The sequence below is a fragment of the Pinus tabuliformis genome, chromosome 1_1, assembly GCF_031772625.1.
Source record: "Pinus tabuliformis cultivar Carrire ecotype Pingquan chromosome 1_1, CPIR1, whole genome shotgun sequence".
Classification (NCBI taxonomy): domain Eukaryota; kingdom Viridiplantae; phylum Streptophyta; class Pinopsida; order Pinales; family Pinaceae; genus Pinus; species Pinus tabuliformis.
Genome location: NC_142297.1, coordinates 789,337,214 through 789,409,302, shown reverse-complemented (window position 1 = coordinate 789,409,302; position 72,089 = coordinate 789,337,214).

Genomic DNA, 72,089 nt, shown 5'->3' with positions numbered 1-72,089 from the left:
CCCTCAGAGGTCTTCGTTGTCTTTGTCTTCTTCCGTGCGGTTGGCTTCTCCTGGATGCATGACCTCTTGAGTTAGGTTGATTTTGTTGTGCGTTCCTCTGTCTCAGCTTCCCCCTATATGTCCTACTCCATGGACATTTCCTGACCTTCTTCAGTCTCTTCAGTAGGCGCGATTTTGGTTTCTATAGTCTGTGTTGTCGCTATTGCCTCAACCACTTTCTGCTGTGTGGCCACTTCCTGTTCTTGGCACTTTCTCTCCACCAGCTTCGCGATGTGCAGCTTGGTTTCCTTCTTCCGCTACTATGCTACAACCTTTTCCAGCTCTACCAAGTCTGAAGCGTGCCACTTCGGAGACCATGTCGCCATTACATCGAAGATTGCATCGTCTGTTGCAATGAAAGGAAGCTTCACCCACGTTCGGGCTGGATCCTTTCACGCCCGATATACAGATTATGCATATCCACCTTGAATTCTGTCGCACTTTGCAAATTGTTGTATACCATCAGGGACAAGTGTGGTCTGTGGTTGATCTAATTCTAGATGCTTGCCTCCATGAATACCCAAAACACCTTGACATCGCGAACCCTCGTCGCGTCTTTCGTTGCCCAGAGCAAAGTGTACCTCATGACTTCGGGTAGGTTCCTCTCAATGGTGGGAAACTAGCTATCCTATAGTAGCTCCCCTGCAACCAATAGGATGGATAAGAGAAACCATGTGTAGTGGAAGGTCTTACCCTACTCCTGGGCCTCCAAACAATTCGTCAAAAACTCATCGCAGAGAAACAACGCCTAGTTGAACTAGATCCCCTCTGCACACTAGTTTGCCAATGCAATTATAGATGTTGGCACCTCGTCTGCGCGGCATTTCCTCATAATCTTGCCGAGCAGCAGATGGGTGGCTACGCGCACTCATTTTTCCTTGATGCTTGCTATTACATACCCTCACTTCCTCTTCTCTAGCTTATATTTGGCCTTCATAACTTCTGCGAGGGCCAAGTCACTGCTCTTTCTGCTATGGCTGTGAGATTGTTTCCTTTGATGGGTGGCTGAGAAATCTGGTGAATCAAATCAGTCATGATGGGAATCGGCTCCTCCAAGTAGAGATACCCATCATGTACTAGACACAGGAGCTACCAAATGACAAAAGTAGTGATGGGCGCGTGGTGGTAGTGGGGTATCCACCGCAGATGTAGTAACGTAGCCTTCTCCACACCGCGTAACCATTTCTTCTGCAATAATTTCTCCACGACCAACTATGGGAACTTATCTCTATCCACAAGGTCCCAGTCTTCGAACTTTATATTAGGTACATATCCCAGTGGTGGACCTTCAAACCTTATTTCATCTGGAAGAAGCGGGGTCTGGAGTGCACTCTTTGTGGCCTTCAGGTCCTTCGGTATCTTGGCTATCCCTTTCCATGGGGGGATGTAGGGGGGTAACTTTATCACTGAAGGTACTTGGGAAACATTCTCCACCTCATCGTCCTGTGCTTCAATTTGGGCGATCAGGCCTTGCAAATCTTCCTCCTCATCCTCTATTTCAACGTTGATAGCTTTGCCCTTCTCTACAGTGGACAATTTACTAAATCATGGATTCTGTGGTGATACCTGGACTGGCCCCATTGCCTACTTGTCTTTCCATGGTCGTGGCATGCGGGGGATTTTGGTACTTCTAGTGCAGTTGCGGCCTCTCCAGGCTCGTCCTGGGTCACACGTGGCTCTGGGGCAACTTCCACGAATCGCACTTTGGTTCTCGCATCCGTCATCATTTCTGCACTGGATTCTTTCAGTTGTGTACTCACGGGTGGCAAGGTAGCTTGGTGCTCAATTCTCTGTACTGGTTCAAATCTCAAACAACCAAGTGTTTCCTCGAGGCTACTCCAAGGGATTTTCTAGTAACGTTTGAATTTGAATTTGACCATTCCCTCCACTTCTGAGCCATTAATACCTTCTTGGCAGCAGATCATCCTGAATCTAGCTCTTAAGTCCTGTCTTAATGGCCCGCTGCCTGCTCCTTTCTACCTTAAATTGGACCTCCCAGCCTACCTGTGTAGCAGCACAGCCCATTGCACATGACTACAACCCTTGTGACATACTGGCCTTGCGTGGAACCTCCTTCCCATGCAGCTCTCCTGCAGACTCGTTTATAGTCTCGTGCCTTCTTTCAATTGCTTGGAGCACTGAGACTGTGCTTCCTATAGATAGTCAGGTGGTCGCACTCCCGGTGCGAGGCTTTAATTTTCTTGCTAGCCCAGGCCCTGAGCACCCTTCTAATACCCTTGCGTCTGGTAGTGCATCACATTCCTCTTTGTATGGTATGCTCCCCTGTTTAGTAAGGTGCAGTCGTAACCATGGTAGCAAGGTCACAACTCCTTCTAATGTAGTAGTAGGGCTAGCTAGACTTGGTCCCATCATGCTTAGTTTCTTGTGACCTGCTTACGCAAGTTCAATTTCCAGTTCGCTGATTTCTTTGTCCAATGTCACGCTTTTCTTCCTCAGTCGTGCCCAATCTTCGTCGAGTTCGCGGAGTTTCAAGCTCCCTCACCGAATGGCTTCCTGTAACTGCCTAATTCCTTTACCCAGGTCCTCGTGTCCTATCCCAACTACAGGAGCTGTGGTCTGGGGATTCTTCTATTCTCTCCTAGTTTCATCTCTTCTTGTCAGTGTTGGGGTCATTTTTGCACTCTGGATTTTGCTTATGGTCCTATAGGCCAATCAAACCGCTAGTATGCACAGGTCCCACTCAGTTTGTCTCGCCTGGTGAACTCTTTTCATGACTCTGCATAGCCTTTTGAATGCTCCGTTGTAGACTATTTATGGAGTGTGTCACCTTCCCTGCTGTCGCGTCAGGTTCTGATTTTCAATCCTTAGTCTGGGAGGTGCTTGCACAGCATATGTCTACACCCATCGACACAAATGGGCACATAAACTACTTCATCCTGGCTGCCTGGCTCGCATTCATCACTGGGGACTTCCAAACCATAAGCACATCCATCTTCTACATTCACACCAATTTCCAATATTCTTCTGGTGTGTATTCCACCATCGTGCGGGTGTCACGCGCAATGCCCATTCTAGCGCACCGTACCATTACTATTCCGGTACTGTACTTTCAAATTGTCTAAGAATTCATCTACTCCTATTACCCCATCATATGTTGGTAGTTCCCTTGCTTCAGTCATCACACACTGCAGTGATCTAATAATCATGTTGCAATTTAGTGTTGTCACTTCATGTAATCGGTTCTGCCAACATTCTATCTCTTCATCTGAATTCGAAGTATAGGAACTGGCACGCTCCCACGAGATTCTCCCATCTATAGTCATGTTCACCCGATCCTGGTCTTGTGCCATTATCTGGTAAATGAAATCCAGCTCATCGTCGCTATCATCATCACACACAGGTTCAGTGTAGTGTGCTCCTTCGGATGGATCTAGCGGAACTACTACATGTAGAGACTTTTTCTCGAATATCATCTTCCGTTTTTTCAGGTTGATGACTCCATTCATATCATTGGCCCAGTCTATTCCTAGCAATGTGGGGTAAGAGTCGTTGTCATCCACAATCTCTATTACCTCCAAATCCATCTGCATGCTTGCACCTTCGATATCCACTATTACCCCTTGCAACCTTCCCATTGGAAAAATCTTTTGTTGGTTCACCATCGTTAATTGAATAGGGAACCACTACAATGTGGGCCTGCCCATGCATTCCCATGTCTACTTTGGTAACAAATTCACATTCGTACCTAGGTCTAGGATTACCTAATCCATCTCATATTCACCAATCTACACTGTTAATGTCATTTCCTTCCTGGTACGTAATGTATGCTTTCGTAGTTTTCGGACTACACGCGGTTCACCTGGCTCTGCACACCTAGTTATCAGCTCTTGTAGTCCTTTCACTCACTTATTATCACACGACAATTTCATGAATGTCTCTAAAATGGTAGTAAGCATAAAAGGATCCATTCCTGGCTCTAGTTGATCCTTACTACCTGAAGTAGAGGCCTCCGCGAAGCTCTTCTTAGCTTCCATAAACTTCTCCTTTGCACGTTCCAAGTCAAACTCAGGTTCCTTTGTAGGAGCCTTGCGAACCCATGTATCTTCCTAAGGCTGCTTCCCCTTATCTTCCTCTGTGGTCACGCCACTTCTAAGCACCATATTCACATTTGGGTCTTCTTCGCGTGGTTCAAACCTCATCATTTGAATATTCTGTGTCGTAGTAGGCTGAAGTACCCCTTTCTCGTGTATCTATGTGATCAACGTAGGAAAATCTACTGCTTCATGATCGAATTGAGCACAATATGAACAATATAGTCTCATTGGGTTGGTACAATCGTGGGTGTAGTGCCTCAGTCCTCCAAAATTGTAACAGATTAATTGTCCTCAGCCCCTTCCTAGCCCCATTCCTCCTCGTCCTCGACCTCGCCCTTGAAATCCAATGCGCGGCATCCCCGTGGCTAGGTCGAGGCCTCACATTTTTGTCTGCATTCGATAGGCTGGGGTCCGATCCATCATTAACTCGGAGTTGTGACAAGTACGCTCATCGTGGCCCGCCGATCTACAAAAATTGAAAAATAGCTGCTGGGGAGTCTATGTATACGTCTGCAACAGATGACAATTGTCTGTTGTGTGCTTTCCTCCTATCTGACAAATCGCACACCAGAGCACAGGTGTTGTACTTGGCCCTACCTATGCTTATGGTCTCAATGGCATTGGCCCCACTCTTGTCAAGTAATTCACAAATACTTGACAAGTGATCCTTGTTGTGGCCCTGGCCCTTACATTTTATGCACCACACTTCTTCGTGCGCCTCTAGCCATGGTGCCCTATCCTGCTTCAAACTCTGCATCTCCAAGCATAGGTTTTGTAGCTGCATGTGGATCTATTGGACGCCCAATCCCAGTTCCTATATCAGTATTTCATGCAACCTCATCACCATTTCCAGTGCTTCGGCCTGGGTTGAAAGCTTCTACTGTGACAACGTCATCCTCAGGTGTGGTGTCAAAGATGCCAAAAACCATGTGCGGTGTTGTGCATCCGTTAGCATCATATTAGCCTCACAGATCATACTCTTCATCCTTTGATCCAGATCCCAGGGGGTCTCGCTTGGAATCATCACAATCTCTTTAAATCTGATGATTGACTGAGTCTCTGATTTCAGCCGGCTAAATTATTTGTTCAATACAATCTGGATCTTCACTATTCCTGCATTTGGGTGATCATTCGAGTGCTTGATATACCATGTCAGCACGTGATCTTGTCATCCATGACCCCTTGTGCTTCCCACACTGCTCTTACCACAAACCAAAACTGGTCTGGATCCTCATTCCCTACTCCTTTGAATATGGGTAGCTTGATTGCACTCGCCATGCTAAACCGTGGGGGTGGTGGAGGTGGGGTGGGTGAAGACGGAGGTGAAGTAGGTGAAGCAGGTGATGGCATAAGTGGAGGTGATAATTGCGAAATGCACCGCCTTATCAAACTAGCCGCACTTCTCGAAGAAACCCAAGCATTCTCTTCCTCACACTCTCATGAAGGTGAATTAAGGGACTGTTTCCTAATCCTTTGATACCTTTGTAGATCTTTTTGCTTTGTGTTTTTCCAATCATTAATGTATTCGCATAACCCGCTTTTCACATAACAACATTTTAATCTAGGTATTCATGGATTTAATGTACCTACCTCATGGTCTATCGCGAACTCAATGATAAATCCCCCTATTATCCGGTCGAGCCAATGGTCCACGACTCACGTGATCTTATCTTCTGATGCCTCTAGTCTGCGCACTAACTCTGGAGTCCACATTATCAGCTGATCGAGCTTATACTCCTTTGGCTGTCGGCTAACATTGTGATCCAATCATACAAATCTAAAGAGAAGGATGTGAAGAAGACCTTGTGGATTTCCGTATATACGTAGCGATCAGCCACCTCTTCTCAGATATCTGTGGAGTTCTATTTTCCTGTGTTACGAACTTGTGAAGCTTCTGATCCAACCAATCTTCAATTTCCTTCTTCATAGGATTCCAGTGATCCGACATCAGAAATCCCTTAGGCAGATCCCAGTCCTGGAAATGATACCATTTGTTGGCTTGTTGGGGCCTGACCCAGGTTCAGAAGTGATTTAGGCAAACAAATCCCAAAACTACCAGCCCCCTTGGCAATAGTCCATGGCGCGTGGACTGAGGTCTCACTTGAGGTAGTATGGGAGGGTGCTGGAACCAGGTTTCTGCAACCTAGTGATGTCTTGATGAAGTCTGGGAAGTTCGCGAACTGATCTTGCGTGCTCACACTACAGTTGTCTGACCTTCGTGTAGCTCTGTATAGAGCACGAAGAGGTGCGGTCTAGATCTTTTATCCTTACTGCATTATTATTATAGATCTTTACTTAATTTTGTGGGGCCAATATTCTTATCAATCATTCAACATTCATAACAGGTGTGCGCAATCATAAACTGTAAGGAGATACATAAACATACAAATCTATGAATAGATGCACAATATTTCAAAATCAACTTAGCTTCTATTAAACTTATGTTCTGTTACAATCCCAACTCCGCCCTAAGCACTCAGCTGTAGGGGTCTGTGCACATAGTTGCGGACTCTACCAGGCCTCTACACACATAGATATAGAGCCTCTTCCTCTTCCTACAATCCAAGACTTGGACTTACAAAATCAGAGCGGATATCGCATTCAAAAACCCATATGCATTCAAATCAAGACTAACCGAAAAAACTTACTTCTACACTTGGAGCCTCGCTCTATACATTCCCATGATCTGTGGACCATGGGTAAGCTGACACATTCTATATTAAATTACAATATTTTAGGGTGGACAACCCTAGACTCTTGCACTCCGCACCCACATTTCGTGGGGTCTTACATTACTTTTGACCAAAATTTGGGCTACAAGCCCCAAAAATCTGCTATGGGGGGATCCACTACCCAATAGTACAACACTTTTGTCTATTTATCCATGCAATTATATCATAGCATATGTCACACGGTAGTAATCTACAGTACCTAAAGTAAAAAGAAAAATTTGCTCAAGAAAAGAGATTTTGAAAAGAGCTTTGAAAACTATATGTTTGTCATCAAAGCTTTAACTAGTTTAACAACAAACTAGTTGGAGTTTTAAAATCAAAACCATTCATAGGAAACGAACAGGACAATGGCCAAAGTCACTTTCATACAAATAAATCTAGAGTCACTATTGTCATTGCAGATAACTGAAATTTGGGCAGTGGTCTAATATTTAGAGCTTATTTGCAGGGAAGACTCATCCATACCATCATTTTTTTTTCCATGGTCTGTTGTGTCTCTAGATCTAGATCAGATAGCTTGTTATTATCAAGTTATACCTTTCAAGTGTTTATTTCTAGCTCACCTTTTAAAACACAATTCTACTACTCCATTTGATTTTGTTTTGTCAAGAGAATTGGTAGGACCTTCCCATCCTCTGTTTTACATCAATCAATAACCATCCAACAATGATATAAATAATAACATATACACAACAAAGGAAAAAGATGCACTTGTTGTATACCTATGTTCTAGAAATCATCTAACCTTACTGGTGCAAAGAGCTCACCCTGAAAAAAATAGCAGCCATGTGGAATTTACAAAACTTGTTTAAATCAAGCTCCAAGTAAACCAATCAAAATATGAACATCCTTTTAATCAATAAAATCTCCAACTTAAAATAAAAGTGGCCTAGAATTGAATGTTATGTCAACCATGTCAAGTAACTAACATCGGATGAGAAATACAGGCCATGCATATTGGATTAACGAAATAATTCATGTGATAAAGCTCAAAATCAAACAGATGACTTACAGCTAAGAAACATGAATAAATGACTTACAACTAAGACATGAGGTTGCCCTTTCAACACTGTTGTTAAATAAGTCTTCTTTATGTCACAGACCATTAAAATTTTCTTGATACCAAGTGGAAGTGGTATTGTAACATTAACCTCTATTACAGTCTATGTCCACGACTACTTCTCAAGATCTGCTCCATTACCAGCATTTGGGGCTAGATAAGATACATTAAAAAACCATCAACATGAAAATGAAATCTACATCCTTGTAAAAAAATGAGAGTAAAAAAATAATCCGCAAATTGAAACAGACTGTAGGATAACTCATTCCTACAACATGATTATCCTGTCATGAACAATAAAAAAATAAATCAAGAGAAATTTAATTTTTTCCACACTTCGACAATAATTTCCTTTTGCATATTCTATGAGAAATTGATGAAAAAAGTCAGCTAAAGCTTGTCAACATCAAGATTATAGTAAAACATAAAGGAACTACTCAAACACATATAATCCTAAACATAAGTATCTATACATATAAGTATTTATTGAGGACATTGTATTTTGTGAAAATATGGAAGTGAAATCTTTGAAATAACATAATTTATGGTACTACTACCTTACGAAGTCCATTCATTCGAGTATTTACGAAGTCCATTCAGGAATTTCTTCAAAGTTAAAAGTTCAAACAATTAACATGTAACCTAAAAATCTCAAATTTGAAAAGGAGATAACCCAACGATGTAGAGTATATATCTCACATTTAAATATCCTACTTTCTAGACATTGAAATGACACTTTTTAGCATACTATTTTGAATTCATCCCAAAATGCTAGAAAAAAATATTGATGGTTATTTAAAAAAAAAATGGAAACTAGGGCAAAATTCCACTTTGAACAACTCCTTTGGGGAATATAATTGTGGCATTTATTTCTTCGTTTCTATAGGATCAAAATTGATCTAAATATATGTTTGGTCAATTTAGAGTGTCCTAAATTTCTATATTAATTGTCAATCCGGGAGTCATAAACTGTTGAAGTGTGGCGCACTATATGTGCAAGATAACCTATTTCTTACTTTTTGTCGTTTTTGATTTTTTTATTTGTTTTGGGGGTTTTTATCTTCGTTTATTTCCTAATGAGAAATGAAAATTCTAAAAGACAAGTATGGATATAAATATTCAAGGAAATTATGTCCTTTATAATGATTTCCAAAACTTCAAACTCAGAAGGTCTTAGAACATGCAATGATTAAATCAATTCCTAAAAGAAAATAAAAATGTGCCACTATTCTAATCAAACAAACAGTGAACTATTAATCATGAAACCATTATCCATGCTGTTGTCTAAATACAAGAGAAATGAATTAAGCTACTGTACTCAAAGAAATCCAAAAATTGCAAGTAAAGTAAAGCTAAAATCAAATTACATCAATTCATATTCTGACCCCTCGCTAGTTAGTATCGCTATGGCTTTCAGAGGTAATCATCAACAACTTGAGCAATCTGATATCTATTTGCAGAAAAGTAAACTTAAAATCAAATCACATCAACTCATAGTCTGACCCCTCGCCAGTTAGTCTCGCTATGGCTTTCAGAGGTAATCATCAACAACTTGAACAATCTGATATCTAATTTGCAGAAAAATAAAAATAATACCAAATTACACACTCATACTTCAATCCCTCACCATTAGTCTCGCTATGGCTTTCGGAGGTAACTGACAATGATATGAGTAATTTAATATCTAAGTTAACTAATAAAGCCAATGAACAGAACTGAAATAAACAAAACAGAGCTGGAATTAAAAGCTAAGAAAAGTAAGTCAACAAAAAGACAAGACTGATTCCATGTCATTAGTCATTGTGAAAACTATATGCAAATTCTCGGGCTGCCTACTGTAATATGGAACAAATACACTGATCAGCGTTAACAACAATGTAAAGTATGTAAAATTATGGACAAAAATAAAATGTTACTACCATAAGAAATGCAATATATACAAGTGAACAACTATGGCATAATGAACGTAAAGAAACACAGCATGAAACTGTACAGCAATATGAAACAAAACCTCAGCATGTGCAGGAGCCCCCTGCACAACCTCGGGCAACAACTATCAACTATGAATTATGATCAGAAACAGAGTTTTCACATATATTCAGAACGCAGTCATAACAACGAAATAATGTCACGGCACAGTGGGCTTTCTAACAGTCAACAAATACATTCAAAAGACTAACTATTATGCGTATGGAAATGCATTATTTATAACAGAAGGCTACATAACTGATTTCCTATAAACTGCGCTGACAGAGGACATCTGAACGACAATGTCCATGGATCTAGCATCATGTTGTCGTGATGATTAAATCTATTGAGGGTGGCTGTTGGATTCGCCTTATGGAGTAGTCCACAAGTGTCGATATGTCCCCAGAGATCTAGGAACGACCACAAAAGTCTTCACATATTTGAAAACAAAGTCCTGTTGTTGTAGGACTCCTATATTTGACCAACACTTGACCACCTTTGACCACGGCCTTCTTTGATGAATTTGACTGAGCCAGTAGGACTCGGTCCATGTCCACGTCATTTTCAACTTGCCCATGTGGCTCGATTTTCTTGAAGACACCTGCAATATAGAGTTTAACAAAAAGGCTACGGAAAGTGACAAGATTCCGCAGCTTATGAGCAAAAATCTAGTTCAAACAACAAACACAAAACATAGTTAGAAAATCACTTTATGTGCTCTTTTAAACTCAATATGCAATGATGTTGATAGCTTATGAGGTCCAGGTGGATGGAGAAAGTTTAGGAAAATGTGTAGGAAAAGTGTGGTTTCGGGGCTCAACATACCCCCACTGCGAAGGTGTTGCATGTCCCCATGCAACCACAATTTTGATCATCCTCCCTTGAGTCCATGTGCTCTGAAACTTCTGCCAGTACATCTAGCCCTCTTCTCTTCTTCTTTGGTGCTACTAACATCCTTGGCTTCCTCATCAAGCATCTGAATTTGAGATTGATCAATGCCATACTCAACCTCCTGCACTTTCTCTTTAATTTCTTGTTCTTATTTTTCCATAGCCCAAGGTGTACATTGTGTTGTCATGAATGATCTTGTCCAATCTACTTTGTTCCTTTAGTGCTTCATTTTCTTGTTTAATGTGTCTGTTTAAGACCTCCAATTCAAAAGCTTCTTGTTTCAATGATTGGACTAGAGCTTCTTGTGTTGTGTGACGCTGAGTGGATGACGTGCTTGGACCTGCAGCTGTCTTCTCTAAGGATTCTATATAATCATACATCTCCTGCTGATTCGGGTATACCTCGGGTGTAGTCTTCCTTGGGCTGACCCCAAAATCCTATTGAGAGGGACTGATTTCAAAATTTTGCCGAGAGGGACTCATGTCAACATCTGGCTATGAAATGGAAGTATGGTGTGGGCTACGGTCAGGAGAGGTTGCTGGAGGCTTTTCTGCCCCCCCCCAAATCAATAAAGTGGGGCCCTTTGGTTTTTACTGTCTTTAATTTCCCTTTAGGCCTAGAGTTTCTTCTTACATGTTGTGGACTAGTATCTTCCTCCATACTCTTCTTTCCTTTTCGTTTCTTCTTGGCTACAGCCACTTGTTCTCGAAGATAAGCTAATCTTTCAGACAATGTTTGGTGGTCTTCTTTTTGAGAAGGCTCTGAAGTTTGATATACAGCTTCTATGTTTCGTTTCCCTTTCAATTTTCCTTGGTTTCTATCCTTGGTTCTTTCCAGCCTCTCTTCTTGATTAACTTCTTTGGTTTTGCTAATAGGAGGGTCTTGAATTCTTACACTTGTCTCCTTCCTCCTACTCCTTCTTGTTGTACTGCTCTCAGGTACCTCGGGTGGCTCTTGAAAGTAGTTTCTCACCAAAAATTGTTCCCAGGTGTCCCTCTTTTTCTTCAACTGGTCTTAAATTAGAATTTTCACAAGCCCATGATGATACAAATGGGGTTCTATGTCTTCTATATTCTTTTGGACTATTGTGCACATCTTTTTCAAGCTCAGCAATAAAAAGTAGGGCAGATTAAGGGTTTGGTTTTCTAAAAAGTTCATCAACAACTGGGTATGATACATATACATTGACCCGAAACGACCCTAACAAGTAATGAACTTTTGAATAATTAACAATAAATTGGCCCACTCATCTTTTAAAGCATGGACGGGAATTCCTCATTTGAATATAGTTACATCCATACCTTGATTGCGTAGTATGACTCTCCAAGCCTTCTCATCAAAGCTCTTGTTCTTGAACCAGCGTTCACCCTCCTACGGGAGTTCTGTAGCGGCTGCTATGGATGCCTCAGTGATTGTAAACTTGAGGTCTCCAACTTCCACTTCCTGGCCGTTAAAAGACTTTGCAAAAGTTTTTGTAATCTCCTTATTGTAGCCTTTGAACTTTTGAATGAACCGTAACCACCTTTCCTTCTTCAGTATGTTTTTCACTTGTGGGTATCCTTCCAAAAACTTGGGCCCTTTCGGTTCTGCCCTCAACAACAGACCCATCCTTCCTTATGTTCTTAAAATTTGTCTGCGTGAGGAGGGTTTAGCGGAAGTGAGATGGCTGGGTTATGGAAGTGAACAAAGTTTATGGAGAAAACCAGTGACTGTGAGTGGAAAACAGAGGACAAGCAGCGGAAGTGAATTCGTGAAATGAGGTAGAGGATTATGTGAGTAAGGTGGAAATGCAGCCGTGATGTCATAGAATAGTAGGGGAAGTAAAGTGCGTCTGGCAGAATTTTAAATTGGGTGGCTATAGAGTAGATGTGAACATGTTTATGAAATGACTGCGGATTTTGTGCGGCTGAGAAGAGCCATAGTCAAATCGACCACGTCCTTATGATTACAAGTGGAGTGTTAAAATGTAGCCAACAGAAATTAAATCTGAAGGCTAATCATAAGACCGTTCGGAAAATAAATGCATGGTTCATGGAGGAATTTCGTGGAATGGTTATGGAGGCTATCATGCCAATCATTGCATATAGTGTAGCTTATGGTTTAATAACTATACAAAAATGTGCTTTGATTGCTATTTGAAATAAATTTCTACTCATACCTTGGAATTTTTGCCATTTGTTTGTCCATTAACCCTTGATCAGATGCTCCTTGTTGATGCCTTTAGGTGCCCCATGTATTCATAATATGTCCTCGGTCATACCTGCATTTGATTTCATGATTATTTAACTAACATCTGACTGTCAGTTTTCAAAAATAGAGTGATAGCTGCGGAAACTACTTCTAGCTGCGGAAACTGGTTTCAGCTATGGAAACTGACACAACAATCATTTGACTGAATGGAGATGGATAGATGATAACTGACTGAATGAAAATGGTCATGAAAACTTTTTATTGGTGGAATGAAATGGAGTGGAATGAAATGAAGTGGGGTGTAATGAAGTGGAATGAAATGGAGTGGAGTGTCACAAAATTGTGAAATGAGAGAGAGAATTTTTTTTTTTTTTTTTTTGGAAAATATAGGGCATCAGGATTTTTTGATTTTCGCCCTGTATTTTTTGTATAAGACTACCAATCAGTGATTAGTTTTCAGGCTTATACTTTTTTTTTTTAATAGAAAGGAACAAAGGCTAGGCTGGTGGAGAAGAAGGATTCTTCTTCGCCGGCCTTATTGCAAAACTATCTTGAAACATTTTGACAAATTCCTCTTTTGAGAGTGGCTTATGATAGATCTTTAATCTGTGGCCATTCACAATAAGAGGAGTTTTATATTCATCAATGGTCTTGATTCTTACTACTCCATTGCTAAAGATTTTGTCAATCTCATATGGCCCAAGCCAATGAGTTTGAAATTTTCCTTTAAAATCTTTAAACTTGGAATCAAATAGCAATGCCCAATCTCCTTCTTGAAACTTTTTCTATTTGATGTATTTATCATGCCACTTAGCTCCTTGATACTGAACTAGATCAGTTCTTAGGATTGCTTCTTGTCTGATCTCATCTAGCTCATTCAAGCTCTCCATTCTATGCTTTTGGGCTTCTAATAGATCCATCCCCAACTGAGTTGCCATCTTGAAAGTTTTGACCTGAAACTCAATGGGGAGAAGGACTTATTTCCCATAAACAAGTTCATAGGGAGAATGTCCTGTTGTATTCCTCCATGTAGTTCTGTAGGCCCATAAGGCTTCAGGAAGCCTTTCTACCCAATCTCTTCTGTGTAGATGAACAGTCTTGGTAATGATGCCTTCAAGAACTTTGTTTGTAGACTCCACTTGACCATTTGCTTGCGGATGGTAAGGAGTAGATTTTCTGTGCTTGATTTTGTATTCTTCCATCAGCTTCTCCACCAGGTTGGATGTGAATTGAATTCCCTGATCTGACACAATTTCTCTTGGAACACCAAAGCGAGTAAAAATATCCTCATAAAGAAAATTAATAACTGAATTTTCAGTAGCAGAAAATAATGCTTTGGCTTCTACCCATTTAGTGACATAATCAGTACATACTAATATATACTTCTTTTGTTTAGATGGTGGATTAATAGGTCCAATGAAATCTAGAGCCCATTTTTCAAAGGGTTCGATGAGTACCTACGGTTGCAATGGCATTTCATTTTAAAGGGTCGTTTTCCCTACTCTTTGGCAGCTGTCACACCTTTTGACATATTCTTTTGCATCTTTGAAGAGGGAAGGCCAATGATATCCTAAAGAGAGGATTTTATAGGCTGTTCTTTTGTCAGCAAAGTGTCTGCCGCATGGTTCATCATGACATGCCTTGAGGATGTCAGGAATTTTATCTTCCCTAACACATCTTCTGATCACAAGATCTGGCCCTGTTTTAAACAATTCATTAGAAATCCATGAATATTTTGAACTCTCCTGAATAATCTTTCTTCTTTCACTAGGAAATAGATGTGGAGGTAGTTTCCCTGTAACCAAATAGTTAGCAATATCTGCATACCAAGGGGTCTTAGTAGTTACTGCAAATAAATATTCATCTGGAAACTTATCCTCTACCAGAGAATCTTCTTTAGTATTCTGGATCCTAGACAAGAAATCAGCTACTGTATTTTGTTTCCCTGGTCTATCCAACACAGTAATATTGAATTCTTGTAAAAGTAAGAGCCACCTTGTAACTCTTCCATTAGTAATAGGTTTTTTCATTAGATATCTAATCGCAGAATGATCAGTATCGATAAAAGTTTCATAGCCTGTTATATAATGTCTGAACTTATTGATTGCATGAACAACAGCTAAGAACTCTTTTTCAGTCACAGTATAGTTCAACTTAGTGGGAGTTAAATTTTTACTGGTATAGTAAATGGCATAAGGAACTAAATCCTTTTGACCAAACAAAGTGCCTAGAGCTGTATCTGAAGCATCTATAGAAATATGGAAAGGAAGTTTCCAATTTGGTCCTCTCAAGATAGGTGCTTCAGATATTCTTGTCTTCAAAGTTTCAAATGTTGATTGGTAATCACGATCCCATTTGAATTCATAGTCTTTTGTAAGTAATTTGAAGAGTGGAGATTCTATTTTAGTGAAGTTCTCTATAAATCTTCTATAATACCCAGTAAATCCCAGAAAACTTCTAACATCTTTTTGACAATTTGGAATAGGCAACTTGGAGATGACTTCAACTTTTGATCTATCGACTTTAATCCCATCCCCTGAAATGTGATGTACCAAAACAATACCTTTAGTAAACATCATAAAGCATTTTTCATGACTTAATGAAAGGTTTGTTTCTTTACATCTTATAAGGACTTTTTCCAAATTTTCTAATGCTTCTCCAAACGAATTACCATAAACTATAAAATCATCCATATAAACCTCTAAAAAATCATGGATTAGATCAGAAAGGATTCCTAGTACTACTCTTTGGAATGTTGCAGGTGCATTACATAATCCAAAAGGAAGCACTCGATAAGCAAAAGTTCCCCATGGACAGGTAAATGTAGTCTTATCTTGATTTTCAGGTGCTATCTGAATTTGATTATAGCCACTAAAACCATCCATAAATGAAAAGTACTTTTTGCCTGCTAATGTATCTAATACTTGATTGATCAACGGCATGGGAAAGTGATCCTTCAAATTTTCTTTGTTCAATTCCCTATAATCAATGCATACTCTCCATTTACCATTCTTTTTAGGTACTATAACCAAAGGAGAAACCCATCGGCTATCTGAATTTGGATAAATGAAGTTTAGATTGAGTAGTTTTTGGAGCTCTTCTTTCACTATCTCCCTAAGGTTTGGATTCATCCTTCTCTGAGGTTGTTTGAGTGGTCTACTATTTTCCTCAATGTAGATGTGATGAATGCAAGTCTTAGGGTCAATACCTTTCATATCAATATACTCCCATGCAAATGCAGTAGAATGTCTTTGCAGGATTTTTGTTAGCTCTCCCTGTTGTGACTTTTCCAAGTTTTTGTTGATATTCAATGTTTTACCTGGAAAAATCTCAATGGTAGAACTACCAAACTCTTCCATAGAGTAAAGAGACATTTTTCTTGATGATAGATACTCAATGTCAGAATCTAACTGAAATTGTGTGTGGTCATATTCTGAAGATGTTTCAAAATTTTCTAATGTGTTCAGAATTTGACTATCTTCACTAATTTCAGAAATGGTAAAGACAAGTTGTATAGTGTCCTCGTCATCGACCCATTCATTATCTCCTACTTCTATAATTGCTTTTGCTGGAGCATACAAATTGAATTTCTTTGTCGAACTACCATTTGAAATATACATATCCCCAAATCTACAACTAATGAAAGCATCAGCTATGGCTAGCCAAGGTCTTCCTAAGATGAGTGGGTGCCCTCCTAAATTACTCTTGGGAGTCAAAATCATGAAATCTACTGGATATTCCCAAGAATATAAGGAGACTGAAATATCTTCTAATACACCATCTGGTTTGATTATTGATCTATTTGCAAGTTACAGTAAGGTAGGTGTAAAAACAAGATTAGGAAGTTTAAGTTGTTCCATAGTCTGTCTACTCATAATGTTGATAGTAGCCCCTAAATCAATCAAAGTATTTGGAATTTCTACGCCATTTATATGTGTCTTGACGATTGGACTACCTGGATCTACATATTTCTGCATGGTAATTTTTCCCATCATGATATCTGCAATTTTTCCTACCAAGTGAATTCTTCTTGTATCTCTTGGTTTCCTTCCTGGTCTTTTGAGACTCAACTCCTTTATTTTTTTTGCTAGTATAGGAATCTCTCTAATGGCTTGTAGCAAGGGAATCTTGATACAAACATTCTTTAATTCATCTAGGAAATCATCGTTAGGCAACAAGATTTTTTTTTCCACCCCTTTGTCAATTTGTAATCTTTCAGGGAAAGGAGGTATGGATGAAGATGCAGGTTGCTCGAATATAGGAGTTGTGGGGGTTAACTCTTTTTCTTTTTATTTTTGAGTATTTTGGTTTTGAAGAGATGCTTTAGAACTTTTATTTACTTTAAGATAATCTTCCTCAGAAATACTTTACTTTTGAGCATCTATAGAAGGTTTTTCTAAAACTCTACCAGATCTGAGTTGTACATCATTACGAGGAACAATCATATAGGTAGGAAATTGTTGTCCTTCTACCATGTAAGCATTATGAGGATTTTTATTATTGGGATTTGGCAATGGCTGGGTTGGTAGTTGATTTATCTTTTGTTGAAATGGAAGCAAGAGTTGAGAATTTGGATTTTGTTGAGAAGGTTTTTGTTGTTGTGGAAATGGCAATGAAAGTTGTGGGTTTTGATTTGGAAGTTGTGGAGCTTGTTGATTTTGGAAAGATGGAGGATATCGATAAAATTGAGCAAATATCCCATAAGGATTTTGCATACCTTGTACCCATGATTGATATGGATTTTGAGTTTGGGACCAAGGTTGTTGCCAAGGATTCCAATTTGGTGGGGGTTGAAAGTTCGTAGGGTTGTTAAACCCTTGATTTTGTTGCCCCTGCCAAGGTCTCCTTGAAACAAAACAGAGAGACTCTACTGAATTTGGATCTTCTTGAAAGACATCTTTGAGCCCAAGAATTTAAGGAAAATCCTTGGTCGCATGGCTTTCCAAGCAAATCATACATGTTTCTACAACTTTTGCATCCAAGGGACATTCCCTCAGAGCATGTTTCTTCCTACATTTTGGACAAAAGATGGCCAAAGCTTCAGCTTCTACTTTCTGCTTGTTTTGTATTTTAGGGGTGTCTAGTTGTTCATTAAGGCTCCCTAGAATATCTATTTTTAACTCATCAAGCATATTTCCAATCTCTACCCTACTTACTGATCCAGTTGTAGATTTGTTTGCTCTAATAATAGAAGGATCTCTAGGTCCTTTTCTAGTTTTAGCTTTTCCCCTCGAGAGATGGACACATAGTTCTGCTATGTCATGAAGTGGAAGTTGAGAAATATCTCCCTTTCCCATCATGTTTAAAATATCTATACATTCATCTCTAATGGCTTTTAATAGAAGGGCTTTCAAGGTCTCCTCATCTAAGTTACTCATTTTTTCTCTTTTCAAATTGTATTGAAATATTTCAAGTAAATCCTCCAAGTTTTCATCTTATTTTTGCACCATTTTGAATACCTCATCCTTATGGTTGGTGGGCATGCAATAGTCTAGGTATCTATCCAAAAATGTTTGTTTCATATCATTCCAAGTCCTAATAGAGTGAGTGACTAATCCCATGAACCATTTCAAAGCAACTCCTTTCAATGTTGAAGGAAACAATTTGAGTTTTTGAGAGTCTTCCATATAGTCATAAGTTCGGCACACGACTTCAAACTCAAATAGAAATGTTTCAGGATCCTCACTTTGCAACCCATAAAAGTTTGGGAGGACAGATGGAAAGATGTTTTTCATTGTTGTATGAGTTTCCTCATTAACTATAGGAAATCCAAACGAGTTATCTTCATCCCTATTTCCCCCATTGTTGCCTCTACCTCCTCCTCTACCTCTACTTCTACCTCCTCCTCCAAATCCGTTTACTACTTCCTCTGTCATGATAGTTTCCTCAGAGTTTTCAGAGTCCTCTGGTTCTTCTATTAATGGCGAACGAGGAGGAATTTCTCCCTCTTCTTCTTCAGGTGATTCTACTTCTTTGATTACAATATGTTCCCCTGTAGAAGTGAAGAAAGGTTCTTCCTGTAGGTTAGATTTGATGGATAGTGTGTGAGAGTCTCCTAATTCAGTTGTTGCCCCTTGAATTCCAGGAATCCTAAGGTTGGGAGTGTGAGTTTGAGATGATGGAGGTGTATCTTGTCTATGCCTTGAAGTAGATGGAGTTGTAAAAATCGAACTCTTGTCCCTAGCTATAAACCTTCCCTTAGAATCTCTTGCTCTATGCATGTCATTCTTTATTTTTTATCTTCAAGCTAGGATAATAATTGTCTTTCTGATCTTCCAGATCACACTAGGTGTAAGAAGAGAGCATAATCAAGAAATTATTGAACTAATAATTCTATTTTCTGATCCTCCAGATCACACTAGGTGCAAGAGGAGAGCATACTTTGAGAAGTTATCAATTTTTACCTTCCTTGAATATTTTTTTTAATAAATTGGCTACCTAGTTACACTTCCCCGGTAACAGTGCAAAAATGTTTGGTCAATTTAGAGTGTCCTAATTTGGTATATTAATTGTCAATTCAGGAGGCATAAATTGTTGAAGTGTGGCGCACTATATGTGCAAGATAACCTATTTCTTACTTTTTGTCGTTTTTGATTTTTTTATTTGTTTTGGGGGTTTTTATCTTCGTTTATTCCTAATGAGAAATGAAAATTCTAAAAAACAATTATGGATATAAATATTCAAGGAAATTATGTCCTTTGTAATGATTTACAAAACTTCAAACTCAAAAGGTCTTAGAACATGCAATGATGAAATCAATTCCTAAAAGAAAATAGAAATGTGCCACTATTCCAATCAAAGAAACAGTGAACTATTGATCATGAAACCATTATCCATGCTGCTGTCTAAATACAAGAGAAATGAATTAAGCTACTGTACTCAAAGAAATCCAAAAATTGCAAGTAAAGTAAAGCTAAAATCAAATTACATCAATTCATATTCTGACCCCTCACCAGTTAGTCTCGCTATGGCTTTCGGAGGTAATCATAAACAACTTGAGCAATCTAATATCTATTTGTAAAAAAGTAAACTTAAAGTCAAATCACATCAACTCATAGTCTGACCCCTCGCCAGTTAGTCTCGCTATGGCTTTCGAAGGTAATCATCAACAACTTGAGCAATCTAATATCTAATTTGCAAAAAAATAAAATTAATATCAAATTACACACTCATACTTCAATCCCTCACCATTAGTCTCGCTATGGATTTCGGAGGTAACTAACAATTATATGAGTAATTTAATATCTAAGCTAACTAATAAAGCCAATGAACAGAACTGAAATAAACAAAACAGATCTGGAATTAAAAGCTAAGAAAAGTAAGTCAACAGAAAGACAAGACTGATTCCATGTCATTAGTCATTATGAAAACTATATGCAAATGCCCGGGCTGCCTACTGTAATCTGGAACAAATATACTGATGAGCGTTAACAGCAATGTAAAACATGTAAAATTATGGACAAAAATAAAATGTTAGTACCATAAGAAATGCAATATATACAAGTGAACAGCTATGGCATAATGAATGTAAAGAAACACAGCATGAAACTGTACAGCAATATGAAACAAAACCTCAGTGTGTGCAGGGGCCCTCTGCACAACCTTGGGTAACAACTATCAACCATGAATTATGCTAAGAAATAGAGTCTTCTTATATATTCAGAACGCATCCATAACAATGAAATAATTTCACAGCACAGTGGGATTTCTAACAGTCAACAATACATTCAAAAGACTAACTATTATGCGTATGGAAACGCATTATTTATAAAATAAGGCTACATAACTGATTTCCTAGAAACTGTACTGACAGAGGACACATGAACGAAAATGTTCATGGATCTAGTATCATGGCTATCGTGATGATTAAATCTATTGAGGGTAGCTATTGGATTCGCCTTATGGAGCAGTCCACAGGTGTCGATATGTCCCCAGAGATCTAGGAACGGCCATGAAAGTCTTCACGTGTTTGAAAACGAAGTCTTGTTGCTGTAGGACTCCTATATTTGACCATCGCTTGACCACCTTTGACCACGAACTTCTTTGATGAATGCAACTAAGCCAGTAGGACTCGGTCCATGTCCATGTCATTTTCAACTTGCCCATGTGGCTTTATTTGCCTGAAGACATCTGCAATATAGTGTTTAACAAAAAGGCTACGGAAAGTTGAACTGGCTGCGGAAAGTGACAAGATTCCGCAGCTTATGAGCAAAAATATAGTTCAAACAACAAATGCAAAACATAGTTAGAAAACCACTTTATGTGCTCTTTTAAACTCAATATGCAATGATGTTGATAGCTTATGAGGTCCAGGTGGATGGAGAAAGTTTAGGAAAATGTGTAGGAAAAGTGTGGTTTTGGGGCTCAACAATATCGTCAAATTTGGATAAGTAGAAGTGGAATTTTGAATTTCTGTTTCTCTCATGTAAATTATTGAGGTCAGCCTCAACTATATGTCGACTTAAGAAGATCAAAAGTTATTGATAATCTGAGGACTGGAAGGTTTGATTAGTCAACACTTGGCTCTCGATGGTCATTTTACACAATCTCTTGGCCTCCTTGAAGGTCATTGTTGTAGTAAAATTATAGTATATTCCTGTTGGTTAAAACTGCAGTAACTATGTAGACTTGGTTATTATTATTTGGAAGGCTCATATCTGAACCCTATGGCATATTGAAGTTGCTCATTGACTGAAGCATGATAACCTTTTCATTAACATAACTATGTGGCCTCCTTGAGAGAGAATTGATTCATTATACCATCCTACAACTTGCAAGTTGATTGGATATTAACTTTAGATATATGTGAGCATGAAAGTTTAAATAAGTCATCTTTATCAAGATTTTGAAAGAGGTAAATTGTAGCAACAAGACCAATATGACTCTATTTGATGGAAAATAATAACACAAATAAGACTAAATGAACACGGTCCACATAAAAATGGTTTTAAACTTTTATTGTTGAATATCTTACAATTGTGATAATTATCATCAACACATGTATCTATTGTCCTTTGATAACACTACAATTTGATAACTTAAAAGCAATACAGGTGAAACACAAACAAAAAATTTATTACATGTAGAATTTCTTGCCAAGACTCTCATCTGATTTGTATTCATGTGTTTGTGCTTTATTGTTGTGACACTCACTATTTCCAATCTAAGGAAAACATCGACAAAGATAAAAATAAGTTGGCAAAGTTGAAGGATCTATTTTCCTTATTAACATCTTCGTTTGACAAGGATATTGGTCATCTATAGGTCTGTGGGCACTCAACACTAGATGTTAATTGGATGAATGAACAAGGTCAGATTCAAGGTACTTCCTTATCTCCCTTAGCTACTCAAATGAAAGATCACTCTAGGCAGTTCCATATGATCAGAACCTCTCATGTGTTCAGAGAACTTAGTAGGACAACATATATTATCTCAAAGGAAGGACTGCAGTTGTAGGAGAACTAAGTTCTAGAGAAGAAATTCATTGGTGGTCATTTATCTTATTTAAGAGAAAATCATAATAGGTTCCACCACATGGATACCTTCCTTCAGAGCATTCAAATAAAACTACAGATGTTTAACATTTTTAATTTGCAGTAAGCAGAGAAAGGTGATTTTATTTATGTCCAACAAATGACAAAAAAAATGCCAATGAGACTACAATGTACAATCAATAATTGCCAATCTGTAGGGGTGTCATGGGCTACCATCAAAGCATAAAGAGAAACTTGTTTAGTTTTTATAGAGTGCACTTGTGCCAAACTTTTAATTCTAAATTTGGTTTCTCTTTACAGACAACTTCCACACAAGTCTCCCTGATATCCCACTTTTATCAATAAATACCCACATTTAGTGAAAAACCACTAATGGAGTTTAAAGGCCTCCTAGTCATTAGGGAAGTTGATTATTAGGATTAATCATGACATCCTATGTATTTTTCAAATGCCAATGCACCATATAAAATTCTTATGTATTTTAGAAACTCCAATACAAAATCAATATGACTGGGAGTCATCAAGGCCAACAAATATATCTTCAACCATATAGTTGGCCTTGATGACTCCTAGTAATATTCTTTCCTTCACTAAATGTATATGTAAGATGAATTCACTCACATCCAAATATATGCTTCTAAGAAATAGCTTGCAGGTTATTAAGGATCATTTAAGAGGTAATGTCCAAATCATGCAGGTTGATTGTGTGTGCAAGTGTTGTAAAATTTAAATATACCTGGCTCTTGTGCAGTGCTCTATTTACATTTTCCTAAAGGCAGATAACATCATGTACCTAATGTGGAGTGTTATGCTTACTTTGCCCTAAAGGTGGATAACATTGACTAGAAGTGGTGAGGTATACTCATACAGGCAATTGAAGAAAGCTATTTTGTTTACTGTCATGTCTTGAGGCTCCACTTCTCAAGATACCACAAACACTTGAAACAGTGGTGGTGGAAAGGCATGACACCATGGAAAAGGTTGTACCTGTTAGGTTCCTATACCAATAGGTGTCATTTTTCATGATTGACTGTAGAAGGGCCAAATATGTTCATCCTTGCATGCTGCAAAGGTTTCATATTTTGTAAACAAATGAAGAAAATTAAAAAATGAAAAAAGGGTATGCCCTAAAAGAAAAATCAAAGGGAAAAAAGAGTAAATTGGTCAGAAAAAATGATAAAAGTGAACCCCAAACCAAGAGACCAAGAAAGTGTGCTAGTTTAGATGCCACTACTGTTCCATTGTTGAAGAATTTCATTGTGTACAGGTGGTTGATTCTGCATACAGTTGATGAACAACCAGATAGTTCAATCCTGGTTAGATCATCTTTGAATTTACTTGTCTTTAGAATAGAGAATAAAGATCTGTCCAAACAGTTCAAGCTTGGCAGATGAGTAAACAGGTAGAGAAACAAAGGAGCCCAACTGCTTAATCTGGGCCCTTGGAAGAGATAAGGGTAGACTTAGATAGGAGGGCATTCAAAAGAAAAGAGGAAAATCAGGGTTTGCTAGTCCAAATGCACCCAATCAAAAGGAAGAAAAAATGCTAGGTGTTTTTAGGCTGGGTAGGCAGTTTGAGGTTGCAGAAGCAAGTTTGTGATCATTTTTGTCTTGTCAAGAAAGACTTATCTCATGTATGTCACAAATACCATGGCAAAGTGACTGCAGGACAGTGGAAGCATGACTAATTTCCCCTATCATTCCCCCAAAAATCATTTACTAACATCCCCTCAAGGACCTTGGGATCTGCCCAATAGTCCTATTTCACTTCATTTTATGAGAAATGCTAAGTTGAACTTTGAGTTTACTTAGTTAAAAGAAGCCACATTTCTTGTGTAAAAGATCTTACCATTTTTACTTGATTTCCCAAAAAACCTAAGTTATTACCTCATAAACTTAGCGTTACCTATCCATAAAATCATATTAACCTTAACCCTATTGTATAGCTCCTTTATCAATTTTCCCACCCCTATTTTACAAAAAACTATATAAGAAACCCAAAAAATACCTAAGTATCCTTACCCTTGGCAACTATAGCCATATAACAAAGTTCGGGAATTATTAGTCCATTTGGGACCTTAATAATAAACCCTTCCGCATTCAAAACACATTAGGGGTTGATTTGACATCTGGTTAAATTAATAACCGCGCTGAACCCCTCACATGAACCATATATTAAACCTGGCACACATGTAAATACTGGGTTTTGTTTAACATTTGGTTAAATAAATAACCGTGGCCGCCTGCATAAACCGCATAAAACCCATAATCCAAAGTTCTTTACCCGAAAATATTAAAAACATTAAAATATTACAGCGAGTCCCGTATCATAAACCCTCCATCATCTGCATTGCCCGTCGATCATCCGATCCCGCGCCATAGATCCAACAGCTGGCGGCGATATTGGAAGCTCCCATCTGCCGAGAGTTAGCATCCGGGGGATGGTCGGCATTGCTGCCGTACCCCTGCCACGCGTCGGCTTCCCGGCATGATCGGAGCCCCCTCCCCCAAAACCACCATTGCCCAAAGGCGGTGCAGGGAATACCACTTACTGCCCGCCGCCTACCCCCTGACGTCATCCCCACGTCACCTCATGATGTTGCATCCATGTCGCCCACCACTATTTCACGCCAGTGCCATATCATCTGCTGATGTCACCACCTTGCCATTGTGTCATCCGCCACATCATCTGACATGTCAGCTGACATGTCATCCTCCGTACCCGCTACACAACAAAATTACGTCATGATGACGTCATCACAAAAAAGTGCCAAAAAGCGCTAAAAAGCCCAAATTTTGTTAAAATTCATGAAGGTGATGGTTTATGTTCATTTTTATTTGTTCGCTCATGGAGACTGTGCATGCAACTTACGACCAATTCGTCTCCAGAACTCCAGTTCGCCACCCAGACGAGTTCACTTTGCAAACTTGGCCTCCTCAACTCAGTGTTGTACCTGCAATTCGTACCAGTCACCTGTAAAACAGGTATTTACCCGTTATTCGCCTGTAAACCATGTTTTTTCAAAATTTCTCTATTGAAATCCCTTGAGGAAATAGAATTCAAAGTAAAATGCGCTCCTGGTTATGAATCATCACCTTTTAATTCACTGTGTGAGCCATTGTTCAAAAGACAACCTGCAAACTTTTCCCTCCTCTGCAAATTGGTCATCAAACCACACTTCGAACCCATTTCCACCGGCAGAGTCTCCAAAATTGCCCAAATAGTGAGTTAATTCGTCAAAATCCATTGCAAAAAAGCACCAGTTCCTCTGTTTTATCCAGCTTCCCAATTCAACCCTGCAGACTTTGTCTTTCTCCTCTAAATTCTGCCTAGTGAGCCCATTTCTATATCAAGGCTCAATCTGCAAATTCCCTGGGAAAGGCTTCAGGGCCAATGTTCGATTTTTTGTTGTTGCACAGACCCGAATTCCAAATTACAAACACAGAAAATTTAAAGATGGCCACTCCAGCAGCCTTGAATATCACTCCTGTCAATGCACCCCACAGGGAATTAGAAGCACTACCTTTGGCTGATAGGGACTACCTAATCCAAGACTTGGTTGGTGATAGGAACCATCTGCAGACATTCTGTGAGCTGAGAAACAGTTATTTGAATAACAATGATGTCTATGGGATATGGGAATCAAATTTTCCCATATACTTCCTCCCCTTTGTCAATATCTTCCCTTAGATAATTCACCTCTGTTGTGAAAACTATGAACCAACTCAAAGGGCAGTCAAGTCTCCATCTGCGAGCATCCTATTTCATATAACTCCTGATTCCATCAATCAAATTTTAAATTTTAAACCAACTCAACTGCTGTCTCCTCTTTCTATGAAATTCTTGCTTGATGAAGGTCCCAAACTCTCCAGCTCAGAGATAGCCCGAATTGCCCAAATATTCATGAGAGCAGATCGTCAGCCTACAGGGCCACCTCCTTTTCTCTATGTATGTTTCAATGAAGTGGGTAAATTACTCATTGATATGATATCTTATGTTCTGGGTTTCAAGACAAGTGAACATATTGATGAAACTATATTGGTCTTACTGTCTGCATTTAGCCCAGGACAACCCCCTGCTGTCAAATACAATTATGCCAAATTCATTGCCAATAAGATGCATGACCAACTACTGAAGCTAGATAGGGAGGGAGTCTTCAAGTATTCATCCTACATCTATCATCTGCTCCTGTATTACCAGCCAGACAGTTTCCAATTCCCCATCAAAAGATTGGACCCTAAAGGAGAAAAAAGATCTGTGATTTTTTGGACCTCAGTCTTTCATGAAGTCCACAACTCTCCCTACTCCTACTGCGAGTTCATTGGCTTGTTTTTCTATCCAGTCTCTTCTCTCCTAAAGAGAACTCCTCCTACTAGACTGTCTTATGGTATGCAGAAAATACTGCAGCTCTCCAAGAACTACAAAATAGGTGACTAGTACTTCTACCAGCATCACACTGTCATCAGGATATATGGCTGTGAACTGTGCCCCTATAGGTTGCCAAGATATGTCCCAATGAGATTGTTTGCCTTGGAATATTACAGGAAAATTGTCAATTCAGATTTAACTCATTTCCATAGCACGAAGAAAAAGGCTCAGTTGAAATTCAAAGACCAACTAGGCCCCTTTGTCATGAACAAAAAAGAAGGATGGCAAGATGTTGATCAAATATTGGGGGAGAAACTCAAATTAAAAAGAAGCTTTTGGTGGGTACCCTATGACTCAAATTAAAAAGAAGCTTTTGTTGGGTACCCTATGACCCATATGGCTTTATCAATGCAAGGAAAACGAAATATAGGCTGTCAGCTTATGACCATTGCAAAATCCCACAAATAGAACAATTTGCCAACCAAGATGAGTGGGTGGAAGGCACACTAGTTGAAGAGTTCACTGAAGAAGAAAAAATGGATCAAACTGTGAAAATTTTGGAAAGGACTCTTGACTTGGATTCTTTTGGGCGGGTGTCATTCAAACTGCCACAGCAAGTCGAGGAAGGCACATCAACTGCTGCAGCTCCACAAGCTGCCCAAGAAAGCTCTACACCAGCAACAGGAATAGCAAAGGGTAAGGAGGTAGTGGATACAGAGCAAGAAACAATGACAGACCAGCAAACTACCTCAAAGGAATAGGATCAAGGGCAAGCCCCTCCACTGCAGATAGAGGCACCACAGATTCCAGCATTACAGACTCCTCTCAATGAGGAAAGAAGCAAGAAACGGGATAGGGAAGAAACCACACCTGCAAGTGGGTCAACACAGCAGCCAGAGGCCAAAAGGCAGAGATTAGATCCTCAAATTGAAGAGGAAATTAGTGAAGAAATCATAGAAAGTCCGAGAAGCAAGAGGGAAACCAGCCAGCAAACATCCACCAGCTCTCACAGGCAAGAAAGGGAGAGGCAACATGGTATAGAAGTGTCCTCCTCAAGGAAGCAAGGTGCACAACCATCTAGTATTAAAGGAACTTTCATGACAATCAAGGCCCAAAATGAGTTATTGAGAATACAGTTGTATGATCAATTTCTCAAGACAACACCCTCCAAACAGCAAAGATTAATGGCAACTTATGACATTAAGGAGGAGAAAATGATCCTAGGTCATTTCAAGCCTAAGATACCACAGCCACAGACAGCTACAGATTACATAAAGACAAACTTAGAGGTCCTCGCCAAGGACATACACCTAATGGACCAAATTGAGCTACACAAGCAAACAAGTGAAATGGTCTATGCTACACTAGCAGACAAGGCAATGTTGGCCCACCAATTGAAGGAATCATTGAGAAATACATCTACTCAATTAGATTTGGAGAAAATGTCTTCCTTGGCCAAAGACAACAGAATAAAGACATTGGAGGAAATTATTATGGAACTAGGGCATGATCCTAAGGATGCCAAAGGCATCAAGGCCCTCATAAGGAAAAAAGAAGAAGATATTGCTGGACTTAGAAAGCAATTGAGGCTACCTTTAACCACGCACCCTCAAACTACAGAACTTGTACAAGAGAAGGAAGGTGAAGATATGATGGATCTGCTAATGAGGATGAACCAAAGAATAATTCAAATAGAGCAAGAATTGGAGAAAGCATTGCAAGGAAAGTAGGGAGAGACAACCTCTCAGCCATCTGTAACAACTCCAATAGTCCCCACAGCCCTTCCCACAGTAGCAAAAACAATCCCTCCTATCATCCCAGCATCAGCAACAGATACATCAACCACGGATGCTTCAGCAGCAACAACAACAACAACATCAGAATCTAGCATGAGTATGGAAGAAATGACGAGAGCAGTAAAAGAGCTAGAAGTTCAAATGACAGAGCTGAAAGAGGCCAAAGAAAAGTTTTCCAAGCTGGAAGTAAGCTATGACAAGTCCAAGATAACAGTGGCTGAAAAAATAAGAGAAATAAAGGCCTTGGACAATAAAATAAAGTCCTTAGAAAAAGAGCTTACTCTAGATAAAACTCTAGCTGAAATCAAGAAAATTTTGTGGGCCAAAATTGGCCAATCTATTACTGACCAATGGCAATCAATTCAGACTATACATGAGCAAATAGAATTGATAGGGATTGCTCAATTTGAGACTCAAAAGGCCAGAGCATCATTGGGAAACATGCCTGAGCAGGCCAATAGAATGATTCAATTTTTGAACACTCATACCAAAGAGCAGTTGGCAGCTCTAGATATCAGGAACATGACAGACACCATTTTGATAGTGAAAATGGTGATGACCCTGAGAAATTTTGTACAAACTTTAGAAAGAAAGTGCCAAGAAATGCAGGCAGAAATAAATGCCTTCCTATTAAAGTTTGCAACATTGTAGAGCAAAGGGTTACCCAGCTTATTAACCAGCAGTGGAAGACTGTTAACACATGAACAACATACTAACAGGGTAAACACCTATGTTTCTAATCAAATTACAGCTTCATCAAGCATGTCAGAAGACACAGTGCCTCCCTCTGGATAGAGTTTGTATGACAATTTAGAGAATCTGTTCTACATTGAACATGAGATAAATCATCTTTTTGAGGTTCAACCCAACTTCTATAGATATACTGAAGCAGATGAAACACTTATAAAAATACAAAGACAATAGTTGCCAACAAAAGAATGGTGGCAGGGAATGCTAGAGATTTTACCGAGGTAATTTTGTTTCTGTTTCCTTTTTTGGTCAGCTATAGGTCAGAAAATTCAAATGCACAGGCCACTTGTCAAAGAGTGAAAACAGCAGAAAGAAGAAGTCAGATTGTGATTGCAACTCATTAATGAACGACCAAGCACTAATGACAAGGCTAGGACAACAACACAGCAAAATAGCGAGACAGCAAACGCAGGAAACGCAGAGTAAAGATGCAGCTACTAGCTGACTCACTCAGTCCAAAAGTCAAATATCTTTGACAAATTAAATAGCCAACACACCAACATTTACTGCAGCATTCATTTCTCTCATTTACTTTTTCTGAAGGGTGGGTGAAAGAAGTTATTACCCAAATAGCTTATCTACATGATATTTTGTATCTCGTTTTGGTATAAATACCTCCCCATAAGATGTATTCAGGGTTGGTGATTTTCTCTCTAGACTGCGTTATAATTCTGAGACTGTTTAATACAAAGGTTGTTGAAGTTCATTATTGCTGGACTGTCTGAATGTGTATTTGATGTTCTGGGACCTAATACAGAATTCTTGTGTCCTTCTATGGATCAATAAGTTGTTCTAAACTGTGTTTTGTGTTTTCTATGTTTGCAAATTTCATATATGTTTCATAATCTTAGTAACAGAGAAAAAGAATAGCCCAAAACTTGTTTAAATACACTCTGTGTTCAATCTCTGGTATTAATTATGCTTTCTTCAGAAGTAGCCATAAACAAGAATTCTTAGCTGCTCCTGTTTTCACTAGTTCTTTCACTTTGAATATTTCCTAGGAATTATTTACTGCTCCTTGATAATATTCAAGCACCTTCCCTCTGCCAGCATGATGAAGGATTCTTGATTGTCCTTCATCCACTGGCTTTCATTCCACCAATTCCCAGATTTCAAAATTGTTCCAAGGTCTACTAACTTTCTCTGTAGCATTGCCCTTTATCAAAGAAAACACTTTCAGTAGATCATCATCATTGACCCCATTTTCCCAATGGTATAAACTGTTTTGGACTTGCATCCCAGCTCTATTTGAGATCACCATCCAATAAACTTAAAACCAAACTCTGTGCATCACAACTAGCCTAAAATACTTCAAAACAAAGCTAAATTACAAAGAGAGAGCCCTCTCTGGTTGCAGATTGGCTAGAATCTGCAGCTAAAAGACTGGTTAGTGGTTACCTTGTCTGTATTCCCCCATTAGAGCTTTCCTGGGGAACAACCTGAGTGATAACAGTACCACACCTGTCAATGAACTTGTATGAAACTGAAGCTTCTAGAATTCCTAGAAACTATTTTTATTGATGTTGTTGCTTACCCTTCCCTTTCTTCTTAAAACACTAAGAAGCATAGTGGCCATCCATACTCGAAGGTTCTACAATTCTTTCAAACTATTTTACTGTTATTGTTGCTTACCCTTCCCCTACTTCTCAATATACTGAGAAGCATATTAGCCATGCTTCTTGCACTTGATATAGCTCAAATTATTCTTTGCTAGTTAGAAGAGCTTGAATCTTCCTTCTTCTTCTAACCCTTCACAAATCCTATTTTATTCTCTCCTTTCCTCACCCTCTCAATGAGGTCTAGCTTTGGTACATCCTCATCACTAGTTGAAACCATCTCCAACCTCATTTCCTCCTCGATAAATTCATCCCATAAACTTTCGATTGAAGGTAGCTTCTCACAAGCACATACAAATTGTACAAAATGGTGCCAAGATGGACCAAAGTCATTCAAAATTATCCAAATTAGTCCATTCTCTTCTACCTTTTCATCAAGTGTAGCTCGTTGACATCTCAACTCTTAATATTTATCAGATAGATAACTACTGTAGTAGTGTTGGTCATGCAAGTAATGGACAATTTCTTCATTAAGAGCATTCTCCTAGACACGTTCTCGCTCCAATACAATGTAATCAAGGTAATATGCATTTCCCTATCAATCTTTTTCTCTACAATGAAAGGGGTTAGATGATTCTTCACCAAATCCAAAACTATTCATTCCAGTTTGAACAATTTCTAATCATGCTCATCCAACTCCTTGGTAGCTGCTAAAAGTAAAATCTCCTTCTCCACTATGTACCACAATTCAACCTCTTCCAAGAGATGCTACATCTTGAACTATAATAGAGTTGGAAGTGCCTTCCAACATGTGACAATCCTAAAGACCCTAACTACTTGTGACCACAACTCTTTAAACAAACATGAAAACATATCGAGAACTAAGAATCATACCTGCAACCTCTTATAGGTGGAGGCCACCTTTCGCAAACACAAAAAATAACACTCCAATCCTTAGAACAACTAGGACATCACACCCCATGGGCCACAACCTTTAACCGGTCGAAATATGCTTCACTTGCTAAAACTCGGGCATCCCACCCTTGAAACCCTTTAACAACTCCCTCTAACAAGTTTTAATCCTATCCATGCACAACTTCCTATTAGTTTCAGTGAAAGTGCTCTGATACCATGTAATCCAGACAATAGTAAGTAAATTTTGCACTAAAAGAATATTCCTAAGATCCCAGGTAATTTAAATCCCTTGATGGGTATACTAGAATCTACAAAAACGCAATGCTGAAAAATAATAAGAGCATGTACATAGATATGAACTCTCAATCACATATATCTTCTATTGAATGTAGAGCAAAGAAAATACAATGCAATACCTCAAAACTAAAAGCATGCTAACCAACACGGAAGTGTTCAATACATCTCCTTTATAGAATATGAAGATGAGAAAAGATACAAAGTATCTGGTCACATGCATGAAGCACTCAAGGTGACTCAGTCAAATGCTAGCCCAAGTTTAATCATCTAATGTACCCTTGCTACATGGATAAGTGTGCTAGGTAAGTGCATCTCCATTGGAAGACAAACAAAAGCATGCATCCCCTTCCTTGAGAATTGTGCCCCCTACCAACACTGGAACCTTATCATGCAAAACAACTCTAATTATCTAAGGTTTTGTGCCCTCCAAATATTAGATCATGCATGTAGAACTGAACTGAATTGAATCTAAACTACAAACTAAACTAAACTGAAGAAAAAATGGAATTTCTTAATCTTAAACAACATGTAAACTGAAAATATACCCTCTACTCTCTTACATAAAAACACCTCCCTCATACTATAATGTGCACAGGAACCATGACAAACTACTACCATTATTACTGCTACATGGACCTACAAAAGGTACACCCTTACTACTGTTGTACCTGCCAATTAAGTGCACCCTGGTACTGTGGAGAGGATTGTCAGAGTTAAATAAGGTAGAAAATCTAACAAAGGATATGAACCAACTGATCAAAAAAATATTATCACAATGATAAATTGAATCCTTAAAAGAGTGACTAGCATGGGAAGGGACGGAGTTAAGTCAAACAAAGTATAAATCTTTGCCATAGATAAGACAAAATTTACTGCATGGTTTTAAGAAAATTCATCTCAATGGTATAATAAATTGTTTCAAACCCCAAGATTGAAAGGAAATTGACTTAATGTACAACAAAATGTTAGTATTTTGTTAAGTTGCATTTGCATTTACTCAAAGGTGTTGATTTGATGCTATATAATTCTTAAAGCCATGTTCAACCTACAATGAGTCTCTAGCTTTTCTGTTGTTAAAGTTGCAGGCATATTTTAGCAAAGCCATAGCCTTTGATCATGATGAAATGTAGTTAAAGGGTTTTTTCTGGATTTATATATTTTTCACAGTTTATTTTCAATTATGCATTTTTCCATACCAAGTAAGAAATAAAACAGACCATTAGCAGACAAAGAACATATCAATGAGAGCTAAACATGTAAAATAGAACGGATAAAGGATATACAAATGTAGAATGGAAAATTTTAACTCAGAAACTGAATAGATAGTGTGGTGTTAATGGTACCTATATAGCAAGATTTGATATCAGGAGTAAAGACACACCAAGTCCATCGAATGCCTCTTTCCAAGAATCCTCAGTACAAGTTTGCTAAAGTCCCTTTGATTTCACAAATGCGCTAGTTTACATTCGAGCAAACGTTGTGTCCAGTGGCTTTCCAAAACAAAATAAACCACCACATAACATAGTGTTTATGTATAAATTTGAGCAAGAAATGTATAAGTCAAAATACCAAAATTTGGCTAGAAAATCTAAATCACTAGGACAAAGCAGGAAGAAAAGGAGTTGTACCTGTGTTATCACAGCTGTGCAAGCTCTAGTTGCAGCAGAAACAACCAAATTTGCCTTTGTTCCCATATACTTGTTCCTATGTTTTAAGTAAAATCTCTTAGACTATAGCTATAATAGTATTGGATAAATTTCTAATGTATAATTACTTGATGAAAATTAAATAAGCTAAACTCATGGTAAATAATATCACAAGTAATTATTTGTAGATCAGAAAAGGTTTTTCAACATGGTATCAAAGAAGTGAGATCAGGAAATGGAGTGTGTCTTGGTGGAATGATCTTGCATCAAACAAATCTATGTATTTTACCTGAAACTAGTTTATTTGCAGATCTGATAATTCAAGCATGCATTATGTAAAGATCCATTGTCTCTAGCACCATTATTATAAACAATTGCATTTGAATTTTTGTTTTATCTTATTCTGGAATAGGTGTAAGGAGGTGAGAATGATCATTCTCCATAGTCAAGTTGAAGGGAGTCATAGCATCAACTGTGTGGAACAATAAATATTAATTCATGACAATTTGCAATCCCAAGGGCATGGTTTTATGTAGTCTCCTCTACTCCGATTTTCTTTGAGCACCACAGGTATCAAAAACTGAAGGAACGATGAGCTTGGGAAATTTAAAAGAGAACACTTCATCATTTAGCAATGACTAGAAATGTGCTGGAATATATTCATGATAAGCCATTTGATGTGTGTCGATGCGCATTGATGGGGTAACATGAGGCAGAGGCTATTTTCAAATGGATGAGGACCATAAACATACCTTCCAATACCATCTTGTATTCTATTATGATAAATGGATATTCCAAACAAGCAAAAATGGATGATGCTTTCAAATGTTTTGATGGAATGGTGGACCATTATATCAAACTCACGGTTTTCATTTATATTGCACTCATTAGTGGTCTCTCCAAAGGAGGCAAGATGATGAAAGAAAATGCCCTTATACAGGAAATGATGCCCAAATGCATGTTACCAAATATTGTTACTTACAATGTTGCTCATTCAAGTATACTACAAGGAAGGGGACATTGAAAATGCATTCAATTTCCTTTCCAAGATTGCAAGCAAAGGTTCTTCTCCTGATATTGTAACATACAACACTTTGATACATGGATTTTGTAAAGAAGGTATATTGAGTTATGCATTGAATATTTTGAACGAAATGGGTGATCTGTTTCCAAATAATGTAACATATACTACCTTGATTGATGACGATTGTAGAGAAGATAATATGATTGGGGATTTCAGATTGCGAAATGAAAGGGCTAGTGCCAGGAATGGTGACATACAGTGTCCTCCTCCATAAGCTCTATGAGGAAGGGAAATTGGAAGAAGCCAATAACCTTTTGCGTGAAATGGAGAAGAAAGGTCCAGAACCTGAGCACTTCACATGCAATATGTTGATCAATTCATAGTGCAAGAGAGGTAACATGGCTAATGCTTGGAAACTTCACAACAAGATGTTATAAAGTGGGATATTTTTTTTGTGTATACTTACAAGAATTTTATTCATGGATTTTGAAAGTTTTGGAAATAAATGAAGCAACAAAGGTCCTATTTAAAATTATAATTGCAGGTTTATGCCTAATTTTAGTGTTTACTCATGGCTAATTGATGGCTATTGTTTCCAACACAATGAAGAGTACGCTTTGAATATTTTTGATGATTTTTTCGAAAGAGGTTTATCTGAAGATGTTTTTTATATAGTAATTCTATTCGAGGTTAGGAAACCTGAGCAGGGACAAAAACACAACCAATAAAATGTTTGGAGGGGTCTTGTTGGTGATGCCCTTATTTATACTATTCTTATTTATGCATACTTGGGACAAAGTGAGAGAAATGAAGCTTCAAAGCTTGTGAAGAAATGGCCTAAAAAAGAATTTTGGTTAATCTTAAAAAAAAATAAAAATTGATGTATTGTTTAGATATAGATGGAAAACCTGAGGTTTTCTAGAATGGGATGATAGAGAGAGGCTAGGTTGTCAAATGTGCTATCAGAATGTGAGAACTATTGCACAAACTTCCATTTCCAGTATGCTATTTTGATATGTAAGTTGTAACATTAAGACTCTATGATCTCTTTGAGTAAAATATTTGTTGTCCAATAGCTTGGGATGCCTCTCTAGAATTTTTTGAATGGTGTTTCCAACACAAAAAGAAAGTACTTTAATATTGTTGAAAAGCAAACTAAATGGTTCAATGATTACAGAAGAGAATTATAATTAATGTTGCACTCAAAGGCTTCTTCAAAAATGAGATACATAAATTTGGGCTTGCAAAGAATATCAAAATAAGTCCATGCCATCCACATCTCAGTGTCTGATATGGGGAACTTAGGTCGCCCCATTTTTGGGGCCTAGTTTCATGGAGAAAACACCCTTACAAAAGTGGAACTCAAAGATTTAGGATAATTTCAACTAGTTTTAAAGTTAAAATTGTCCAAAAAAGCAAGGTACTTTTAGTGCCAGATATCCCATGCTCCATTTATCAGTTTTGTATGTAGAAATCAATGTGGTTCAAGTTTACATAGAGGCTAATATAATGTTTAATGTTCTCAAGCTTGTGAAATTGCATTTCATGCAATGTAGAAATGAAAGTTCTCAAGAAAATTAAATTGTAGCATGATCGTTGGACCAATTTTAACGTTTCTTGAGTTTAAAAGAAGCACTTTCACAAATCTAGGAGGTTGTTAATGCAAACTGCAAACATCTTTCAGTGTTATTCTGTGTATTTTTTCGTTTTTCTCTAATAGAATAAATTGTAACCTAAGGCAAGGAGTTCCACAAAAGATCCTGAAGGAAAACTTCCCTGAAGCAAATATGAAGTCAGTGGGCAAAAAACTGATGTGAAGATGCTAGTAGTCAATTGCAAAAGGGTGATTTTGTATACTCTTTCCAGAAATGAAGGTTGTATCACACTATCCAAAGTTTGTTCTCTCAACTACACTTGGTATGCTTATAAATGCTTTTGGGAAAAATTCATAGCCTATTTTGCATAATTCACTAGAAAATGTATTTATTGAACAACTATTGATTAAGCAATTCAAGGCTTGATGACCTTTTCTAGTTCGAGAGCATACAATAGAATCCCTTGCTAGCTTGTATTGAAATAGCTACTTAAGTAGCAAACTCCAAAATGCAGAAGACAAGTGTTTGCTAGTGGGTTTACTTATAAGGGTTACAGATGATGTTCAGGAGGAACACATAAGGTCTCTTAAAATTCTCTACAAGAGTGAAAATAATATGTGGCATGCCATTCAAGGCATGGAAGGAGTAGAACAATTGATTTTTCTTCTTTCCCTTTCTTCAAATAGTATCAGGAATGTGCAGTAGCATTGCTTTGTATGTTGTCAAAAGAAAATGACGAAAGAAAATGCGAAATTACTGCTATAGGTGGCATACCTCTAGTCTAGATTCCAAAGATTGGATTTTCAAAAGTGAAAAAGCACTCTAAAAATGTTATTGTGAACCTCTGTAATCATAATGAAGATATCCATTCATGTTTTGAAAGTGAATATGATGTACCTGCATTTATTGGGTTGTTGAAAAAGTGGTAGTCCAAGATGAAATAAATTATTGCAAAGATACTAAGCCATTTCACCCATAAATCAAATAGTAGCAATATCAGCCAACTCATTACTTTTCTAATTGGTGACTTACCAAAAACAAAAGTTCATGTTGTTGGCATTATGATTCAAGTGTTGTCCTTGATGGCAACTCACTCAGTGGATGGTACAGGTGCTCAGAGGTTGGTACAGGTGATGGCAACTTAATCAGAAGACAGATCTCAGTACAGCATGCCAAGGAAGCTCATACACGCTGTTTCGTTAAGCCCAAGTCGCGTGTACACGCAAGTTCGATTCAGAAAAAGCGCGTGTATGTGGAAAGGTTCCTTTGGTTCATGGTGGTTAGTCCTTGGAAGTTGTGCCTATGATTTCGGACCATTATGTCTCGACGGGCGTGTCGATCCCTAGTTTTAAAGTTGATGGTATTGTGTTACTATGGTTTTGGCTCTTGGTATTGAGAAAGGCCTAAGGCTATATAAGGAGAAGAAGATCATTAGGCAAAAATCATCTTTCGACAAGGCATGAATATCTAAGAGAGAAAGAGATCTGATATGCAGGTTCTGAGTTGGTTGATCTAAGCCAAGGAGAGATCACATCGGTTAATGGAAGACTAGATCTAAGGATAGATCGGGATCTAATGGTTTGACATGCACTATCATGATATTGTCGCAATGTTACGTTCTGAGTCTAACTAATGTCTGGTACAACTGCAAATTGAGAAAGTTTATTTTTAGATCTGTACGCAGGTTGGCTTCGGTAAAAGAGCGTGTATACGCGGGTTCTGCTCATTAAAGTAGCGTATATCTTTTGAAGCTTGATTTGGGTTTACAGTGGGGTCTGACTGTTATTGCAGAGTTCTGTAGTCTGCTCTGTGTTCTGGTAACTGGTGATTGACAGGGTTCAGTGGTTCAGTGATTCAAAGTTTGGTTGTTTTATGCTTCAATGATCTGTTGTGAAATTGAATGAATTGTGGTCTTCAGATTGTAATGTTGTGCTTCAGGAATATCCAAGTCTGAAAATGTATGAAAAGTGATACCTGGAAGAAGGAAGATTGTAGGTCAGCACCTACGTACTAGTATCTTGGCTAGTACAATAGCAAAGGGGGTTGGAGCTCCCTTCCAAGGAAGTTTGGAGAACGAGAGAAGGTTGAAGCCTTCTGCAGGTTGTAGCCTGCGTACTGGTATAAGGCTGCACCAGTACAAAAGATTGTAAACTGAAGTTTCATATTAAGAAAGATAGAGACAACTTGCAGCAGGTGGTTTTCACCCACATTGGGTTTCCACCTTATATCTTGGTGTTCATGTGTGTGGCTTTTTATCTGTTCTGTTATACTGCACATGTTTACTGTTAATATGATGAATAATGTCCTGATGCACTTAATTGAAGAATAAGCCAACTAAATTATGAGTTTTCTGCTTATACGCTGTTTTACTTCGTCACAGTAGCGTGTACACGCTGGTTCACTTAACTGAAGTAGCGTATATGTTTCTGGGCATTTAAAAAGTTTGATTAATCTGATAATACTGATTCACCCCCCCTCTCAGTATTATTTCCAACAATTGGTATCAGAGCAGGTCCTTCAGAGAAGCTTGATCGCTTGAAGGAAGATCATTCATCATGAGCAACTACGAGAAAGAAGCATCAATCAGGCCACCGGTTTTTTATGGAACAAATTTCAATTATTGGAAGGTAAGAGTTACTGCATATCTTCAATCTCTTGGTACAGAAGTTTGGGACATTGTAGAAACAGGCTATGTTTTTCCTTCAGCTACTCCTACAGATCCAGCTGAGAAAAGGACATATGAAACAAATGCAAAAGCAGTCAGTACTCTATTAGGGAGTATATCTCAAACAGAATTCATGAAGGTCATGCACTTCAAATCAGCAAAAGAAATATGGGACAAAATGATCACTAGCTATGAAGGAGATGAACAGGTAAAGCAAGCTAAACTTCAAACACTCAGGATTCAATATGAGACTCTCAGGATGTATAATGATGAAAGTGTGGCTAATTATTTTCTCCGGGTAGATGAGATTGTTAATTGTATGAAAAATTTGGGTGAAGAAATAAGAGAAACTATAGTAGTTCAAAAGATGCTAAGATCTTTATCCCCCAAGTTTGAATCTAAAGTATCTGCAATAGAAGAAAAAGAAAATCTCCGTGTTCTCACTATGTCTCAGCTACATGGAATTCTAACCGCTTATGAAATGAGAAAGGGAGGTCCATCTGACAGAAGGGAAGCTGCTTTTAAGGCATCAGGAAAAGAAGATTACTATGAAGCAAGCCATGTTCCAGAAGAAGAGGAAGAAGAATCAAATTTTGTCAGAAATCTTCAAAGGGGTTCTGGAAGGTTCAGAGGTAAGCTACCTTTCAAATGCTTTGCTTGTGGGAAAGTAGGTCATTATGCTGCAAAATGTCCTTATAAGGATAAAGGAAAAGAACCTGCTAGATGGAACAAGAAACAAAGTGCAAATAGGAAAAGCTACTACACCCATGAAGATAGTGATGGCTTATCAAACAGTGATGAAGATGAACAAGGTAATAAATATAAGCTGTTAATGGCATTTGAAGATGATGATTATGAGGATGCTATAGATGTGGATAATCTCTATAATGAAATCACTAGACTCAAGAGAGGCATAGAAGAAAAGAATGTGATTATTGATACTTTGCAATTTCAGATTGATGAAAAGGAAAAACATCTTGAAAAACTAGAAGGTGAAATTGTTGGTCTCAGAAAAGAAATTGAGAAAACAAAAGCTATTAATCTTAAATTTGTCAAAGGATCTGAAACTTTGGATGAGATTATCAGTGTGCAGCGGTCTCCTCTAAACAAGACAGGTTTGGGCTATAATGGAGAAACCTCTCAAGCATCCACCTCAAAAAGTTATCTTGATGCAGCAAGAGGAAATGAGCGGAAGAACAATGAAGATAATCAGGTAAAGCAGGGACGAGTTACAAACAGAAACTATCAGGGACAATCCTCCTTAAGGATGAACAAAAGCTACAACCAACCACAGGTAAAATCTTCTCAGTTTGGCTCAAGAATAGATGAAAATAGAAATTACAATCAGTTGGCTGGTAGATTCAATAACCGCAGAAGCTTCTTCAATGGACAATGCTTTTCTTGCCACAACTTTGGTCACAGAGCAGCTCAATGTGTTGCATATAAAACAATCATGACTAGGGAAGCTCAAAAACAAAGAAGTATGACAGGGATTACAAAAAGGACCTATAACAACTTTTCGGTGCTTGAAAATGAAGTTGAATGTTCTATTTGCAATAATTTTGGTCATAAAGACTCTGAATGCAGGAGCAGGTTTCAGGAGAAAAAGGAACAAGCCACAAGCACCAAAACATGGAGAATAAAGGAACCTCAAACAGAAAGATGTGGGATAGCATTTTATGCAGAAGGACAGGAAAATCTATGGTACATTGACAGTGGATGTTCGAAACATATGACAGGTGATAAAGAAAAACTTGAATCTTATTCTACTTTAGAAAAGGGAAAGAAAGTCTCTTTTGGAAATGATACTCCTGCAACTATAAAAGGAAAAGGTATTGCTCCTTTGAAAGAAAAGGTCAAGGCTGGAAATGTTTTGTATGTTGATGGATTGAAACATAATCTTCTAAGTGTCAGCCAGATGTGTGATCAAAAAACAGAGGTTATTTTCAGATCGAATGGATGTCTTGTTCGTGATCTTGATACAGGTAAAACAGTTCTCAAAGGCAAAAGAACTCCAAATAATCTGTACATATTTGAAGAAGGACAACAACAATGCTATCTTAGCAAGGATGAAGAGCACTGGTTATGGCATCGAAGGTTGGGACATCTAAGCTTCTCACAAATAAGGAAAGCATGCAAATATCAGGCAGTTCGCGATCTTCCAGATATCAAAATTCCAGACAACACCATATGCAAATCTTGTCAGTTTGGAAAGCAGACCAGAACTAACTTTCCAGAGAAGGAAGGATCAGCTAGCTTGCCTCTTGAGCTAGTCCATACAGATGTATGTGGTCCATTTAGGAAAAGGACACCTCGAGGAGAAGAATATCTGATATTATTCATTGATGATTTCTCAAGGTTTGTTTGGTTAGGGCTTATGAAGCACAAAGATGAAGCATTCGAAAAATTCAAATCCTTCAAAGCATTGGCCGAAAATGAATCAGGACACAAAATCAAGTGCCTCAGATCTGACAGAGGTGGGGAGTTCACATCAAATGAATTTTTTGATTTCTGCGATGAACATGGGATAAGAAGAGAATTCTCTACAGCTAGAACTCCTCAGCAAAATGGGGTTGTGGAAAGAATGAACAGAACTATCCAACAAATGGCTCGTGCTATGCTCGATGAATCAGGTACTCCTGCAACCTTCTGGGGAGAAGCCGCACATGCTGCTGTTATCATTCTTAACAAAACAAATGTCCGAGTAAACAGCACTCAAACACCTCATGAGCTTTGGAGTGGTAAAACTCCTTCCGTGAAGCATTTCAAAATCTTTGGGAGCAAATGTTATATTAAGAACACTGATGAGCAACTTGGCAAACTTGAACCTAGAGCAGATGAGGGCATTCTTCTTGGTTATTCTCCACATAGCAAAGCATACAAGTGCTACAATAAAAGACTTGGCAGAATTGTTGACAGTATTGATATAGTGGTTGATGAGAAGGGATATATTCCTAGGCAAGTTCATCATGAAGAAGATGAAGGTTACTCTCAAAGGCGAAATGATGAAGAAGAAGAACCTCAAGAAGAAGAAGAATCTCAAGAAGAACCAGAGGAGCAGACAAGAATAGAAGAGAAGACTCCATCCAGATATGTCCAAAAGAATCATCCAGAAACTCAGATTGTGGGGCAGAAAGAAGCAGGAGTACAAACAAGAAGGACACTTGCAGAAGCTTCAAGCTACTTGGCTCTACTCTCCTCCATTGAACCACAAAATGTGAAAGAAGCATGCAAAGATGAATGTTGGGTCAAAGCAATGGATGAAGAACTTGAGCAAATCGAAAGGAACAACACTTGGGAATTAGTTCCTAGACCAAAAGATAAGAATGTAATAGGAACAAAATGGGTCTTCAAGAATAAGTTAAATGAAAATGGAGAAGTAATTAGAAACAAGGCCAGACTTGTTTGTAAAGGGTATGCACAGCAAGAAGGAATAGATTTTGAAGAGACCTTTGCTCCTGTGGCAAGACTAGAGGCCATCCGAATGTTCCTTGCTCTCTCAAGCTTTCAAAACTTCAAGGTATTTCAAATGGACGTGAAATCAGCCTTCCTGAATGGAGACTTAGAAGAAGAAGTATATATTGAGCAGCCAGATGGGTTCATTCTTGGGAATGATCCAAACCTTGTATGCAGATTGAAAAAGGCTCTCTATGGGCTCAAACAAGCCCCAAGGGCTTGGTACTATCGGTTGGACAAATATCTTCACCAACAAGGCTTTTCAAAAGGATCAGCAGATAGCAATCTCTATATAAAAGTTGAAAATAACAAATTGCTAATTCTTGTTGTTTATGTAGATGATATTATTTTTGGCAGCAATGAAGAGACTATGAGTCAAAACTTTGCCTTGGTTATGCAGAAAGAATTCGAAATGTCACTTCTTGGAGAATTGACATATTTTCTTGGATTGCAAATCCAACAAAATGAAGGAGGTATCTTCTTGTCTCAAACCAAATACCTCAAGCAGATCTTGAAGAAGTATGGCATGGAAGAGTCAAAACCAGTATGTACACCCATGGTTACAGGATGCAGCCTCAGTGCAAATGATGAATCAGCAGCAGTTCACCAACCCACTTATAGATCCATGATTGGGAGTTTGCTTTATTTGGCAGGTACTCGACCAGATATTACTCATGCAGTAGGAATGGTTGGAAGATTTCAAGCCAACCCAAAGGAAACCCATCTTCAGGCAGTCAAAAGAATCTTCAAATATCTTCAAGGGACCCAAAACTATGGCTTATGGTATCCTAGAAATACAGATCTCACTCTTCATGCTTACACAGATGCAGATTGGGCTGGAAGTGTGGATGATAGGAAAAGCACAAGTGGAGGTGCTTTCTTCATGGGTTCCAGATTAGTGTCTTGGTTCAGCAAGAAACAAAGTTCGATTGCCTTATCTACAGCTGAAGCAGAATATGTGGCTGCAGCATCTTGTTGCACACAACTTCTTTGGATGATGCAGACCTTGCAGGACTTTCAAATCACTTGCACTCCACCTATCTCTATCTTATGTGATAATACAAGTGCAATCAGCATTTCAAAGAATCCTGTCATGCACTCAAAGACCAAGCACATACCAATCAAGTACCATTTTCTTCGGGAACAAGTGCTTGAGCAGAAGGTCAAATTGGAGTATGTTCCTTCTAAGGAGCAAGTTGCTGATATTCTCACAAAACCACTGCCCAGGGAAACTTTTGAATATCTCAGACAAAAGCTGGGAGTAGTTGATGCTTCATCCTGTTGTTGAAGTTTGTTTGTTCTACAGAAAAGTTGGTATACGCAGGTTACGGAAGGGATATGAGCGTATACACGCGGATTCATGCTGAGTAAGTCGCGTGTATGCTGGACGCTTGTTGCAGAAAGAATATCCGCGTACATACGCTGTTTTATACAGGATAAAATGCGTATATGAAGTTCTGAACAGCAAGGGAAAACTCTGAAGTTCTGAACAGCAATAGGAATGTCAGAAGTATTCAGGCACAGTTTCAGGGAGTGCAACAGGCACAGGTTCAGGGGGAGCAGCTCAAAAGTCTTATAAAGCATTGTTGGCATTCAGATGTTTTGGTTGTTGAGAAGGAGCTCAGAAAGAAATTCTAGTTGCTGATCTAACAAGATGTTTATCAGATGCTGCTGGTGTCTTTCCTAAGTCTTGGTCTAGATCTGTTGTCTCTATGTCATGTATCTCTCTTGTCTCTTTTATGGTGTCAAGGTCATGTAACGGCCTTTGTTGGTTTCCCCACTATGCCTGGGATGAATGATGAAATGTTCATGTATTATCATATATCTTCACATGGTTAGGTGGATGAGTCAATATTGGTATATCCCCACTAGGTTGGGTGATGAATGTATGTCGAGTCTTTTGGTGATAGGAAGGTCTTCTTTAATGTATAAGTCTTTGTTCTTCTTAAAGAACATCTTTTGCAGATCTTGCCTACAGTCAAGGGGAGCATGAACAGCACTTGGTGAGCAGGATGGATAGATTGGTACACCTTGGCATACACAAAGGGGGAGCACATTTGGAGATTTCAGCATGTACTCAGGGGGAGTATGGACAGCAGTATGGACAGCAGAAGGAATACCAAGGAAGAGAATATCTTGGTCCACCCTTTGCCCTTGATGACAAAGGGGGAGAGTGACTTGGTGTGGTGGTTGCCATCAAGTCCAAAGGGGGAGATTGTTGGCATTATGATTCAAGTGTTGTCCTTGATGGCAACTCACTCAGTGGATGGTACAGGTGCTCAGAGGTTGGTACAGGTGATGGCAACTTAATCAGAAGACAGATCTCAGTACAGCATGCCAAGGAAGCTCATACACGTTGTTTCGTTAAGCCCAAGTCGCGTGTACACGCAAGTTCGATTCATAAAAAGCGCGTGTATGTGGAAAGGTTCCTTTGGTTCATGGTGGTTAGTCCTTGGAAGTTGTGCCTATGATTTCGGACTATTATGTCTCGACGGGCGTGTCGATCCCTAGTTTTAAAGTTGATGGTATTGTGTTACTATGGTTTTGGCTCTTGGTATTGAGAAAGGCCTAAGGCTATATAAGGAGAAGAAGATCATTAGGCAAAAATCATCTTTCGACAAGGCATGAATATCTAAGAGAGAAAGAGATCTGATATGCAGGTTCTGAGTTGGTTGATCTAAGCCAAGGAGAGATCACATCGGTTAATGGAAGACTAGATCTAAGGATAGATCGGGATCTAATGGTTTGAAATGCACTATCATGATATGGTTGATTATGTGTATTTCTAGATCTGCATATTGTCGCAATGTTACGTTCTGAGTCTAACTAATGTCTGGTACAGCTGCAAATTGAGAAAGTTTATTTTTAGATCTGTACGCAGGTTGGCTTCGGTAAAAGAGCGTGTATACGCGGGTTCTGCTCATTAAAGTAGCGTATATCTTTTGAAGCTTGATTTGGGTTTACAGTGGGGTCTGACTGTTATTGCAGAGTTCTGTAGTCTGCTCTGTGTTCTGGTAACTGGTGATTGACAGGGTTCAGTGGTTCAGTGATTCAAAGTTTGGTTGTTTTATGCTTCAATGATCTGTTGTGAAATTGAATGAATTGTGGTCTTCAGATTGTAATGTTGTGCTTCAGGAATATCCAAGTCTGAAAATGTATGAAAAGTGATACCTGGAAGAAGGAAGATTGTAGGTCAGCACCTACGTACTAGTATCTTGGCTAGTACAATAGCAAAGGGGGTTGGAGCTCCCTTCCAAGGAAGTTTGGAGAACGAGAGAAGGTTGAAGCCTTCTGCAGGTTGTAGCCTGCGTACTGGTATAAGGCTGCACCAGTACAAAAGATTGTAAACTGAAGTTTCATATTAAGAAAGATAGAGACAACTTGCAGCAGGTGGTTTTCACCCACATTGGGTTTCCACCTTATATCTTGGTGTTCATGTGTGTGGCTTTTTATCTGTTCTGTTATACTGCACATGTTTACTGTTAATATGATGAATAATGTCCTGATGCACTTAATTGAAGAATAAGCCAACTAAATTATGAGTTTTCTGCTTATACGCTGTTTTACTTCGTCACAGTAGCGTGTACACGCTGGTTCACTTAACTGAAGTAGCGTATATGTTTCTGGGCATTTAAAAAGTTTGATTAATCTGATAATACTGATTCACCCCCCCTCTCAGTATTATTTCCAACACATGTTATGGAGGCCTTAAGATCTGTACTGAAGATAGTATTGGAAAAGATGGAATTGAATCAATGACTAAAATCCTTTGTTCTACTAATGACAATACATTAGCTAAATTTGCTTCAGTTATTGCTACATTATTTAACTACAGGAATTATTTATGTGAAAGAAATATAGTAATTGAATACATTGGACTAGTCCTAAGGCTATGCAATGCATAATCAAAATATATTTTGGTTGAAGCAACATGTTCACTTGCTGCTATTTTTTTTAATAAAATAGAGCCAGGAAGGTGCGAAGCTGTTGTTAACCATTAGTTAGCCTCACAAAATCTTCAGTGATGTTTTCAAAAAATATGATTGTGAATTTTCTCGCATATAGGGTACTCGTGAGATGTTGGTCTGAATAAAGAAAACTTTTTAAAGCTCTTGGAGATGAGATGTTGAAGTTTTCCCATCCTTTCCAGCAAGAAAGTTATGCTTTTTTTTTTAAATGTTAATATATAACAAGGAAGATTGAGGAAGCTCTTGAATTGATCCATGAGATCAAGGAGAGAAGCCTTTTGCCTAAGCCCAAGACTTTCCCTATGCTAGTTAAAGATTGTGCAGGAAATGGAAAAATGGATTATGCTATGCAGTCAATGTCATGAAAATGAAAAATTACATGCTTGATGAAAACGTTTATGGCATCCTTATTGATGATTACTTGAAAATAGGCTAGGTGAAGAGAGGATTTCATACAATGCATATCATGAAAGAACTAGTTTGAATTCCTATTGTTTCAAGCTACACTGCCTTGGTTTAGCATCTTTTCAGGGAAATAAAATACAAAGAGGCTAATAACTTAATAGGTACCTTTGGTAAATGCAAGCATGTCATTATGAACGTGATGCTCTAATTATCGTAGAAATGATTGATGGAGAAGTAAGCTAGGGCCACACTTCTAAAGTGTGGGAATTTTTCAATGCCATAAAAAGCAAAGGCCTAAACCCTACGTGGAAACCTATTGTATATTCATTTGTATAAGAATGTTCTTCAATTTTGTTGGATATTAACAATCGTGGGAAAGTTGATCCTGAATGAGGAGACACTCATTGAATGTGTTTGAGTCAACAAAAAGTTTCATTGTTTGTCAAATTTCCTCCGCGGCTTCAATACAACTTTTCCTGTGCAGCTATTGTTTTAAAATTTCTATTGCTTGGCTATAGAACCCCATGGGAAATTTGATCTTGAATGAGGAGACACTCGTTGAATGTGTCTGAGTCAATAAAAAGTTTCATTGTTTGTCAAAGTTCCTCTGCAACTTCAATATGAATTTTCCTATGCAGCTATTGTTTTGAAAATTCTATTGCTTAGCTATAGAACCCCATGGGAAAGTTGATCCTGAATGAGGAGACACTCATTGAATGTAATTAAGTCAACAAAAAGGGTCATTGTTTGTCAAAGTTCCTCTGCAACTTCAATATGACCTTTCCTGTGTAGCTATTGTTTTAAAAGTTCTGTTCCTTGGCTATAGAACCCGTGGGAAAGTTGAACCTGAATGAGGAGACACTCATTGAATGTGTCTGAGTCAACAAAAAGTTTCACTATTTGTCAGAGTTCCTCTGCAAGCTTCAATAGAAATTTTCCTGTGCAGCTATTGTCTTAAAAATTATGTTCCTTGGCTATAGAACCCTGTTAAAGGAGAGTTTTATATTGAAAGTATATAGGCACCCAAGAGAATGTGTCTCATTTAATGAGCTTGGTGCCATTCTTGATGGTATTTTACCCTTGTAAAATCTTGGCAATGAATTTTGGATATTTCTCAGAGAATTATGCCCTCTAAGCCATTGAGAACTAGCCAACACTTATTTTTCTCAGGATTTCATTTAGCAATGGTTGGGAACTAAACGACCTCAATTAAGCATTTCAACATTTATTCTACCATACGGAAATTCAGACACCAATAGAAAGAGAATTTCACCCCAAAATCTCTAGCACTTCGCTCATCAAACATGCATTTAAAAATTTATCTCATGGCACAAATATTTGTGGAAGAATTCATGAAATTAGTACCTTCTTGAGTTCCAAATCCTGCCCAATCTGCAACAATGTCAAATTTTGCTTCCATAGAAATGCATAAATCTCACTCCAATCTAGCTAGGGCAACACCCCTGTCAAATTTTGCTTCCATGACAATGCAGAAATCTCGCCCAAATCTAGCTAAGGTGGTACCAATGTCAAATTTCTCTTCCACAGAAATACAACTAATGGCGAAATCTAGCTCCAATCTACCTAGGGTTGGTTTCTCACCACCAAAACTAATTTTCCAAATGGGTTTTTTTGGACATCGTAGCCTCATAGGATTCCAAACTCTCTGAGAGTTTTCTTCTTCAAAAATACAAATCACCAAAATGAGGAGAATGCTCATTTGCCTTTTTTACAATTTCCTTCTAATTTCTGGATTTTTATTTTATTAAAATTATTATTGATCTGAAATCACCCCTCGATGACCTTAGGAAATTAATGAAGGTATTACAGACTCATTTGCTGGTGTGTGTCTATGTTATCTTGTGCAACGGCTCGATAAGATTGCGAAATACACAGACACTTGAAATAGTAAGAGATCGCAGTAAGCAAACATAAACACAACAAAATTTAATAAGGAGTTCACCCAATCATCCTGGGCTATGTCTCCTGGTCTAGCCTTCAATGGTGGCATTTTTGTTATTTTTTTAAAACAAAGTTTTACAATAAGGAGCTCATCTGAGTCTAATTTAATAGAGAATGATCAGTAGGATGGCACTTGGAATTCCCAAGTCCCTAGAGTTCACAGACTCCCTTACTAAATTTCGACCTCAATTGGTCTCTGTTTTTTTGATGCTGCCTTTGCTCTGATGGTCAGCTCAGCATCTTTGTTCTCTATAATTTTCCTCCCTTTCTATGTCCCTCGGCCTTCGGCTTCTTTTCTGCCTCCTCTTTTGCCTCACTGTCTGCTCGTGGCTTTAAAGCCAGTTCGTTCCTCCTGATTGTTCATTTCTGCTTCCCGGATCTCTGGATTTCCTGCCTCTGTCTGCTAGAACTCCTTTGCCCTATGTCACCATTGTTGTGTAATATTTCACAGAGAGGTGGCCACCTATCTCTTTGCAAACTAAGTGTCAGTTCTTCCTGAATGATCATTTTTGCCGTTATTTCCCAGATGCATGTGAAACCAATCCTTTTGCCGATTCATTGGTCAAATCAGACTTCAAATCTTATGCACCGCAATTTATTTCTCCATCGGGTCTGGTCATCCATCAGGTTGAACCTTCGCCATTGATCTGGAGCCCCAGATCCTACGGTCTTCACTTATATCAAGCGGTTGAGTTGCTCGCCTGTTAATCCACGATGTAAGCGGTTTCTCTCTCTCCATGCCAGACACACGTCACTCGGTGTATGGAATCACTGGGTCATTGGCCAAACACACTTACCACCTGAAATGCTTCTGATATTTTTCCTTTTTGAGCGCGAGACTCGCCTTGTCGGTTTTAGTGCTTTCCAACGGTTTTCTGGTTTTTCCTTGTGACCGAGTGCTCGGGGCCTTTCCTTCTCGAGGGGTTTTGCCCAGGGATATGTGATTAGCACTTTGCACTTTGGATCTGAGCTTCCTAATTGCCATTTTTGCACCATGCGTGGTCTCCATGGGCCAACAGTCAACGCGCTTTGACCGAAGGTCCTCGTTGTTCTGTGCTAGCTGAAAATTGCCATTATTCAGAAGTTATTTCTGATACCTATAATATTTCTTGAAGTCTATCATTCATTCTAAACAGTCATGGAATTGTTTGAGGATCCAATTTGGATCATAGCTTTCCCACTGAAAAAGCTTTTGGACCACCAAAAGTTGGTTTTCAAGCATCAAATAAGTGAGAATATAACTTTCTCACCTGTCCAATCTCTATCCATTTTGCACTCCTTCGCTTTGAACCCTTGAGTCCAATTCTGAGGTACTCAACATCTCCTCTGGGCATTGCTCTCACCTTCCTATCCAAAACTATGTCTTCCTGCAATTCATTAAGATATTTAGGTAATAGGTCATCAATAGAAGGCAATTGACTCTGCTCTTTAGGATGTTCAATTAACGAAGGTTCAAATAGTCTCAAGTTGTTTGCACTAACGACTGAGTAGATGTGCATGTAAGCTGGTAAATTAAGCGAAAGGCATTCTCACCAATTTTCTCAAGGATCCTGAAAGGTCCATAACTTATTGGTTTTAGATTTTTACCTTCACCTTGCATCCTGTTGGTGAGCTCTAGTATTGCAGCAATAATGCTACAACTCCTAGGGCTTCCTTCTTTACTTTTATCAACCCGATAGTTCGTAAAAAACTTGGAAGCGATGGTGTTGTATGCACAAGTACTAGCTCTTACTGCAGGCTATCATTTGATTAACTGGTGCAAGTTCACTAGGAGTTCAAGCCAACTTCTATGATTTCTCAAAAGAAGATTTCATTGTGATGGAAGAAAGCTAACTCTATAGGGGCTATTCTACTTTCAGAAAGAGAAGGAAAACTTAAATGAAATACAAACCCTAGCAAACCTTAGCAAACCCTAGTTTACCCACTAACCCTACTTTTGCAAGAAAAGAGATGGAAACTACTGAAATTGGTGCCATTGACTACTGAAAAGGAAAATTACATTTATTCAATCTACTTCTGAAGAGAAATGAGAAGAAATCATATTTTTGTAATTTTGAGCATTTTTATGTGGAATTATTATGCTTGTGATTTGACTGGTTGTGGTTGTGCAGAGGTTTGGTGGCAAAGGAAGATGGAGTTGGCTTTTGCAGAAGGGTGAGGAAAGTGTGGAGAGGTCCTAAGAAGCCCCTAGTACCCTTCGAAAGGCTTCCATTGCGATTAGACTTCGAAAAATCACTCACGGGAAATTCTACAGGAGGTTCCAGGGGATCTACAGGAGGTTCTACAAGAGGAGGCCGAAAGTGGTTTTTGGAGGTTTGAAGGTGGAAAAATGATGGGAAAGGGGAAATGAAGGCTGGATGAAGGTGTTGAGGGGTCTAGAACATTTCAAAGAAGATCAGGGACAAAGGAGATTGTTGGATTTCTTCAAATGGCAAGAAAGCAGCTTTATGAAAAACACAGAAATTGGGGCAGACTCGCGAAATGTGGAAAATGAGCTAAGAAATCTAGGAGAAGTGAGATAGTGATAGCTGTGTTATGGAAGGATGGTGAGCTGAGATGTCCTATAAGAGATCTGCACATTCACTTATCAAAACTGACCAAAGAAAGAACTAAAACAGAGCTTTATCTAGCTTAACCTAATTCCTGACCTGAAAATAGAAGATGTTGATCAGTAACCTATGAACAGAAAAGCATGTGAGAGAACTATGGAAAAGGACATGAAATGATCTAAGCAACTAAATCTGAACCAATATCAACTTTTCCAAATCAAAGTATCACACTAGCAGTTGCATGGAAGAGCAAAAATTGTGTTTTTGGTGGCAGCAGTAGTGCCTTGACCTCAAATCATAGTCCCAAGAAGGGAGAAAGGAGATCAAGACCTATTGTTGGCCTTTTTGGATCTTTTTCTGTCATTGTAGCAACTTACTTAAACAACTTGAAACAAAAACAACTATTCTAACCATCAAAAGCAACCTAATTTAACAAAGCAAGATGAACCTAAACAATAGAAAATATATCATGAATGAAAGAAAAAACATATAAATACACAAAGGAGGTGCTGGGCAGCTTGGATTGGGCCCTAACCCAAGAGCTTCAGCCCTCTGGAAAAGAGCAGTGCTGGCTCAAAAACTGTTTCATCTTCATTTATCAAAAAATAGCAGTTACATCACATAAACTGTCTTCAAAAAGAGCTCGAAAATGAGTTGAGTACAATGCTACAAGAAAGTGCGAAAATATAATAACAACTGGCTAATCTACTAAGGCTCGAAGCCTTCTTATTTATACAAATGGGGACTCTCAACAACCCTCCTAAAATTAAGGAACTCGGCTTCCTAGAAATGAAGATAACAGTAGTCCTACTTGACTTGCTCGGCTGCCCCTTGGAATCATCAATGTGGGCCTTTGTACTCCGAGCTACTGATGGAGGATTTGAGGAAAGGGGTCATTAATGAAGGAGACACCCCTCCTACAAGTCCTCTTCCCTGTTTTCCCCTAGTTTGGCTGCCATTTTCTCATGAATTCCTTGTCTTTGTCCAAAATTGTCCAAAAAATTTGCAATAAACATTCAATAGACTACATGGCAAAGTGACTAACCCAATTCACACTATTGACATAAATATATTCAAAAACATGCAAAAAACTACTGAGTGTAGGAATTTACAGGGTAAGTTCCTCAGAAAGAACACCAAAAGGACACCGCTCACAACCAGATCACAGATCAATACACCAGTATTTTTGACGTGGTTAAAACCCTCAAAGAGGGAAACAGTCCACGGCCTACGCCAACGTGGCTACTACAGGCAATTTATTAATCAAAGAATGAAAATTTACATAAGCTTCTCTCATGCACGGATTACCTGAACAATGACCCTCCATGCGCTTTAAATAGAACTCATGGACCAATCGGGTGTCAAGCCACGGATCAAGTGTCGGTAATACCGAGGAGAGAGTGAACCGTCGGATCACTACATATCGTGACCGTCGGATTGTAAGTTACAAAATGTACAACGGTAAAGAAACACACTTTACCTAACTCTACACTAGACCAAGTTGAACTTAACTATATCCTATGTGTCGGAATATCCTAACATCCTCCCTTAAGAACAACTTGGGATAGGATTGAAGGATTTACAAATATGACACAATAGGAGAAGGAAGGAGGCACTAGAGCCTATCCCCCCTTAGTGACAACTTCCTGAACTCCAAGCATATATCGAAGTTTAGTGAACTTCGCCTCTGTGAGAGCCTTTGTGAAGATGTCTGTAACCTAATCATCTGTTGAACAATATTGCACTTCAAGAACATGGTCATGAATGAGCTTTCTGATGAAGTGCATGTGTAGTTCAATGTGTTTGCTGCGCTGATGTTGGACTGGATCTTTGCATAGCTGAATGGCACTTTGATTATCACACCAAAGTGTGGTTGGATGCTGCTACTCAAAGCCAAACTCTGATAGGATTTGACGAAGCCACAAGGCTTCCTTACTGGCTTCCACGGCACCACGATACTCTGCTTCTGCTGACGAAAGAGAAATGGCAGCCTGTTTCTTACAAGCCCATGTAATAGGTCCTGAACCAAGAGTGAAGACATAACCGGCAGTAGACTTCCGATCATCAGGGTCACCAGCCCAATCAGAATCAGTGAAACCAACTAATAGAGGAGCTGCTTTGGCACTGTAATGAATCCAAAATTGTACTGTACCTCGAACATAACGAAGTATTCTTTTAGCTGCTTTCCAATGACTTTCACGGGGGTTTTGCATAAAACGAGCAACAAGGCCAACAACAAAGGAAAGGTCAGGACGAGTATGGGTTAAATACAAGAGTTTTCCTACAAGTTTACGGTATAAGGTAGCATCAACTTCAGGAGAAGTACAAGAGACTGAAAGTTTGACTCCAGATTGAAAGGGAGAAGGGGCTGGCTTACAGTCTTCCATGTGAAAATGACGAAGAATATCACAAGCATACTTGGACTGGGAAAGGGAAATACCCTCCTTGGATTGCTAGACTTGAAGACCGAGAAAATAGTGTAAGTGTCCTAAGTCTGTCATTTCAAATTTCTTTTTAAGGCTGGACTTCACATGGTTTATAAGGTTGGGATCACTACCAGTAAGAATAAGATCATCAACATAAAGAACAAGGATGATAAGAGAGTTGCCCACTTTCTTGGTGTAGACAGTATTGTCAGAATAACACCTAGAAAAGCCAGATTCTAAAAGAAAGCTATCCATTTTGGCATACCAAGCCCGAGGAGCTTGCTTGAGACCATAAATAGATTTCTTAAGTCGACATACAAGGCTGGAGTCTGTTTGGATGAAGCCAATGGGTTGTTCCATATAGATTTCTTCATGCAAGTCCCCATGCAAGAAGGCAGATTTAACATCCATCTGATGGACTTCCCATTTTAAAGAGGCAACAAGGGAAAGAACAAGGCGGATAGAGTTCATTTTGGCAACAGGGGAGAAGGTTTCAGTGTAGTCAATGCCTTCAACTTGTGAAAAGCCCTTAGCAACAAGACGAGCTTTATGTTTATCAACTTTCCCATCTGGTCCATACTTGGTTCTGTAAACACATTTACATCTAACAAGTTTGCGTCCCTTTGGTAGAGGAACAAGATCCCATGTATCATTTGTCAACAATGAATGATATTCTTCATTCATAGCTGCTTCCCAATGTGGATGGCCTGAAGCTTCTGCAAAAGTGTCAGGATCATGATTTACTGGAGCTTGAGCCAGTAAAGAAGAGGCTCTTTCAAACTGAGAACGTGTACGTCGCTGATCTGTAGGATCACCGGCAAGATCACCTGCTACATCCCGAGTAGCACAGACCCATCTTGGAAGTTGAGGATCCTGAGAAGGTGGGGGAGGATTGTCATCCTCACTTTCATCATCTGAAGAAGAAATGTTTTCAAAAGTAGAAGAGATAGGAAGAGGTGGCACATCCGCCGGACTAGGCTCGCAGGCCGATTTATTTTCATCAAATTTTACATCTCTTCTAATGATAACATTTTTGGACTTAAATGGAATAAGTCTATAACCTTTTACATCTTCAGAATATCCAACAAAAGTGCATTTCTCACTCTTAGGTTCTAAAGCTTTATGCTTTTCATCTGGAATATGGGCCCATGCTTCACTTCCAAAAACACGAAAGTGACTTACATCTGGTTTAATGGAACTCCAATCTTCTTCTGGAGTGATATTCTTTAGAACCTTAGTAGGAGTGCGATTGATTATATAATTTGCACAATTAATTGCTTCGGCCCAAAAACTAAGACTGAGTCCTTTAGATTGCAGCATACAATTAGCCATTTCCTTTAAGGTGCGATTTTTCCTTTCAGCTACACCATTTTGTTGTGGAGTGTATGGAACAATATGTTGCATTTGAATTCCATTTTTGGTGCAAAAGTTGATGAATGTGTTTTTAACATATTCTCCACCATTATCAGTTCTTAGCTTAAGAATTTGATGTCCAGATTGTTTTTCAACAAAGGCTTTGAAGGCCAAAAAAGTGTTAAATACTTCGCTCTTGAGTTTTAAGAAGTATACCCAAGTGCGTCTGGAGAAATCATCAATGAAAGTTAAGAAATACTTGCATCCAGAAAATGAAGCAACAGGAAGTGGACCACATAAATCACTGTGCACAAGCTGTAAAGGGGCTGAGGCGTGCCAAGAGGCACGTTTTTCAAAACTGTCCCGATGATGTTTTCCGAGTACACATCCGGAACAAACACCATCTCTGCAAGATACCATAGGAAGACCTGTCACCATATTGTCTTTACATAGATGCTGAAGGGAGCGATAGTTTAAGTGACCAAATCGCTCATGCCAAAGTTTGCTCACTTCATCATTATGAGCAACAAATACTGAGGGAAGATTTGATGACCCAAAGTTGTGAAACTTATACAACCTTATGGAATCATCAGCAAGACCAGTAGCTAGAATCTGTTTAGGATCTTTTAGATCCTTGATTACAACATCATGAGGTGAAAATTCAACAATTTTACCTTCACCTGAATGAGTTATCTGATATACAGATAGAAGGTTGCAGGATAAGGTTGGAACACATAATACATCATTAAACTGACCATTGTCTAGATGAACAATTCCAGTCCCTACAACATTAAGAGATCTATCATCACCAACATATATATTTTTGGTGTTACAATCATTTAAAGAAGAAAACATGGCTTGGTTTTTGGCCATGTGATAAGAGGCTCCAGAATCAATGAGCCACTCATGAGAATGAGAAGAAGAAGATACATTTAATGCATAACCAGACTGAGATGATTGACAACGACATGCAGAAAGTGCCATTCCTGAAGATGAAGTTGAAGTTGAAGTTGAAGAATGCTCCACATGGATGTTATGTTTCTTCATTGCGGCTTCCAAGGCTTCCATCTTCTTAAAGCATTTAGATTCTAAGTGGCCATCTCGATTACAAAAGTTACAATGTCTATCAGTCTTCTTCCATTTGTTTTTATTGGTCCTATCATTTTGCTGAAATGATCTTTCATTTTGAGGCTGAGTTTGCTTAGGGCCCTTGTTTGGTTTAGGACCATTCTTTTTAGGAAATGACTTCTTAGGATTCTTTGAATTTGGTTGCTGCTGGGCGGCTAACGCTTTCTTGGAAGAGTTTCCAAGATTAAGAAGACCAAGGTGTAAGAGTTTTTCTTGTTCTCTTATTAAAGAATCACAAAAAGAGTCAAAGGAAGGGGCCTTGTAGTCTTTTCCCTGACAAATGAAAGCTTCCCTTGTAGAATTGAAGGTGGAAACAAATACAGAGTAGGCTGGTCCCAACTTAGTAAGGATGGAATAAATAAGGTTACTATCTTCTTTCTTAACCTTAACACCTTCCAAGAGATATCTAAGGGTCTTGAATTTGGACAAGAAATCTTCAATGCAAGAAAAATTATTAGGATCCAATGCAAGCAACTCATTTTTAAGTTGATGGGCTCTAATTTCATTTTTAATCCCAAAAACTTTAGTGAGTTGTTCCAATGCTTCATGAGGAGTCTCAAGTTCTGCAATATGGAATCTAAGATTAGGAGAAATAGACATCCCTATCAAACCACGTGCTTGATCTTGTCTATTTTCCCATTTTGCAGCCTTGTCTTCATCTTTTGGTTTCTTCTCTTGGTCTGTGGCTATTCTGTAGAGACCTTTACTTCTAAGTAAATCTTCGATGTAGGATATCCATTGGAAGTAGTTAGTGTTGTCAAGAATGACTTGGCATGGACTTTCCATTTTAAAAAAACTGAAGCTGAATATGCTGAAAGTAAGTGTTCTAGTGGATAGATCTTGAAAAATTAGGTGGTTTTAAAAAAAACGGCTCTGAAAAAGGCTTCCGGATGAAGAAGTTATGGCTTTTTGAAAAAACATTGTTGAAGTTGCCAGAAAAGTGCGCGAATGTGCGGAAATGAAAAAATCTGCCCCCACAAAATGGAGACTTGAACCCAAGACCTCTACTCTCTTAAAATAGCTTTGAACCAATTGATCTATACAAAAAATTTGAGAGAGAGAGAGAGAGAGAGGGGGGAGGCCTTGGTTTGCGTGCTTGCCTTGAGAAAGCTCTTTTTCCCTCCAGATCTTAAAAATGACGCAGATAGGGCTACCAGAAACCTTTTCGCGTGAAACGAAAGGGGTTCCTCATTGGAACAGATGCTCCAAACACAACAGAGCAGTCCTCTTGGCCCGAAAGCAGTCAGAAACAGTAGATCTAGGAAACGACAGCCGCATGCAGTTCTACCGGCTTCAGATTTGGATCACCAACGGACGCAGCCCTCAAATAGCTCTGATACCATGTAGGAATTTACAGGGTAAGTTCCTCAGAAAGAACACCGAAAGGACACCGCTCACAACCAGATCACAGATCAATACACCAGTATTTTTGACGTGGTTAAAACCCTCAAAGAGGGAAACAGTCCATGGCCTACGCCAACGTGGCTACTACAGGCAATTTATTAATCAAAGAATGAAAATTTACATAAGCTTCTCTCATGCATGGATTACCCGAACAATGACCCTCCATGCGCTTTAAATAGAACTCATGGACCAATCGGGTGTCAAGCCATGGATCAAGTGTCGGTAATACCGAGGAGAGAGTGAACCGTCGGATCACTAGATATCGTGACCGTCGGATTGTAAGTTACAAAATGTACAACGGTAAAGAAACACACTTTACCTAACTCTATACCTAACTCTACACTAGACCAAGTTGAACTTAACTATATCCTTTGTGTCGGAATATCCTAACACTGAGAATGGTGGATTAAATCAAAATAAGAGGCAGAATGAGCCCATATAGTTACTCATTTCTGGGGCTCATCATCACCCCCCTGCTGAATGGGTTGCTCATCCTCTGAGCAACTAATCTAGTTCTTCATCTTTAATAGCCCTGACAGATTCCCTAACATCCCAAGCCTCTGATGTGATGTCTTCCTCTCTATCATGGAAACTTGCTTTCCTGTCCACTTCTTTCCATTGTTTCTGTTCTTCCTCCTCCTTAACACCTTCCAACAGTCCTAACAGTAATGGAGGACTGAGTTTATGCCCAATCCAGTTGATTTCAAATTTTTCATTGAGTGCTTATACAGGGGCACTCTCCTCATGGCTTCCCTCATTCTTTTTGTGGAGTGATACTCCTTGATCCTTAGGCTATGTGGCAATGTATTCCACCTTCTCATGCAGGCATGAAGGTAGTCATCGCCAAGCAATCTCTCCATATCTTCGAAATGAGCAATAGCTTATGCTTGCCTATCAACATATTTAGGGAGAACTTGAGGATTAGCTGTCAGGTGTTGGTGGGCATAGATGAGGGCTAAGGGGTCTGTTGGTTCATATCTAATCATCAAGGGCTCACTCAGCTCTTTTGTCATCATTTTCTGAATTTCCACTGCTCTCTTCTCTTCATGGCTCATCCAAGAAGCCATAACCATTAACTACAAATCTCCCAATGCAGCATTTGGATCCCATAAATTCATGTCAGTGAGTGCCATGTTGTGTAGGTAAAATTCTGCTAGATTTGCTTTATCCTCAGCTGAACTATGATCACATAAATGCATAAATTGGCCATAATCTTGAAATGGTATTGTGCCCCTCTGGGCTAATGTTTTAATCTGGAATTGGAGCCACTGATATTTGAGATATAGTGCATAGGATTTAGCTGGTTGTCTGCACTGCAATGCCTCTATTGCCCAATTGGCCATGCAGGCTAACTGGGCTTCCTTTTCCTGCAGCTGTCTTTTCAAAATCAGTACTTTAGTTGTTGCCTGAGATTATTTTTCTTGTTGTTTTTCCATCAGTGTCTCTCTATCGATCTGTGGTTCTTTTTCTTCTTGTTGTTTCTCTACCGCCTCACTGTCTGCCTGGGTTCCCTTTTTTTGTTGTTGTCCTTCCAAGATTGACAACTTATTTCCTCCTTGAGTTTCCCTTTCTTGTAGCTGCTTTTTCAACAGTTCATTTTCTTCCTGTAGTTGAGCTCTTTTGATGCTCTCTGTGTGCCTTACCATGCTCAATTCTCTGCTCATCTCTCTCAAATTGTTTTCCATCTGCCCTATATCTTCGACTCCTGTAGATTTTTCAATCTGCATCCAGGTGTGGGTCCTGACTCTTTCTTTTTCTAGTTCGAAGAAAAGAGCCACTGCAAATTTTTGTGGGATGATCTTCCCACCTTCCAGAAGGTTATAGTAGGAGCCTAAGTTAGGCTGAGGTCTAGGCTCAGGTAACTCTTTTTCCTTACCTTCCCCTCGGGACTATTCCTTTGCCTTCTTTTCCAATTTTTCAGTTTCTTTGAGCTTGGCGAGTGTCTCTTATAGAGAGGTTTGTACCTCCTGTAGGACTGTTTTAGAGTCCAGAAACTTGATCCTTTCCTTCCAGGTGGAGGTCTTAGGACTCCCTCTCTCATAAGTGATAGATATTTTGGAGGGAGATTCCTCCCTTGTTACAATAGGTGCATGCTCAATGATGATGGGTTCTTTCGAAGGTGGTTGGGGCTTGCCCACCTTATTTATGGTGCTCCTCTGGGCTTTAAAATACATAGATGTCTATCTTTTTATTTTCACCTTTTGCTTAGCTGGAGTGCTAAGTGCAGCAAGAAAAGTTGCTGCTTCCCTTGCTAGTGTCTTAGGAGACACTTCTTCTTGTTGTTTTTCTTCTTCATCCACTGCAGTTTTGCCTATGTCTGTTGTTTTTGTTTTTGTTTCTGCTGTCTCTGGTGGTGTTTTCTCCTTTTCTTGCTGAATTTTTACCTTTCCTGTGGTAGTCTTTTTCTGAGCTTTCTTGGGCTTCTTCTTCTCAGCTTTTGTTCTCTTCCTCTTCTCTGCTTTTGATGTTGTTTTCTTTTCTGCCTTAGGTTCAACTATGGTTTTATCATGTTTCTCTTCTTCTCTCCATTTTTCCTCTTTTCCTTCTTCCACTTGAACATTTTGTGCTTCCTCATGGATTTCCTTCTCAACTTCCTCTTTCTACTCCTCCTCTTCACTACCAGATGGGCTAAGGTCAACAGTAAGAGTTTTGATGTCATCTTCTCTAGACATGTTCTTGAAATTTTCCCAGGCTATAGGGATGGTGTATGTGTGGAGGGCATCCTCTACCAGCAATTTGATGAGCCCATGGTGGGCCAGTTGGTCTAGAACCCCTGCATTCAACTTGTTTCCACACTCTTACAGAGATTGGAGGAGGAAATATGGGAGACTGAGTTTTCTAGATGCAGGTAGGTCCATTCCATATCTTAATTCATGCAGTAACCTGAAGTGATAACCATAGACTATAATGTATCTCCCTTCACAGGAGATATATTTCATGATTTGGTAGCTGACCTCACCCCATGGATGAGGTATACTTGTCCTTATGACCCCATTCTTATCCTCTACAGGATGTTCATCAGGCTGAAAAAATGCCTTTTTAGCAACCTGTCCTAATGGTTTTTCTTCTTTGCTCCAGGGGAGCCCAAGTGGAAGATCTGTGACATTGTTGATGAATTATGGTGTTAGCTCTATGGTCAAACCCCTGAAACTAACTGTAGCATGGGTTTTTGAATGGGGTCTTAAAGACATTAAAAATTCCTCTGTCACCTCCTCATCATATCCATGAATTCTCTCAAAGAAAGGCATCCAGTTTGCCCTAGTGAAGAGGGCTACCACTTCTGGGTGTTCATGCAATTTTTTTCTAGTTCAAAGGCTCCTTTCTCATAAAACCTCCTCTCATGGTGTGTAGTGACTGTTAAAAATTCTCAGGTGAGGAGGAAGGTAGCAAATTTCAAGACCGAAAACAAAGGAACAACTGAGGTTTGTTTTTCTAGAATTAGAGAGGTAATTTTTCGTGTTTCTCTTTTTCACAACAACAATTTACAATTTTCCCTCCCTTCAAACCCTGTTCTCAACCTGAATTTACTTCTTGGTTTTTTTCTTTTTTGAGGAAATCAATATTTTAACAAAACAGAGAATATATAAAACAATGCTTTTCTTATTTCTCACAAAATAAACAGGCTTCAAAACGCAAATTCACACTTTTTAACAAGCTTTATTTTCTATGGTTGCACCTCTTCTTTACAGGAGAATACGGGGAAGAAAAAGATAGACTTTTAGTGCAGAGAGTAAAATGGAAAGACTATATGTATGTCAGAAAAAACACACAGACAGACTTTTGTGTTCACTTTCCCTTCCTTTTTCAACCTAGTACTTTGCTTCTAATCCCACCACCTTGTGTAGATATATCACATGCAGAGTGGGTTTCTGAGCCTACCTCTTTCGAGTTTGAATTTGGCAAAAAATTTGAATTTTCCCTCTGCAAAGCTGCTCTCTAGCCTTCCTGTAGAAAGGCTCTTGTAGACTGTGTTTCCACCCCTGTAGAATGCGATAATTATCCTGTAGAGCACGATAAGCAGGAGGGTTTCAAAAACTAGCAGAGAACAACTGGTTCTATGTTCTAAAGGTGGTAGGTGAGTTGCTGCAATTGAGAATGCATCGATGCAAATGAAAACAAAAGGTGGTGGAGGCTTCTACCATAGTGTACTTAAGCTGATGGCGTGATCTGCGGTGACAAGGTGAGGTGGTAGGAAGGGTATGTTATCCCCATCTGAACCATTGGTCCAACTCTAGTGCCATTATGGTATTTCATGTCACCTACCTGCCATCACTTCCATCATTCTAGTTATATGCCGCCAGCACTACTAGTTCTAAGTTTTTTCTTCCCGAGTTGAAATACCACACGTGCTGACTACATCTTCTGAACTGTAGTTTGAATTGGACAAGGCATGTTTGAACTCAACGAGGGTGGTTTGAACTAAACGAGGGTGGCCAACTAGCTAGCCACCGATTTCATTTAATCACAACCATCTCAATGGTTCATGCAATTCCTAAATAATATTCATGCAACGGAGGAGCGGGTTTAGACACTTACCTGTTAATCGCTATTGTGCTCTGTATGCTCAGACTTTGGCACTTTGTTTTTTTTTATTGTTGTTTTTGTTGGTGCTTGTGGCCTCTGAACTGGTCACTTATGCTAGTGATTTTTTGGTCAGGCACTACTCCTTGCACGTTGCATACATCTTGGCTGCACTGACCCTGCCTCTGGAGCTTGGTTTTTTAAAGGGATCAGTTGCTACAGGAATCCTGTAGGATTTCCTATAGTTGCTTCTCCCTCTAAAACTTTAGGTTGATGCTTGAGTAGGGACTAAAGAGACAGCTAAAGAAGGTTCTAAATGAAAGGAATAACAGCTGGAATGCATCAGGTAAGAAACAAGTGAAGAATGATGTTGTTTTATTCATCATTTTTTTAAAAACAAAAGAATCAGAATTCTGTGTTTTTTGTGCAGGGAAGAAAAAGTTAGTGGAAATATAGGTGTGCAGGGATGGAATGGAGAATTAGGAGGATGAATGGTGGTAGGGAGATCCACAAGCCTTTTGGACAAATTTATAGCCCTCAGATTCTTTTCTAAACTTGATTTTGAGCTCTCTGTGATTTCTACAGGAACCTCCTGTAGAATGCACAGAGTTTCTTGTAGGATGCGAAATTTTCAGAACAAGTGAGACCAAGGCCTGGGAAAAGATAATGGTGATGAAGGAATGGGCTATCAAGGGTGTATGCAGCCTAGCCATGTCCTTTTTTCCCTTTGTGACCCTCCTGCAATCCATAATGCATTCTAAAGAAGTTAGCTTTTTCTGTTTTTTTTTTTATGAGACAGCTGGGGTGCCTCCAGAAGGTTTTCACCCTCACTTCCTACTCTAGGCACCTCCAAGAGGTTTTCGCCCAGGGATCTTTTATTATTTTTTCTTTTTTTCCTTTATTTTCTCTCTTTTTTTTTTTTTTTTTTAGCTTTGGGTGTGGGTAGAGTGGAGGTAGAGACCTACTCCACAACCAACACTGTTTTACTCAGATTCTCAATGAATTTCTTCTTGGAAAGGGGCTTCCTGTAGATTTTCAACCTATGCCCATTGACGAGCATGGGGATGGATTCTTCATCGATGGTCTGGATTAGAACTGAACCATTTTCATTGCATTTTTCTACTATGTATGGTCCCAGTCATCTTGTCCTTAGTTTTCCCTTGAAATCTTTATATCTTGAATCATACAGCAATGCCCAATCTCCTTCCTGGAATTGTTTTTCTTTGAGGTGTCTATCATGCCATATTTTTCTTTGAATTTGGACTACCTCTGAGTGGAGAAGGGCCTGTAACCTCTGCTCATCCAATCCATTTAGCTGAAGTAACCTTTCCTTTCATGCATGGCTGAGATCTAGGTCTAGCTAAGCTGCCATCCTTAATGTGTTATATTCGAATTCTATTAACAACAAAGCCTTTTTTCCATAGACTAACTCATGAGATGTGAACCCTGTGGTGGTTTTCCATGTGGTGTTATAGGCCTAGGTGGCCTCAACCAATCGATCTGCCCAATCTTTTCTGTTGTTACTCGCTGCCTTAGTCAAAATCCCTTCGAAAGCTTTGTTAGTGACTTCCACCTGTCCATTTTCTTGCGAATGATAAGGGGTGGAAGTTAGCAGGTCTTCAATCAGATTGGAGGTAAACTAACTCCCTTGATCTGTGACTAATTCTCTTGGATAGCCAAACTTGTAGAAGATATTTTCCCTCAAAAACTCAGCTACTTTTTCTTCTATTACTACCTTGATCACCTTTGTTTCTTCCCATTTTTTCAGATAATTAGTACACACAATGATGTAAGATTTATGTTTTGAAGGAGGGATGATAGGACCCAAAAATTCCATGCCCCACTTCTCAAATGGCTCAAAAGTCACTTGAGGTTGCAGGGGCATCTCATCCCTTGGAGTAGGCTTCCCCATCCTTTGACATCGGTCACATTGACTAATATATCTCCTAACATCTTGATGAAGAGTGGGCCAATAGTAACCTGCTTGTAGAATTTTGAAGGTAGTCATCTTTGCTGCAAAATGGCCCCCATAGGGCCCATCATGATAGGTTAGGAGAATGTCAGAAACTTCCTCCTCCCTGACACATCGCCTCAAAATCTGATATGGGCTAAGTTTAAAAATATTTCCCCCAATCCAGGTGAATGGAGCACTTTTCCTCACGATCTTGCTCTTCTCTTTTGAGGACAGGTGTGGCAGAAACTGTGTCGAAACCAAGTAATTTTCTATATCAACAAACCATGGAGAGAGTATTGAAATAGCAAATAGGTGTTCATCTAGCATTTGATCATCCACCATTCCTTCTTCACCTACAAGCAGATCTAGTCTAGACAGAAAATCAGCAACAACATTTTCCTTACTTGGCTTATCAACAATGGTTAAATCAAATTGCTGCAATAAAAGTAACCATCTAATAATACAAGCATTTACATTTGGTTTATTCATAAAATACCTAATTGCAGCATGATCAATGTGTATGAATGTTTGATAGCTGGTGATGTAGTGTCTGAACTTATTTAGGGAATGGACTACAGCTAAGAGCTCCTTTTCGGTTACAATGTAGTTTAATTTTGGCTTGGAAAAATTTTTACTTACAAAATATATGGCATAAGGAAGCTTCTCATCAACTTGTCCTAAGGCTGCTCCTTTTGCTTTTTTCGAGGCATCTATGTGAATGTGGAAAGGTAGGGCCCAGTTTGGACCTCTCAAAATTGGGGCAGTTACCAGTTTACCTTTCAAGGCATCTAGAGCCTCTTGACAGTTGTCAGTCCATATGAACTTAGCATCTTTTCCCAAAATACCAAACAATGGAGAGGCTAGCTTACTAAAATCCTTGATGAATCTTCTATAATACCTTGCTAAGCCTAGGAAACTCCGAACATCTCTTACCTTTGAGGAGGTGGGACCCTTTGGATGATTGCAATTTTATTGGGATCCACTTGTAATCCTTGCTGAGAAATTTCATGACCTAGCATGGTCCCTTCAGCCATCAGGAATTCGCATTTTTTAGGACTGAGGGACAGGTTCATTTCAATACACTTAGCTAAAACTTTTCCCAGGTTAGTCAAAGCTTCCTAGAAGTTAGAACCATAAGGGTTAAATTCATCTATATAGATTTCCACTGAGTCATGAACTAGTTCAGCAAATATGCTCAGTACTGCTCTCTGGAAAGTGGTGGTAGCATTGCAAAACCCAAAAGGAAGGACCTGGTACGCAAAAGTACCCCAAAGACAAGTGAAAGTGGTCTTATCTTTGTCTTTCGGGCTGATTTGGATCTGGTTGTACCCGCTAAACCCATCTAGGAAGGAGAAGAACTTCTTCCCTTCCAGGCCATCTAACACTTGATCTATGAAAGGCAAAGGAAAATGGTCCTTCTTGGTGGCCTTGTTTAGTTGCTGATAATCTACACAGTTCTCCACTTCCCATTTTTCTTTGGCACTATCACCAAAGGAGAAGCCCATTTGCTGTTAGAAATAGGGTAGATAAATCCTGCATCCAGCAACTTTTGTAGTTCTTCTTTGACAATGTCCTTAAGGGCTAGAATCATCCTCCTTTGAGGCTTCCTACCTGGTTTACAATATTCTTTAATGTAAATGTGATAAGTACAGACTGAAGGGTGGACTCCCTTCATCTCCTTATAGCTCCAAGCAAAAGCATCCAAGTGATTTTTCAATAAGCTACACAATACTTTCTCTTGAGAGGTGGATAGGGATGAGTTGATCTTCAAGGTTCTTTCTGGGCCAAATTCCACATTCTTAACTCGAAGAGAGGTTGGATCAACCACACAGAGATCAACTAAAGGATTAGCTTGGGTTTCTTCCACCAACTCTTCTAATGGCAACACACTTGGGGGTGGATTCTAAATCAAGTTTTCAATAAGGTCATCCTCGATTTGTGGGTCCCCCATGGTGGCCTCTACTATACACAATGGTGTGGAATAGACTTCATCCTCATCTTCCTCTTCCAACTAGAGAGGTAAATCAAGTTCTAACAGAGGTTAAGCAAGAGGATATAGGACTAGCTGTTTGGACATATGCCCATTTTTTATTGTCATGTTCCCAGCTCGACAACTGATGTAGGCATCTGCAGTAGCCAACCAAGGTCTTCCCAGGATGAGAGGATACCTAGTGAGCTTTGCCTTTGGTTGGAGAACTAGGAAATCGACAGGGTACTCCCAGGAATCATTAGAGACCATTACATCTTCCACAATCCCCTCAAGGGTGATAGTGGAGTGGTCTGCTAACTGCAGTACTATTGTGGTCTTCCTCAGGGAACCCTAAAGGTTGAGCTTGAGCATAGTGTCCCTGGTCATCACATTAATGGCAACCCCTAGATTAATCAGGGTATGGGGGATTACGGTGCCATTGATGTGGACATCGACTATAGGACTCCTAGGGTCTAGATATTTCAAACATATTACCTACCCCAACATCAGGTCGGAAAGTTGTCCTATGACATTGATAGTTGGAGCTCTCTTGCGCCTACTTGGATGCCTGAAGCACTTCTCCTTGATCAACTTGTTGTAGATAGGTACATCTTTTATGGCTTGGAGAAGTGGTATTTTTACACATAACTGTTTTAGTTCTCCCAGAAGTTCAGTTTCTTCTGGGGTCGTTTGTGTGGTTCTAGTTAGTCTCTTAGGAAAGGGTGGAATGGCTTTTGGTTCACTTTCCTATTTTTCTTCCTCTCCCTCCTTAGGAGGAGGTTGGCTATCTGGAAGAACCTTCTTAGATCATAGGTTAATCTTCTGAATCTCCATAACGTAGGTCGGGCATGATGTTTCTCTAGTATATACCTGCTGGGCCTATCTGTTATTGGGGTTCGGGTTCAGTTGAGAAGGTATTTGGGGTTGTTTGGGTGGAGTAAGTCGTGGAGGCAAAAGAGTGGGAGAAGAGTTGTATTGGGGTCTCCACCCTTGATGAGGTGCATTCCACTGAGGTTGTGGTTGAGCATAAGAGTGAAATGAATGAGCAACTAGTGAAGCCTGGTATTGAGGAGGATACAACCAAGGAGGGGGTGTGGACCAGGAAGGATGAGTAGGGGGACCCCAAGAAGGCATGGAAATGGCTTGATTAGGGTTGTAATAAGTCTAGTATGTCCCTTGCATTCCCTGTTGGTAAGGTCTAGGTCCATGTGGCCTCCTTTGGTTCATGAAATAGAGTGGTTTAGTGGCTCCTTCGACCCCTTGATATGCAGCTTTAATTCCAGGCAAGGAAGGGCACTGATTTGTAGGATGGTCTGCTTCACAGACTAAACACACTTCTATAGAGTGCAATGGACATTCATTCCTAGGATACTTTCTAGTGCACCTGGGACAAAAAATGGCCAAAGCCCTCTTGACTTCCTCTTGTTTCCTTTTGATATGCAAGTTATCCATTTGCATGGCAAGATTCTGCCTCATCTCGCTCTTGAAATCTTCCAGCCGATTCTCAAGTTCATTTCTAAGGGATGAAATGGATGAGGATGTACTCACTAAAGGTTGACTTCCCCTACCTCTCTTTCTAGCTGACCTAGAATGGTTTCTAAACATAGTCTTTATGTCACCATAAGGTAGTTGGTAGATGTCTCCCCAGCCAGCAAATGGAGGGTATCTAGAAGGTCTTCAGGGACTCCTCTGAGGAGAACCAACTTTAGAGATTCGGGGTCAAGTGTGCACCTGGCCCTTTTATAACTGAGTTGAATCCTCTCTTCATAGTCTTCTAAAGGTTCATCTCTTCCCATGGTCATTCGAAAGACTTCTTCCTTGGTATCCTTTGACCTATAGTAGTCCCGGTATTTGTTGTTAAAGTCTTACTGCATCTGAGCCCAAGTTGTGATACTGTTTCCAGGTAACCCCGTGAACCAGCGCAATGCTGCATCCTTGAGGGTAGAAGGAAATAGTTTCAACTTCTTCTCATCCTCTGCATAGTCATAGGTGTGACAGAGAATAGAAAATTCAAACAAGAAGGTATTAGGATCTTCTGTAGTCATTCCATGGAAGTGAGGTAAGGCTGAAGGACTTATGTTTTTCATGTTTGTGTCCTCATTTGTCTCTCGGATAGGAAAGGCACCTTCTCTTCCTTCCCCATTTCCTCTAACGTTCCTGTTTTCGGCCATGGTCTCAAGAGTTATGGTTTCTTCCTCTTCTTCTGTTATAGGATCTTCGTATATCTCTGGAGGTTCACCTATAGGTTCTTCTGGATCACTTCCACCAAAGAATAGAGAAGGGTTACTTAGTGATGTGGTGGGGGTGTTGGGTAGGAATTTTCTTGAATTGTCTCTATTCCTACGAGGCATGAAAGGAAATTTCTTTTTGGGTGATTTTTTTTATTTTTTATTTTCTGCTTGTACCTGCAAAACTAAAATGGATTGAACAACAAATTGCAACTACCTAAAATGAATCTTACTAAAATGGAAATTGTAGAATTGAAATGAAAGCAGGAGAAGACTAATCTACTTTGATAGAATGGAAATTGCATAATTGAAATGAAAGAAGGAAATGCCTAATCTACACTTGCTAAAATGAAATTGCAGAATTAAAATGAAAGCAAGAAATGCCTAATCTACTTTTGCATAATTGAAATTGCAGAATGGAAATGAAACAACTACTCTACTTTTGCTGAAATAAACTACTGAGCAGAATGTTGCAGTAGAAAATAGAAGCAGTAATCACAAAATACTCTGACATTTCCCCAGAAATGGTGCCAAAAAGAGTGGTGAGCTCCAGTATTGCAGCAATAATGCTGCAACTCCTGGGGCTTCCTTCTTTACTTTTATCAACCCAATAGTTCATAAGAAACTTGTAAGCGACGATGTTGTATGCACAAGTACTAGCTCTTACTGCAGGTTGTCACTTGATCAACTAGCGCAAGTTCGCTAGGAGCTCAAGCCAACTTCTATGACTTCTCAAAAGAAGCTTTTACTGTGATGGAAGAAATTGAACTCTCTAGGGGCTATTCTACTTGCAGAAAGAGAAGAAAATCTGAAAAGAAACGCAAACCCTAGCAAACCCTAGTTTACCCACTAACCCTACTTTTGCAAGAAAAGAGATGGAAACTACTGAAATGGGTGTCATTGACTACTGAAAAGGTAAATTTCATTTCTTCAAACTACTTCTGAAGAGAAATGAGAAGAAATAATCTTTTTGTACTTTTGAGCATTTTTATGTGGAATTATTATGCTTGTGATTTGAGTGGTTTTGGTTGTGCAGAGGTTTGGTGGCAAAGGAAGATGGAGTTGGCTTTTGCAGAAGGTGAGGAAGGTGTGGAAAGGTCCTAAGAAGCCCTTAGTACCATTCTGAAGGCTTCCATTGCAATCAGACTTCAAAAAATCACTCATAGGAAATTCTATAGGAGGCTGCAGGGGATCTATAGGAGGATCTACAGGAGGAGGTCGAAAGTGATTTTTGGAGGTTTGAAGGTGGAAAAATGATGGGAAATGGGAAATGAAAGATGGATGAAGGTTTTGAGTCATCTAGAACTTGTCAAGGAAGATCATGGACGGAGGAGATGGTTGGATTGTTCAAAGGCAAGAAAGCAGCTTTATGAAAAAATGCAGAAATTAGGGCAGATTGGTGAAATGTAGCGAATGAGCTGAGAAATTTAGGAGAAGTGAGCTGGTTCTAGCTATGTTATGGAGGGATGGTGATCTGAGATGTCCTATAAGAGATCTGCACATTCACTTATCAAAACTGACCAAAGAAAGAACTAAAACAGAGTTTTGTTTAGCTTAACCTAATTCCTGACTTAAAAATAGAAAATTTTGATCAATAACCTATGAACAGAAAAGCATACGAGAGAACTATGGAAAAAGGACATGAAATGATCTAATCAACTGAATCTAAAACAATATCAACTTTTCCAAATCAAAGTATCACACTAGCAGTTGCATGGAAGAGAAAAAACTGTGTTTTTGGTGGCAACAGTGGTGCCTTGACCTCAAATCATAGTCCCAAGAAGGGAGAAAGGAGATCAAGACCTATTGTTGGAATTTTCGGATCTTTTTCTGTCACTGTAGCAACTTACTTAAACAACTTGAAACAAAAACAACTATTCTAACCATCAAAAGCAACCTAGTTTAACAAAGCAAGATGAACCTAAACAATAGAAATTATCTCATGAATGAAAGAAAAAAAATATAAATACACAAAGGAGGTGCTGGGAAGCTTGGATTGAGCCCTAACCCAAGACCTTCAACCCTCTGGAAAAGATCAATGTTGTCTCAAAAACTATTTCATCTTCATTTATCAAAAAATAGCAGTTACATCACCTAAACTGTCTTCAAAAAGAGCTCGAAAATGAGTTGAGTACAATGCTGCACAAAAGTGCGAAAATATACTAAAAACTGGCTAACCTACTGAGGCTCAAAGCCTTCTTATTTATACAAATGGGGACTCCCAACTGCCCTCCTAAAATTAAGGAACTTGACTTCCTAGAACTGAAGATAATAGTAGTCCTACTTGACTTGCTCGGCTGCCCCTTGGAATCATCAATGTGGGCCTTTGTACTCTGAGCTGTTGATGGAGAATTTGAGGAAAGGGGTCATTAATGAAGGAGACACCCCTCCTACAAGTCCTCTTCCCTATTTTCGTCAAGTTTGGCTGCCATTTTCTCATAAATTCCTTGTCTTTGTCCAAAATTGTCCAAAAAATCTGCAATAAACATTCATTAGACTACATGGCAAAGTGACTAACCCAATTCACTCTATTGACATAAATATATTCAAAAAAATGCACAAATCGAAATAAGAGGCAGAATGAGCATATAGTTACCCATTTCTGGGTCTCATAATCTATCTTGCTGATATACAGCCAGACTTGATCACCAACTTGAAAACTATTCTCCATCTGATGCTTATCATGCCTTTCCATGTATTTGGCCTGGCTCTTTTCCAGCTGTTCCTGTACTTCCTGATGGATCCCTTGAATTTGTTCAACGAACCTAGCTACCTCGTCCACATCGCTATGTCCCTCAACTGTTGTGTCCATACCAAAGACAAAATCCAAGGGAGACCTTGGTGTGAAACCAAAACAGGTCTCAAAAGGAGATCTTTGTGTGGAAGAATGTTTGGCTCGGTTGTAAGCATGATTGTTGTTGGGAAAAGTATCTATTCATAATGCCCCTATCCCACTCTAAGGTGTGACAGTGCCTTAGCAACAAACAAGGAAAACTACTTGAGTATTCTTCTTTATGAAATGTAAACAGAGAGGAAGGATGAACTAACCTGTGTCTTGCGCTAGTTTGTTGATCCAATCGCTCTCCTCTTCGTCAGCTTCCAGCTACCTGCTCCCTTACTAGCCCAGCTTCACCAAGTTCCTGCAAGATCACAGAAGAGAGAAACTACACAAAGATATAGATTTACATTCATAAAAAGCTTAGGATCAGATTAAGCTAAACATGCAAATATAACAAAACATCACTGATACACAAGCATGTAGAAGAAACTCAAATAGTTTTATTGATATGATAAAAAGGTCCAGGAGGAGATACAACCAAGTGAGTCCTAATCCAGCATCTACCTCCCAGCAAAGGAATCCCTTCCTCACCTCTAACAAAGCATAAATCACCCAATGCACTAATCTCAATCTTAAAACCAACAGCAATTCTCTACAAAGTACAAAATTCCAGCCTTTGGATCTCTGGGATGAGGGATCCATATATAGATGTAAGCAGAGAGGATGAGTCAGCTTATGTTTTGACTTGTGGATTCTCTCTGTCAGTTCTTGCTTCCACTTGGAGGCTAAGAGCCTCTTACTGTTGGAAATAATACTGAGAGGGGGGGTGAATCAGTATTATCTAATTCTTTTAATAAATCTTCCTTATTTGTTCTTTGAATTAGTTTTGCATGTCAGTACCATAAAATAATGAGCATGAACAAAGAAAACAGATAGTCACACCAAA